The sequence below is a fragment of the Papaver somniferum genome, unplaced genomic scaffold, assembly GCF_003573695.1.
Source record: "Papaver somniferum cultivar HN1 unplaced genomic scaffold, ASM357369v1 unplaced-scaffold_154, whole genome shotgun sequence".
Classification (NCBI taxonomy): Eukaryota; Viridiplantae; Streptophyta; class Magnoliopsida; order Ranunculales; family Papaveraceae; genus Papaver; species Papaver somniferum.
Window position 1 is genome coordinate 4,665,019 of NW_020624820.1, and position 72,089 is coordinate 4,737,107.

The 72,089-nt window shown below is 38.0% G+C and overlaps 2 protein-coding genes across 12 annotated transcripts; both read right to left on the reverse strand.

Annotated features, from left to right (window-relative positions):
* Positions 1-34,647: 34,647 nt before the first annotated feature.
* LOC113336720 lies at positions 34,648-39,489 on the reverse strand. Of its 3 annotated transcripts, XM_026582385.1 has the most exons (11): positions 38,963-39,489; positions 38,778-38,825; positions 37,916-37,995; positions 37,562-37,634; positions 36,591-36,894; positions 36,445-36,514; positions 36,051-36,106; positions 35,581-35,656; positions 35,403-35,439; positions 35,200-35,314; positions 34,648-35,116 (listed from the first exon to the last, which is right to left on the reverse strand). In XM_026582385.1, exons 5-11 carry the CDS (start codon positions 36,878-36,880, stop codon positions 34,876-34,878), a joined length of 885 nt encoding a protein of 294 aa, XP_026438170.1. In that variant the 5' UTR covers positions 36,881-36,894; positions 37,562-37,634; positions 37,916-37,995; positions 38,778-38,825; positions 38,963-39,489; the 3' UTR covers positions 34,648-34,875. The 3 variants fall into 3 exon arrangements, with proteins under 3 accessions (XP_026438170.1, XP_026438169.1, XP_026438172.1); XM_026582384.1 differs by lacking the exon at positions 37,916-37,995; XM_026582387.1 differs by lacking the exons at positions 37,562-37,634; positions 37,916-37,995.
* A 346-nt stretch (positions 39,490-39,835) lies between these two features.
* LOC113336718 (pentatricopeptide repeat-containing protein At2g30780-like) lies at positions 39,836-45,052 on the reverse strand. Of its 9 annotated transcripts, none has more exons than XM_026582383.1 (5): positions 44,859-45,052; positions 42,668-42,804; positions 42,330-42,396; positions 41,004-42,248; positions 39,836-40,264 (listed from the first exon to the last, which is right to left on the reverse strand). In XM_026582383.1, the coding sequence occupies exon 4, from the start codon at positions 42,205-42,207 to the stop codon at positions 41,131-41,133; it is 1,077 nt and encodes a 358-aa protein (XP_026438168.1). In that variant the 5' UTR covers positions 42,208-42,248; positions 42,330-42,396; positions 42,668-42,804; positions 44,859-45,052; the 3' UTR covers positions 39,836-40,264; positions 41,004-41,130. The 9 variants fall into 9 exon arrangements, with proteins under 9 accessions (XP_026438168.1, XP_026438165.1, XP_026438167.1 ...); XM_026582380.1 differs by having other exon boundaries at positions 41,004-42,241; positions 44,405-45,052; XM_026582382.1 differs by having other exon boundaries at positions 44,405-45,052.
* Positions 45,053-72,089: the final 27,037 nt, after the last annotated feature.

Sequence of the window (72,089 nt, forward strand, 5' to 3'; positions counted from 1 at the left end):
AAGGCTAATAACCAACATTAGTTCTAGTACTAATAGACCTCAACGAAGGGTGATCGTGATTGCAAAATCATCTCTCCAATCCACATTAAAGTCAAGGAAGTCAATGATGAGTAAGTTTTATATGGAGAAGCATAAAAAAATTGAGATGAAAACAGTGGGTTTAAATCTTTATTTGTTCAATTTAAAAAACCTTGCGACGCCATAAGAGATAATTTAGAAATTCCCATGGGTACATGATTTGAAATATCTCTTATGAAATACGAACTCGAAGTGCACCTATCCGATCTGAGATTATACATCATTTTTTCTGGATAAAACTTCATACTTTTCAAACATAACATTTAGATGAATGAATATGCTTGGATATACGCAGGAAGATTGAAGTGGAGTGGAGCTGACAAAACCTTTGAAGCATGGAGTTTCCCTACAACTTTTGTTGATGAGGCATAGGCCAAGTACCACTTTGAAAATAAATCAAATAGGATTTGTGATCAATGTTACATAATTGATCATTCTGATAAGAAATGCAAATAAATTGCTTATCGGTTTCAGTGCGACAGTATGTCTTCCGAGGAAAATGTAAGGGGTGGTTGAAATTGGCTTAAAATAACGTCCCAAGTATATACTAATTGTAGTGGGCAAATGGACCCAGATTATGTCGATCCAAAGAAAAGTAAAAGAATTTGAATGAGAATGTTGCTCTTAACGGAATCCTCATTTCAGACTCTCAAATCAGTTGTCGTGATACCCAATCCTTACTGAAAAAAATACATTCATTATCAATCAATTAATAACAATTATGTTCCAAATTATACAAAATACATGATGAATGCACACTTCAGTGACAACCTCATGACAACTAATAACCTATATGTTGACATGGAAGGAGTTGAGATGGATGAAATTGAGGATAATGATGTATGTTAGTGTAGATGGGGAAAAACGAGCCGCCGGTTTTTTGGAAAAGTGGAGAGTCGAGCGTGCTGTCGAGACTCCTCAGCCGGGCAAACTGTAAATCCTCACATAGATGCACCGCTGCAAATGGGGTGCTTAGATTCGGGAAATCAATCTGTATGACTCCGGCCTAAACCAAGACAATGGCCGTTCCAGAGTCAATTCGGTCGCAAAGAGGGAGATGGGTTGATCTGTAGGAGGGAAGCTGAGAGTTGTGTGGGATCAGTGATGATCAAGGATTGTGGGTGTGTTAAAGGTTTCTGCAATATTGCTGAACTACTGAAGTTGAGTTCTGTGAATAAGTTTATATCGAGTTGTTGACGGATAATGATGAATCGATGATTGATGATATTCGATTGATCCTCCCTGATGTCATCGATTTAGACTTATTTATATCGCAAGAATGATGTACCACTGATCCCTGTAAGTGTGACGGTTTCTTGAGTGAAAGAGTGGGGTTTCTTGAGTGAAAGAGTGGGAAGGTGGGAGATCGTGGTAAAGTCAGTTCCATGTCGTGCAGAGACTTGACTGATCATGCACCCACTACTTTTCTAACTCCTTCCACCGTTTACAAGATTTACGCACATTTGTCATTGTGGATGAATCCACGTGCCAAGACCGCCAGACCAAAACCCTGAGTGATATCCCCCATTTGTGACGTGATTGAGATTTCAAGAATCGTGGAGTCTGCAAGGCAGACGTGTATTAGTTGGTCAGTTGTTGACTGATTTAGAATGTGAGTCTAATTTTGTTGAATCAAGCATAAGTGGTGAATGCTCGACGATTCATGGATTGAACATGTAGTTCTCTGAGATGTCAATGAATTACTGACTAGAGACTGAGCAAGTATTGCTCAACTCGACGAATTGCCGAATATTGAGAGTTTGTCGAGTAACTGAGCAAGTATTGCTCAATTCGACGAATTTGATAATTTTGGTGTGCAACTGAGCCAGTGTTGCTCAATTCACCAAAACACTAAATATTGATAATTTGACGTGCAATTGAGCAAGTGTTGCTCAATTCGACAAACTACTGATGAATTACCGAATATTGATGGTTGGATCAATATTCGAGCAACTGAGCAAGTATTGCTCAATTCCAAGAATTATTTACTGGTGTCGTGACCCAGTAAAATATTAATCAAAATATTGGTGAATTACCGAATATTATTAATTTGGATGTTGATTGCTGAATCAACATAATTTTGTGTTTGAATTTGCTCAGAATGGTGATTCGTGGAGCGTTTGTTCGAAACCCTAATTTTTTGATCAATCCTTCAACAATTGGTGAATTGCTGAAAATTGGTCATGAGTGAAGAGGACCGACCACATGGGATGATGAGCGTCCATGTGATGCCCAGTGTTCGAGTGAGCACGTACCAGGGTTCTCAGTTTGAGAGTTGGTGAAAGAACGATGATTAAATGCAGGTTTCATCATTTATTGAAATATTGCTGGATTCAGTGTTAGGTAACAAACCTAGGTATGAGAGATGAGGACCGACCAAGAGAGCATGGGACCGGCTCTTGGTGGTCACGGGACCAGTTTTTGGTAATTTGAAGGGTTCTCCAGTTGGTTGGAGAGAGTTCGGGCCCAGTATGAGCAATTGAACAAATTAGGTCAGAATTATGAAAACATGTGGGACCGGCTTTGTGCAAGCCATAGGAATGACTCTGGTCGGTCATGGAGGCATTCACGTGTTGTCGTGGTGTCCGTGTTTCCATATTGAGAGCTTCAGTATTTTCTGATGCGCGTTCGAGCAACATAGTGAATTTTCAGAAGAGTTTCATCTTGACTGAGAATTCTCGATTTTAGTTGGAATGAGCATGTTTGCTCAATTCATCAATATTTTGAAAATATTAAAATAAAAGTGTTTTAATATTTAAAATTACCGTGAGAGGCTATCTAGTCGTGCGACTATGTTGGTTTTTGGTTTTTCGTGATTTGAGCAATATTTGAGAAAATATGGAGAAATCATGAATTTTGCTCAAACCCAGGAGTTTCATGAATTGAGGAAAATAATAATTATGCAAGATTAGGGATTGCAAGGTGTGGGACCGACCATGACTAAGGCATGGCCGGCCGACTAGGTTGCCCGATCCCGCATACCTTTCCTTATTTTATTATTTTTCATGAATCCTTGAAGTTATGGAGAATCCTTGAAGTTATGGAGAATCCACGAGTTTTTGTTGAAACGGAGGAGTTTCATGAGATTAGGGAATAATAATTATAAAAGGTCTAAGGATTGTGAGGTGTGGGACCGGCCACGGCTTAGGCATGGCCGGCCGGTTAGGTTTCCCGGTCCCACACACCTCTTCTTATTTTATAATAATATTATTTCGTGAATCCACCAAATTATGGAGAATTCACGAGTTTTGCAAAAAACAAGGAAAGTTGCTAAAACCAAGGAGTTTTCGTGAGTTCACGAAATAACAAAAAATAAGGAAAATAATGGGAGAGGCACGGGCCGACCATGGATAGGGCACAGTCGGCCGTCCGGATGGTGGGCCCGGCCTTGGGCGCCTCTTATTATTTTATTAATATTCATTGTTTTCTCTTGTTTTGCGAAGGATTCCTCATTATTTCATATTTTTTGGACACTCGTTCGTGCATCCGGGTGCTCATTCGTGCATCATTGTCGAGTACACTCGCACCATTTTTGTGGGGCTTACTCAGTGATGGTCCAGATGCCCGGTTGTTGGGTATTTATTACTGATTTATGAAATTCAGTGGAGAATAATTCATGAATACTGAGTAATAGGATGAGTAGTTATTTTATTATCAATCCATAAAATCAGCAGCGGATTGGACTATGGATTCAGAATAATAAAATGATAATTTCATCACCATCTCATGGAATCGCAGATTTGACCATAAAATCGGAGTAGTGAAATAAGTGGTGATATTACCATTTCATGAGATCAGCCGTGGATTCGACCATGAAATCGGAGTAACATCTATTATCATTTCATGAGATCAGCCGTGGATTCGATCATGAAATCAGAGTAATACATTTATCTATTACCATTTCGATCATGAAATATGAGTGATGAGATAGGATAGATTATCTTCTAGGAATTCAGTGGTGAATATGACCTAGAATAATCTTTTGCGTATACTCAGTAAATCAGCGAGTGTTGCTAATGTCTCGAAGACGTTTTGCCCTCTCAACATTTCATATATGGAGGACCGCCTGAGTCTATACACCGGTCTCTCTATATAGTCAGGAACAATAAGTATCACCGTCCTGAAGACGTTATTGCTCTCAATCTTACGGAGAACCGCCCAATTGTTCTTCTATGTAGAGGCAAATTCCTCTATGTAGTCAGGGAACAGTGAGTGTCACCGGTATCCTGAAGGCGTTAAGCTCTCAATCTTACGGAGAACCGCCCAATTACGTTATTCTACATAGAGGCTATGATGAAATGCCCGGTGTCGAATGCTCCAGAGAGGCCTTTCGAGCGACATATGCATCATACTTCGTAAAACACGAATCGTCACATGGATCTATGAAGCCGTGTCAGAAACATGCAGTATCATGATTTTACGGTTTTGACCTTTGTTGAAAATCCACCATCTACATTAAGTCCCCTGCTTAGTGAGGAACAGTCATGTTCCACAGTAAGCATTAAATGGTGTTTTTCAGTCGACGAGATCAGTGGTTGAACTCAGTCTACAAAGGTAGTTTCAGAATCCTCGATTTACCCCAATGATGTCATGTACGAGCAAATGCACAGATGAGAACCCTGATAGTAAGATAGAGTGTCATCCCGTGAGCGTGGAGAGATGAAGCACTGCTGATTTGAGTGTTGAGAAGCCTAGTTATGGTCGGTTTAGGACATATGGGCCCAAGCCCAAAAGAGGAAACCCATGTTTTTATTAGGTTTTGGAAATAAATTTGATATAAAAGGGGAGAAGCCCTAAAATTCTTTATTTTGGTCGACTAAGCACCTCCCTCTCTTCATCATTCTCACGTGAGTCGCAGCAGGGAAGAAAAAATTTTCTGTTGGATTTTAGTCGCCGCCGATCATCGCCGTTTGCCATCCGGCCAAGCTCCGACCGGCACCGACCAGGTAAGATCGATTTTTTTTTTGGTTTTGATGTAGGTTTTATGATTGATGAGTTGTTCACAAAACCAAAAACCCCATGGTTGCATGCATGCGTAGGATTTATGAAGGATTTTTAGAAAACGTATGTATATGACCGTTGGTCCGTTAGTTGAAGGAACGAGCAAAAATCCCTAACATGAAAGATATTCATAAACTTTTGAATAGACATGGTCTAGTTGCAGTAGTAAAAGTTTTGTTTATTAGGTTTCATGAAAACCCAAGTTTGTTTTTCGAAGCATGAGCTTTGCAAATACTTTTAGGAACGTAGGTTTGTTCGTAAAAGTAATAAATAACGATCCTTAGGGTTAAAGGAATTTCGAAAAGACCTGGAGTTCATGATGAAAATTTGTTTGAGAACTTTCGAAATTTTGTTTGAAATATGTAGACTTTTGCAAAAATAGAAAAGACTCTCGTTTCATAGACGGATGCTCGATTGAGCAAAAAGGTTTTTTTTTATATATATTTACGTGAGTTATTAACTCACGATTTTTTTTAAGGTACGTGACCTGTTCACGTTTTATTGAATATAAATCAAGTTTTGATTTATGAAAATTGTTGAAAGCAAATAATTCATGAGTCGATGAATTCGTAGTGTATGTGTGAGTTTAGTGATTTTATAGTGTATGTACACGTAAAAACCAGCGAATGTTCACATGGAAAGTTATGTGAATTATTCATAGTTTCTCGAAAAGTCAGTGTTGACTCTTGAATAATATGTTTTATGCTCGACTTTGCAGGTTTGAAGAACGAGCAAGTTTTGGGGTTTTACGCTGTTATCACTAAGTTCGTGAAATCGTAAATAGGTAAGAGTTGAGGATTACCATTTTTGTAGACGTCGATATGAGCATATAATTGTCTTGTTGCTTCAATTCTGTTGATGAAATTTGTGTATGGACGTCACACAACTTTGCGAAAATGGCTCAGTCCCGTAGCGCTTCTGAAGATGATGCTTCTTCGAGAGAGGATGTTTCCACAGACGCCTCTTCCAGAGGTGATGGTTCCTCCAGAAATGATGATTCTGAGATTTCCAAGGAGAAAGAGGGAAGTCCCAAGACTAAGAACATTCCAACTGCTGAGGATAAGTTCTTTACGTATCTATATAGACCTGAAAAGCGTCCCTTAGGCTCCTCGTTTCGGTTGTTAATAAATCCCAGGAGCACTACTCAGCATAAATTGGTATCTCCTCAAGCAGTAATCCGGTTTTGTTTGCAAGGAAAACACTTTTCGGCTTCTCATGTGGAGTTCAAGCTTTCACGAAAGCCCCTGATGCATTTCTGGATGGGCAAGACACATGCTGGGTCATAGCCGTGTTAGGACCATATTGGATAGTGCCCAGGTAACACGAGCCATTCAAGCTGCTGGAGATTTAATCATCAACCATGATATACCAGGTATGGTAGCCTTGCTCGCCCGTTGGTGTGTTCCTACTCACACGTTTATATGCAGATGGGGAGAATTCACCATTACTTTAGAAGATGTAGTTGCTTTGTTGCACCTTCCAATTACTGGTAATTTCCCTGAAGAGCTTTCGTCAGAGGAGAAGGAGATATCTAACATATTAGAGGCCAAGATGCACGAATTCAATGAGTCACCCGCATCCTGCTATGCTCAATGGTTATCACATTGGTGGCCGAGAGATAGAATTCCTGAAGAACCGGTTGATGGCGCTTTAACAATTGCTGCTTTCTTATGCCTGTGGCTTTCCAGGGATATCTTTGAAGATTGTGGACACTTGCTGAAGCCGTTTGTGATTCGCTTTGCCATAAAGATGGCAAAAGGTGAGAAAATTCCCATTGGCAGTCTATTCTTGGGTTCGTTGTTCGCCAATTTAGACTCTCTAGTTATAGACTCCAGTATTTTGATGGCTTCATGAAAGTCGAGACGTATGCCAATACCATGTTCCTCCAAGCCTTGATGTGGGAGCATCTCGAGAGTTACGCCCCAATTCCCCGCATTTTGCAAGGCCCTAAGGTCGACACTCGTCACTCCTTCCTTGAGAAGAATAACGCCAGGATCATGCGCTGGTCTAGAAAGAAACCAAATACAAGATATGCATTACTGACGTTTTGGACATTGAGTCCGAGTTCAATTTTCGCCCCTGGGTGTCGGTTCCTTCTCTTTTCTCACAGTTGATCACTTTCAATACTACTGACGAGAACATCACGTTGAGTACTGGTGCTGGTCTGAGTGAAGGAGAGATATTTTGTCTTGAGTTGTACTCCTGGTTTCTTGATATCAGTAATGAATGGAGAATTCCGGGTAGAAGAATACAATATTGATAGAGCGGCTCGACAGATGGGTGCTGATCAGTGTATTCCGGGTCACCGAATGAGAAAACCATCAATTGAGTATTTGAAGGCTAATCTGGACTGCACTCATGTGGAGGGAAGTGAGTATTTATTCCCATACTCTGATCGTGCTAATTTCGTGACTCCGGGTTACATAGATTTCTGGCGTCAGCAACTTGAGCGTGTGTATGAGTTTGCAATGGACGTCAAGTCCCCAGTTCGAGAGTTCCCTTCCTCTGACATGATCTCTGATCGACCCAGGCTGAGATATCTTTCCAGTGGCGACAAAAGGAAGGCGTCTCCAAATGCGACACAGGTGAGTACCTTTTTCATGATTTTAGCCAAAGTACGCCAATCACGCTTCTTAATTGTATTGTGGACTCCATGGTAGGACGGCCGTGCTGTGAGATTTCGAGTTGATGTAAACTCTCCAAACCTTCAAGAAAGTCCTCAAGGAGGAGAAGGCAGGAGCAAGACATCTCATAGGATGATCCCGAACGATATACAGTCTCCTGCCGCTTCTTTGGTGAGTTGTTAATACTTTTCTTCATTGTTGCGACTTTCTCGTCCCTGTGATCAGGATCTTAAAAGAATATTGTTAATTCGTTTCAGAATTTTGCTCCATATGTTATTGATGGTCTTCGTTTTTCTCCTGGTCGAATAATTCAGGGATACAACACTGACGAGAAAGTTGACGTAAGTATTCCCTCCTCAAGCTAATCAGTGTAACACGCCTTTGGATGAATTAATAATGATCGTTGTTGATGTATCCAGGAGGAAATCATTGTAGATAAGCCGCATGTTGATGAAGCACACTCTTCTTCGAGTCATGGAGATATGGATAGTTCCCGAAATCTCGAACCGAATGAAGATAACGGAGTTGCCAATGGAGATTCCAACACTTCCGAGCCTTCAAATGGTTTAGAGACTCCCCTAGTAAGTATACCTCCTGTGACCTATTGATATATATATATATGATATTACTGATTTATGAATGAATGAGTGAAAGTCCATGCGAGTATACGAGTAATTTTTCCGAAATACGCCACCAGGAAATTTCAGACTTCAGCTTTTAGTAAAAACACCGTAGAATCCTCGTTTGTAGTCGGATTTTCGATGTCTTCATATGTATCTTCAATCCCAGGAAATTTCCAAGATTTATCAAAGAAGCTTTTTGATTTTTGAGCATGTTTAGGGCCTGAAAAAGGCGAAACTGTAAACTTCCAGGAGATTTTCGGAACTTTTCCAGATTGCATGTCGTCCAATGTTTTGGCCACATCTCCTTGATCGTCCGATCGTTATGAAATTTTGACATGTTGTAGAGGACTTCCATACGAAGAGAATGGTATATGACCCAACCTCAAATTCTTTACCAATTGCTCCCAGTTCGTCGTTTAATACATGGAAGTGTAGAATCTCTTCAGATGAGCTTGTTCGGAAACGCGTTTCATGGATTCTACACCATTGACTCATGTTTTGGGTGCAAAATAAGGAACTTAGATGATGTTAGTTCACTTAAAATCTAAATTTTATGGTTGCCTTTGATTTTCCTGCTATAATCTCATGTAATCTTCGTATTAGGTACCAAATACCGAAGTTGAGAATAACGGAACCAATGTTGAAGATTCGAGCAATGTGGTGAATCAAAGAAGTAACATCACCAACTCTCCACCTCCAGGTTATGAGAATATCATTTTTGAAGCCGTAGAGGAAACTGAGACTCCATTTTCTATTGAAACCGAGCAAAGAACAGAAGAGACTGTCCCAGAATAAGATGTTGTAATGACAATGAAGGACGCTCCAGCAGTTGAGAATCGTGTAGTAATACATGAATATTCAAATGCAGGGATTGTTTGTGAGCCTCCATTTGGTGCTCAACTCCCGTATCATGTGTATGTTGGTGGATTCATCGTTCCTACTGGGTATACCAACATGTATGAGAAGTTATGGAAAATGTATGGTCATATTGTTGTTGTCAGGGATCCTGATCGTAGCTACTTCTTGACAATGCAATTGGGAAACATATTGCGTGTTATATATGACATACGAACCAGGGCCATAAGTACTGTTACTCGAGATGTACTCTTTGATTGGGAGTACAACTTGGATAATTCTGAGAGACTTGGATTTAACTTGAAGTGGCTTCGTCAGAAGATCAACATTATCAAGGATGCAGTAGTGAAGAACATACCTTTTACTAGTAATGCTGTGATGGAGAAAATGACCAAGATTGCTGGGCTGACCAAAAAGCTGGAGTTGGAGACAGAGGTTTTGCAAGTCTTGGAGAATGCTGAGAAGAAGAAATAATACTTCGATGACTTCCTTTAATTTCCTTTCCATAATCTCGTGAACATTGAACTTCCGAGAGATGTGAGGCTTCTAGATTTTGGTTTTGGTTTTTGATTGGTTTTGGATAGGTAAATGATTGAGGATTTTCTTTTGGACTTGATAGGGATTTTTTTTAAAGTAAAAGAACTTTGATAAATTGCTGAATACAAATAATGAATGCAAGTATTGCAAACGTTTTAGAGGGATTGAAAATATAATGAAAGAAAATCCTAAATACCAAATCCAGATGTTTTGGACGTTCACGTCTTGAACTCCAATACCTCAAATGTCCATGTCTTAGGCTTCAAAAGCTTTGAGCCATTTCTCACGAATTACTGGTACAATGGCTTTATCATCCATGTCGATCAACTTGTAGTACCCGCCGACCACGGATTTGGTGATCATGAAAGGCCCTTGCCAGTTAGGCTTCCTCCTTGAACGCTCTTTGAGTTTGACTGCTTTGATAACTAAATCTCCTTCATGAAATTTGTTAGGCTTGGTTGAACGTTCTTTGAATATCTTCTGCTGGTTTGGAATTCCTCGTGGATTCCACGTTGGTGGAGCTTTCCAATTTTGCGGCACATGTGGACATTCACTTAGAGGAGAGTATGTTGGATAATGTTTGTGGAACCGAGCCAGATATTCAGTGATGAACCTTCCAATGGGGTCCTCAGTTCGGATAAATTCCAACCATTTAGTGTAGTACTGCTGAGGCGAGACTACCCACTCATAACATTTGATGATAGCTTGGTCATGAGTATGATTGAGTCCCCGGATAAAGGTAACATATTTGAAAGTTGCTATTATGGAATTATGAGGGGGAATAAAACTTGTCTGCGTGTGGAATCTCTTGATAAATTCATGTGCGCTTTCCTCGGGATTTTGTGTGAGTCGTGTTAAGGTTTGGACCTTCTCCAAATGCTCGAAAGGTTGATCATCTTCCAAGTCAGAACTTTCTTCGACGGAGAATTGTGCAACTGAGGATGAAGATACCGCAGCAATTCTTCCATCATGAATCCATGCTCACCAAAGAATCATGTCATATCCCGGATCCTCCTTAATTATGAAGAATTTAGTTTCTGTCCAGGTTATATCGTTTCTTATGTTGAGAATGATGTAACCGTAAGCCTCCCTGGAGATTCCTTCGTGGTCTCTGACTCAAATAGGAGCATGAGTCGCTTCTTGTCGAGTGATGGCAGCAGCTGGTAGGCTCTTAAAGATGTAGGAAAATAAGACAATGAAGCAGCCTACTTGTTAAACCGCAAGTGCACGGTGTCGGTTGTAGTTTGTACAAGAACGGGTCGAATCCACAGGGACTTGTGTGTGTAGTTGAAGTTTCCTAAGCTAAGCAGTGACAGTAAGTGACAGTGGCAGTGAGCCAAAGATGCAAAGATTGACAATGGCAAAGAATCAAAGACAATGAGCCTAAGGCAGTGAGAAATAAAGAACCAAGGAAGTCAAGGCAACCAACTAAAATCAAGAAACAGTAAAGGAAAGATGGAAGTTTGGGTGAAGACTAGGGATTAGATTCCACTATTTCACCTAGACTAAGTTGTCCTAGTTCCGCCTAAATCTTGTCCCTTGCATAGTTATCAGTGAGCTTCTTGGCTCAACTGACTAACTAGATGGCAGTGGAGGTTCTATGCCTGCTGCTCATCTAAGGGTTGGTTAAGGGGCTTTATTCAGGGTCATTAGGTTAGCCATCTCCCTAACACTATTAACTGCCTTCTCACAGGGCAGTTAATCTATTGGTCAACTACCTAAGTGAATGAACAAGCTCAAAGGGTTCTCTAATCTCAACTAAAGTATTCACCCTAAGTACTAATTGTCTAAATTAAAGTACAACTAGTCATAGAGTTTACATCAAACAATTAGGCATGAGTTGCAGCATGATTACATAGTGATAATCTAACTACAATGCAGACTTGATATGCACTGTGAGAGCAAGATGTTAACATGCTTTGATTAAAGCTACCCTAAACATTTCAAGCACAACATGAATTAGGTACAACTGGAAACAACTTAACAATGGTTCAAAGGCTTCCTCATCACCCTAGCAACTGAATTTAGAACATCATGAAACTAGAATTGAACTAAAACAACATATGCAATTGAAATTAAAACACAACAGGGTAAACATGAAACATATGAGAAACTGGCTAGTCCAGTTCTCTACAAGAGTGAAGCTGGCTAACCCAACATGGTTACAACATACACCCACACCTTCTATTTATACCCAGAAATCAAAATTAGGGTTTACAATGTTTTCCCCCAAATTCTCAAAATTAGGGTTAGATATTTTACCTAATTTGATGTTACAAATCACTCAAAACGGTCGACCCATTTTTTCTCTGCCTCTTCTGGTCCTTCTATGCCTTCAATTGACGCCTCTGCTGCTCTAATTTTTCCCTAGTTCGAGTTATTTTACTCACCCCAAAACCTAGGGTTTCAGTGGTTGTGAGATGGGGAAAATAACTAGGCTAGGGAGATGGGTTTGAGGTAGGGTAGGTGATGGTGGTTGAGACAACGTCTCTGTGATGGTCGGGGAAGAAGGTGGTTCGTACGGAGTGGCAGGGCATGGTGGTGGTGGCGCAGAGGGTGAGGAGATGGAGTTGCAGAGCTCTGGTCGGGGAGAAAATAGTTTTGGGAGAAAGGGAGAGTTTGGCTCGACTGGTGTAGAAGATATTTGATGATTCGGTGTTGAGCGGTACATCGGAGTCTGATGCACAGCGAACGAACGACGCTGGATAATCAGTTTTGGATGTAATTGAACGGCACGATGGGATGAAGCTTGAAGCGACCGTTGGATGAAGTGATACAACGAAGCTGACGGCTCCAGATGGAGTTAGGTACTATGGTGTTTGACAGGAGCATCAGATTTTGATGCACAATGATGAGGCGACCGTTGGATGACAAGATGGATCCAATCTGACGGCTCTCATGGAAATGGGTATGGATAATGGAAATGGATTTGGGTAAGGGTTTTGGGCTTTGGGTATGCCAAGCCCATATCTTCTTTAAGAACAATTCTTCCTCTTCAAGCCCACTTCTAATTGATCCGGCTCTTACAAACATCATTCTTCGCTTCCTCCTAGCGGGAGTCTTTGCCGTTCCTTTGCTCTTTTCGCTCCATGAGTTAACCAGGCTTTATTTAGTACCTAAAAATGCAAAATTAATTAAGAAAAGTATTTATTCTTGAAAACAATGAAAACACAGAATATGGGATAAAATGTAGAATTAATGCACAAAAGATGAGTTAAATGCCAAGAAAAATATATAGAAATATGCACTTTTTAGCACTCATCAAATACCCCCAAACATGAATTTTACTTGTCCTCAAGTAAAACAAAACTAAGGAAATCCTACCTATACCACTGTCGCTGGTCTCTCGAATGCATTTAGCGTATGCACTAAGCCTTTTAAACCACTAAGTGTCCCTAATGGACGAGTGAAGTCTCGTGAAGGTTTGCTTAGAACGTACCTACAAAGTTCTAGGCCAAAATATAAGCTCAGATTCCATCAAATGTGACATGCGCAAGTCAGTTTAAGCTCACAGCAAAATGGAGATGTCAATCTAGCTATCCAAGGCACAATCCTAGCACTGATAACAAATAAAGACATGTGATAAGAGTGTAAAGTGTATCTACACATGTGTCAAGAAAGATCGGATGTTATGACTACTAATCACCAAGAGATAGTTTCTCAGGCTAAGAACCAAGGTCGAAATCTAGCTAGCTGTCCGGACTTTACGAGAATTGTGAATGAGTTGGAGGTATTTCACAATTACTCGCGTTGTACATCAATGGCATACACCCTTCCTTGCTTATTACAATAAAACAACAAAATGACTCTTTACATGACTTTTATTTACATTGACTACTCTCTTTTATTTTTGGAACAAGAGAGAATGGAATTGAAAAATACTTGATTTTTTCATTTTCATTCTTTTTTTTTTTTTTTTTTTTTTTTGATTTTTTTTTTTTTTTTTCTGAATATATACATCATTTTTTTTTTTTTTTTTTTTTTTTTTTTTTTTTTTGAAAGGAAACACTTTTGATACATATACAAAAGGAAACAAAAGATTACATGACACTTTGCAAGAGGTAGCCCTTTTTGATGCACCCAGTTAAATTCGATGGTTGTCTTTCTTAATGTAACCTCCACCTTCTATCCCAACCAACCAAAGAACAAGCTAGTCAAGTTTCGTTCAGTATTCTAAAGTGATTGGCAATCGTACTTCCTATCAAACACCTTGAAGATCGAGGCTATACATGTATTGGTAGATCGTGCGCGTGCAAGTTTCTTATCACTATGTGAATTGTGCTAGAATCAGGGTGCCTAAATATCTAGACTAAGACTCCTAATAATTACATATTTGCACAAGAGTCAACATTTCAAGGTAAATGAGCTCCATTTTTATGTTTTTTTTTTTTTTTTCAATTTTTAATTTTTTATTTTCATTTTTCATTTTTTTCAAAAAGAAGGAGTTCTTGTTTTCAATTATGGCATATTATCAAAGTATCTACTTTTCACCCCCAAACCTAAACTAAACATTGTCCTCAATGTTTCAAAATATGAACAAAATTATAATACAACATATGAAGAGGATCATGTTGAGTAGAGAAAAAGGAAAGAGAATACCCGATTTCGGCGAAAGCAATATTAGAACTCCGTTATTCAAGGAAAGAATCCAACATATGTCAGCCGAGATCATATTGGATTAGCAAAATATATACAAAAGGAACAAAAGGATTTTTAAAAATTTTATCTACTGGATTATATACAAAAATTCACCATACACTAACAATCTAAAGAGTTGAGGATCAACCCAAAAGACAAAGTGTAGAGGTTTCAACAGCTTCACACAATAATAATATGATAGGCATGCAAGTGAAGCTGTGAAACAAAATGAGCTACCCCCAAACCTGGATTTTTCAACGGATAAAATTTTGGAAACAAAATCTCGCAGTTTTGGGGGTTCATCATGTACAAGGTCTAACTCGAAATGAACTTTGCTAGGGACGGGTACACATGCTAATTCCAACTGTGGTTCCTCAAATGTATTATACTTAGAAGCAAAATAGTCCAAAAGGACTTGGGAAGCACACAGTTCCAAACCTAGATTAGGGACTCTCAGAAAAATCGGTTTGACAATATGGGTACAAACCAAATCTAGGTTGGGTGGAAGGCCAACAGATTGTGACTTACGTAGGACGATAGGCACATCATTACTAATCACATCAACATCTCCTACGTCTTCTACACGTGTCACAACATGCTCACAATCATCAAACAAATTGGCAAGATCACAATCAGAGTCATCAACATCATCAACAAATTTATTCTCATGCATCGGCAAATTAGGAGAAATATCACAATGTGACCTAGGTAGAGAATCAGACACATCAAATATATTTTCATGCATATTAGCATTAGTGTCTACAGAATATTCAACTATTCCTATGTCATGCTCATCTTCGCAGAATAATTGTACGAATCCCATGTCAATATCAAAATCATATGAATTACAATGAGTATTAGAAAAAACAACATTCATGAAGGTCGAGGGCGAGAAGCCATATGTTATTGAACCAACAGGTTCCACAATATTTTCATGTTCTTCTAACATATCATCATAATCATCATCATGGTAGCATGCATATTGGTCCTCATTAACAGTGGTGGTGTCATTAGTCGATTCATGTTCCTCTAAATTAGGTTCATATTCAACATCATTTACATGAATGGGACTAGACACTTCATTAGGGACAACATACATTTCCTCATGAATTTCCTCCTTTTGTAGGTGAAGCAAAATCTGATCTAAATATGCATGAATTCGTGATGTAGATCTATCAAAGTTTTGCTTACTGAGTCTTAAAGCTTCTGTGGTGGAGTCTAAATTCATGGGAGTACAAAATTCTTCATGTTCAAATTGTGGTGAATGGTACATGTGTGCATGGTCATTAGGGTTTACAAAATATTGATCGCAACCCTCAAAGGATTGATTATGGTCCCAATGACTACCATTCTCACAATTTATGGGCATTTCATACTTTGGATTTTCTCTAGATTGCCTAAAATTATGCAAAATATGACAATTCTCAACAGGGTGGTCTAAACTACCACATGCGGGACATGCATAGATTTCAGGTTGCCTAAGAAAATTAGACGTGACAGATTCCTCATGTGATTGCATTTCTAAAGCTGTGATTCGAGCTTCTAATTGATCGATCAGTGATGATTGTGTGAGTGAGGCACTAGCAAAATGTTCATTTTCACGTTGTGGTGAATGATGCATGTGTGAATAGTTATTAGGGTTCATGTATTGAGGCTCGGGACTTTGAAAATGTCCATAATAATTCCTATAACTATTGACATCATGGTCTATGGGAGGTTCATAACGTGGAGTATGTCCATACGCAAGTTCTCTAAGGGATTTGTTGTATTCCCCAACTGTAGACCAAGATCCAGACATGATTTGGCTCAAAAGCTAAGTAACTATGTTACAAAGCCCAAAATTTGGTTTTTTAATGGGTTTGGATTTTTGGGAAAAATTTGGTTTTTATGGGTAACATTTGGTTTTGTCGGGTTTGAAAAAGAAATTTGGTTTTTAATGGGTTTTAAAAAATTTTGGTTTTAGTATTGGGGGCAAGACTTTTGGTTTTAGTGTTGGGAGCAAGAATTTTGGTTTTAGTGTTGGGAGCAAGCCCACATTGGTGGGAGAAATTGTTTTGCCAAGGGAAGGTGAACTAAGCCCACAATGTGTATGCAAACTGAAGCCCAATGTAGCTTTTGAAATAGCCTAACTGTTGCTTGTTTGGTCTGAGGCCCAGTTGGGCTTTCAAAAGTTCAGTTTTTCTAATTTAAAACTACAGGCCCAAATCAATCTAACACCACAAGCCCACAAGCAATTAAACAAACAAGCCCACAATTAATTAAGATTACAAGCCCAACAGAAAAATGGAAAAAATTATTACAAGCCCACAAATAAAAAATGGAAGCCCACAGGTTGGGTTCTCTTAATGGGTTTAGGCTTACTTGCTTAAGCACAGCCCAGCTGCTCAGTTTGGTTGCAAAAGCCCAGTTGGGCTTTGGATCATCCTAAGCTTTTGTCTTTGTTGAGGCCCAGTTGGGCTTTGGTTCAAATCAGTTCACTTCACAAGCCCAGTTGGGCTTTATCTTACACCAGCTGCAGCAGCTTCAGCAGGGACTCAGCAGCAGCAGCAGGGAGCAGCAACAACAGCAGTCTTGGCAGCAGCAGAGGCTGGCAGCAGCAACAGGAAGCAGCAGCAGCAGCACAGGCTCAGCACCAGCAGCAACAGGAGCACAACAGCAGCAACAACAACAATAGCAGCAGCACCAGGCAGCACAGGTAGGCTTCAGGCAGCAGTTCTTGGCACCAGCAGCAGCAATCAAGGCTCAGCAGCAGGAGCAGATCAGCAGCAATCAAGGCTCAGCAGCTTCACCAGTTCAGGGCTTGGGTTCTAGCTGCAGCTTTGGTTCAGCAAGTTTCAACCTTAGCAGCACAGCAACAAGCCCAGCAGCTCACAGGAGTCTTGGCCTGGCACAAGCAGGAGCACCACAGCAGCACAAGAGCACCAGCAGCAGCAGAGGCAGTGAACAGGGAAGAAAGCAAGGAATGCAGGATGATGCAAGAAATGCAAAAATGCTTATACTAGAATGCAATGCAAAAATGATGAAAGACACAAGAAAAACTTAACACACAACGCCAAGTCCCCGGCAACGGCGCCAAAAACTTGGTAGGCTCTTAAAGATGTAGGAAAATAAGACAATGAAGCAGCCTACTTGTTAAACCGCCAGTGCACGGTGTCGGTTGTAGTTTGTGCAAGAACGGGTCGAATCCACAGGGACTTGTGTGTGTAGTTGAAGTTTCCTAAGCTAAGCAGTGACAGTAAGTGATAGTGGCAGTGAGCCAAAGATGCAAAGATTGACAGTGGCAAAGAATCAAAGGCAATGAGCCTAAGGCAGTGAGAAATAAAGAACCAGGGAAGTCAAGGCAACCAACTAAAATCAAGAAACAGTAAAGGAAAGATGGAAGTTTGGGTGAAGACTAGGGATTAGATTCCATCATTTCACCTAGACTAAGTTGTCCTAGTTCCACCTAAATCTTGTCCCTTGCATAGTTATCAGTGAGCTTCTTGGCTCAACTGACTAACTAGATGGCAGTGGAGGTTCTATGCCTGCTGCTCATCTAAGGGTTGGTTAAGGGGCTTTATTCAGGGTCATTAGGTTAGCCATCTCCCTAACACTATTAAATGCCTTCTCACAGGGCAGTTAATCTATTGGTCAACTACCTAAGTGAATGAACAAGCTCAAAGGGTTCTCTAATCTCAACTAAAGTATTCACCCTAAGTACTAATTGTCTAAATTAAAGTACAACTAGTCATAGAGTTTACATCAAACAATTAGGCATGAGTTGCAGCATGATTACATAGTGATAATCTAACTACAATGCAGACTTGATATGCACTGTGAGAGCAAGATGTTAACATGCTTTGATTAAAGCTACCCTAAACATTTCAAGCACAACATGAATTAGGTACAACTGGAAACAACTTAACAATGGTTCAAAGGCTTCCTCATCACTCTAGCAACTGAATTTAGAACATCATGAAACTAGAATTGAACTAAAACAACATATGCAATTGAAATTAAAACACAACAGGGTAAACATGAAACATATGAGAAACTGGCTAGTCCAGTTCTCTACAAGAGTGAAGCTGGCTAACCCAGCATGGTTACAACACACACCCACACCTTCTATTTATACCCAGAAATCAAAATTAGGGTTTACAATGTTTTCCCCCAAATTCTCAAAATTAGGGTTAGATATTTTACCTAATTTGATGTGACAAATCACTCAAAACGGTCGACCCATTTCTTCTCTGCCTCTTCTGGTCCTTCTATGCCTTCAATTGACGCCTCTGCTGCTCTAATTTTTCCCTAGTTCGAGTTATTTTACTCACCCCAAAACCTAGGGTTTCAGTGGTTGTGAGATGGGGAAAATAACTAGGCTAGGGAGATGGGTTTGAGGTAGGGTAGGTGATGGTGGTTGAGACAACGTCTCTGTGATGGTCGGGGAAGAAGGTGGTTCGTACGGAGTGGCAGGGCATGGTGGTGGTGGCGCAGAGGGTGAGGAGATGGAGTTGCAGAGCTCTGGTCGGGGAGAAAATAGTTTTGGGAGAAAGGGAGAGTTTAGCTCGACTGGTGTAGAAGATATTTGATGATTCGGTGTTGAGCGGTACATCGGAGTCTGATGCACAGCGAACGAACGACGCTGGATGATCAGTTTTGGATGTAATTGAACGGCACGATGGGATGAAGCTTGAAGCGACCGTTGGATGAAGTGATACAACGAAGCTGACGGATCCAGATGGAGTTAGGTACTATGGTGTTTGACAGGAGCATCAGATTTTGATGCACAATGATGAGGCGACCGTTGGATGAAGTGATACAACGAAGCTGACGGATCCAGATGGAGTTAGGTACTATGGTGTTTGACAGGAGCATCAGATTTTGATGCACAATGATGAGGCGACCGTTGGATGACAAGATGGATCCAATCTGACGGCTCTCATGGAAATGGGTATGGATAATGGAAATGGATTTGGGTAAGGGTTTTGGGCCTTGGGTATGCCAAGCCCATATCTTCTTTAAGAACAATTCTTCCTCTTCAAGCCCACTTCTAATTGATCCGGCTCTTGCAAACATCATTCTTCGCTTCCTCCTAGCGGGAGTCTTTGCCGTTCCTTTGCTCTTTTCGCTCCATGAGTTAACCAGGCTTTATTTAGTACCTAAAAATGCAAAATTAATTAAGAAAAGTATTTATTCTTGAAAACAACGAAAACACAGAATATGGGATAAAATGTAGAATTAATGCACAAAAGATGAGTTAAATGCCAAGAAAAATATATAGAAATATGCACTTTTTAGCACTCATCAGCAGCTCTGAGGGTTTTCAAAGGGATGATGTTAACAACAGTACCAACGTCAACTAATGCTCGTTTGAATTCATTTCCCTTGAGATGCACCATGGTGAGAAGTCCACAGTCTTACATCTCGTTGTATGTTACTGGAGGTCCAGGGAGCGTCTGCTGGATTGCTAGCCGATTTCCAGACACAATATGGTTCAGCGCAGCAAACATATCATCTCTCTGGGTCTTTGACAGGTACAACAACTCGCATACGTGCTCAATTAAGGATTGAACCGCTTCCTTGACCGACTGCTTGGAGGGTGCGAATGTTCTGATGGGAGAGGATTTCTGTGCACTCCTTCAGTCCTCAGTTCTCCTGAGTCGGCCTTCTCTTTGAATATGCCTTTTAAATTTCTACAATCACTTGTTGGATGACTGACGTACCTATGGAAATGGCAGTAACGTGCGTTTTCCATTTGTTCCGCAGTTGGTTCCCTCTTGACAGGAGGTAGTTTGATTGCACCATCTTGGACCCAGACTTCTAGTAGTTCGATCCCTTCTTCAATGGGAAAATGGAAGTCAGGTACTTCCTGATCATCCTGTTGATTCGGTGGTCGTGCATTTCTAGTCTGGTTGTCCTTCCTTGGAGCTTCCGGAAGGTGAGATATTGAAGAAGCATTCTAATGTTGCTGTGCCTCGGCTTTTCTCTTGCTCCCTTCAACAACATTCATGGAGGCTTCAACATTGTACTGTTTGTTGATCAGACGTCGGGCATTGCTGCTTTGATTGTCTTTCGATTCCTCTACTTTGACAATTTTCGTTCTTTCTAGCAAGGCGAGAGTAGTAGTCGCTGACCGCTTGGCTGCTTCATGAAGTTCTGAAAAGGTCTGAAAGAGAAGATTCTTCATCAAATCCCTGTAAACTGGGATCATGCCATTGATTCACAAGTCCACCAGTTGTTGTTCAGTAACGTTTGGATCATGACAGTCCAAAGCTTGAATCCTGAACCTCTTCACATAATCATTCGGATTTTCGGCAGCCTTCTGAGCCATCCTTCCCAAGTCAGAAAGAGTAATTTGCTCAAAGACAAAGAAGTACTTCCGGTAGAAAGCATTGATCATTTCTCCCCAATTAGCTATGCTCCCTGGTGTAATGTTGTTGTACCAAGTATACGCTCGACTCGTCAGGGATTTTGAAAACTCTTTCAAGCGGACAACATGGTTGTGTTCATGCTCTCCTAATGCTTCCAAGAATCGAGAGACGTGTTCTCGGGCATTCCCCGTTCCGTTGTATAGTGTAAACGTTGGAGAAGTCTCACCTTTTGGGAGAGGAATTTTTTGTGTAGCAGCCGGATATGGAGGTTGGTGATGGTGCACAGATGGTGCATGGCCTTTTCCTCGATTCTCCGTAAAACGTTCCAGGTCTTCACGGGTGATGAAACTGGCAGGTTCAGGTTCTGCAGATTTGCGGGTTTCATCATTGTCAGGGACTCGAATAACTTCGGGATCCGTGCTTGGAGATGTTTCTTTGTCTTTCCCTTTCTCCTGAATTTTGTCTGAAATCTTGTCAGTGAGAGTTTTGAGATAATTGCATAGCTCTTTCTGTGTTGCAGCCATGTCAATCTGATTTTTGGCAAGAGTCTCTTGCACCTTCATAAGATCACCTATGGTAGGAGGATTTTCTCTGATTTCCTCGGGAGACCGGACGAAGAGAGGATGGTTTTCCACGTTGGTTTGAGGAGGAGTAGTGACACCACCATTATTGGAAGCAGTAATGGTTTATGGAATACCACCGTTGTTGCTAGTGCTAGCGATGTTTGCGGTAGGATTTGTAACTGAACCTGACCTAAGATCATTTTGTGAAAATGTTAAATTGCAACCAAGAGATTAATCTCCCACTATGGTCGCCAATCTGTAGATGGGGAAAAACGAGCCGCCGTTTTTTTGGGAAAGTGGAGAGTCGAGCGTGCTGTCGAGACTCCTCAGTCGGGCAAAATGTTAATCCTCACACAGATGCACCGCTGCAAAGGGGGTGCTTAGATTCGGGAAATGAATCTGTATGACTCCGGCCTAAACCATGACAATGGCCGTTCCAGAGTCAATTCGGTCGCAAAGAGTGAGATGGGTTGATATGTAGGAGGGAAGCTGAGAGTTGTGTGAGATCAGTGATGATCAAGGATTGTGGGTGTGTTGAAGGTTTCTGCAATATTGCTGAACTACTGAAGTTGAGTTCTATGAATAAGTTTATATCGAGTTGTTGACGGATAATGATGATAATCAATGATTGATGATATTCGATTGATCCTCCCTGATGTCCTCGATTTATACTTATTTATATCGCAAGAGTGATGTACCACTGATCCCTGTAAGTGTGACAGTTTCTTGAGTGAAAGAGTGGGAAAGTGGGAGATCGTGGTAAAGTCAGTTCCATGTCGTGCAGAAACTTGACTGATCGTGCACCCACTACTTTGCTAACTCCTTCCACCGTTTACACGACTTACACACATTTCTCATTGTGGATGCATCCACGTGTCGTAGACCGCCAGACCAAAACCCTGAGTGATATCCCCCATTTGTGATGTGATTGAGATTTCACGAATCGTGGAGTCTGCAAGGCAGACGTGTATTAGTTGGTCAGTTGTTGACTGATTTAGACCGTGAGTCTAATTTGGTTGAATAGAGCATAAGTGGTGAATGCTCGACGATTCATGGATTGAACATGTAGTTATCTGAGATGTCAATGAATAACTAACTAGAAACTGAGCAAGTATTGCTCAACTCGACGAATTGCCGAATATTGAGAGTTTGTCGAGCAACTGAGCAAGTATTGCTTAATTCGACGAATTTGATAATTTTGGTGTGCAACTGAGCAAGTGTTGCTCAATTCACCAAAACACTGAATATTGATAATTTGACGTGCAATTGAGCAAGTGTTGCTCAATTCGACAAACTACTGATGAACTACCGAATATTGATGGTTGGATCAATATTTGAGCAACTGAGCAAGTATTGCTCAATTCAAAGAATTATTTACTGGTGTCGTGACCCAATAAAATATTAATCAAAAATATTGGTGAATTACCGAATATTATTAATTTGGATGTTGATTGCTGAATCAACATAGTTTTGTGTTTGAATTTGCTCAGAATGGTGATTCGTGGAGCGTTGTTCGAAACCCTAATTTTTTGATCAATCCTTCAAGAATTGGTGAATTGCTGAAAATTGGTCATGAGTGAAGAGGGACCGACCACATGGGATGATGAGCGTCCATGTGATTCCCAGTGCTCGAGTGAGCACGTACCAGGGTTCTCAGATTGAGAGTTGGTGAAAGAACAATGATTAAATGCAGGTTTCATCATTTATTGAAATATTGTTGGATTCAGTGTTAGATGACAAACCTAGGTATGAGAGATGAGGACCGACCAAGAGAGCATGGGACCGGATCTTGGTGGTCACGGGTCCAGTTGTTGGTCATTTGAAGGGTTCTCCAGTTGGTTGGAGAGAGTTCGGGCCCAGTATGAGCAATTGAACAAATTAGGTCAGAATTATGAAAACATGTGGGACCGGCTTTGTGCAAGCCCTAGGAATGACTCTGGTCGGTCATGAAGGCATGCACGTGTTGCCTTGGTTCCGTGTTTCCATACTGAGAGTTTCAATATTTTCTGATGCGCGTTCGAGCAACATAGTGAATTTTCAGAAGAGTTTCATCTTGACTGAGAATTCTCGATTTTTGTTGGAATGAGCATGTTTGCTCAATTCATCAATATTTTGAAAATATTAAAATAAAAGTGTTTTAATATTTAAAATTATTGTGAGAGGCTAGCTAGTCGTGCGACTATGTTGGCTTTTGGTTTTTCGTGATTTGAGCAATATTTGAGAAAATATGGAGAAATCATGAATTTTTCTCAAACCCAGGAGTTTCATGAATTGAGGAAAATAATAATTATGCAAGATTAGGGATTGCAAGGTGTGGGACCGACCATGGCTAGGGCATGGCCGGCCGGCTAGGTTGCCCGATCCCGCACACCTTTCCTTATTTTATATTTTTCATGAATCCTTGAAGTTATGGAGAATCCACGAGTTTTTGTTGAAACGGAGGAGTTTCATGAGATTAGGGAATAATAATTATAAAAGGCTAAGGATTGTGAGGTGTGGGACCGTCCACGGCTTAGGCATGGCCGGCCGGTTAGGTTGCCCGGTCCCGCACACCTCTCCTTATTTTATAATAATATTATTTCGTGAATCCACCAAGTTATGGAGAATTCACGAGTTTTGCAAAAACAAGGAAAGTTGCTAAAACCAAGGAGTTTTCGTGAGTTCACGAAATAACAAAAAATAAGGAAAATAACGGGAGAGGCACGGGCCGACCATGGCTAGGGCACGGCCGGCTGGCTGGTGGGCCCGGCCTTGGAAGCCTCTTATTATTTTATTAATATTCATTGTTTTCTCTTGTTTTGCGAAGGATTCCTCATTATTTCATATTTTTTGGACACTCGTTCGTGCATCCGGGTGCTCAGTCGTGCATCATTGTCGAGTACACTCGCACCATTTTTGTGGGGCTTACTCAGTGATGGTCCAGATGCCCGATTGTTGGGTATTTATTACTGATTATGAAATTCAGTGGAGAATAATTCATGAATACTGAGTAATAAGATGAGTAGTTATTTTATTATCAATCCATAAAATCAGCAGCGGATTGGACTATGGATTCAGAATAATAAAATGATAATTTCATCACCATAAGTGGTGATATTATCATTTCATGAGATCAGCCGTGGATTCGACCATGAAATCAGAGTAACATCTATTACCATTTCATGAGATCAGTCGTGGATTCGATCATGAAATCGGAGTAATACATTTATCTATTACCATTTTGATCATGAAATATGAGTGATGAGATAAGATAGATTATCTTCTAGGAATTCAGTGGTGAATATGACCTAGAATAATCTCTTGCGTATAGTCAGTAAATCACCGAGTGTTGCTAATGTCCCGAAGACGTTTTTCCCTCTCAACATTTCATATATGGAGTACCGCCTGAGTCTATACACGGGTCTCTCTATATAGTTAGGAACAGTAAGTATCACCGTCCTGAAGACGTTATTGCTCTCAATCTTACGGAGAACCGCCCAATTGCTCTTCTATGTAGAGGAAAATTCCTCTATGTAGTCAGGGAACAGTGAGTGTCACGGGTATCCTGAAGGCGTTAAGCTCTCAATATTACGGAGAACCGCCCAATTACGTTATTCTACATAGAGGCTATGATGAAATGCCCGGTGTCGAATGCTCCGGAGATGCCTTTCGAGCGACATATGCATCATACTTCGTAAAACACGAATCGTCACATGGATCTCTGAAGCCGTGTCAGAAACATGTAGTATCATGATTTTGCGGTTTTGACCTTTGTTGAAAATCCACCATCTACAATTAGATTATTGCTTGATTGAACCCACAAATTGTTCCCAAGCTTGTTGTCAATGTTGTTTGACCAAAACTATTTCTTGATTTCATGTCTATTAAAGTCAGTCTCTGATTAGGATTAGATTTAGTTAGTTGAGTCTCTAAAATCACTGACCTTGAAGATTGAAGATCACACGAAGACATCCGCAAGAACTTCATCAACAAAGGCATGTGATGACTGTCTATCTTATTTGACTCATTATTTTCTTTCATTCTATAGTCTGATACAGTATCGTTGGTTTTAGAAAATGAATGAGATACAAAGAAAAGTTTGGGCTCAAGCTTGTAGTTGACTAATCTCGAAACTCTAAACTCAAGCAATGGATGAAAAATATTTTTTACCAAAAATAATAGGACAGAAACGCCAAGAAAAGAAAAATACACGTTTTATTCCTGCTATTATGTTTTTCGAGAACAAGAGTATGATTTCGGAAACCACATTATTGTTCGTAACGCAATGCTCATATATGTAGTTTTCATATACCCAAGAACATTTTTGTAAAACTTGATTGCTTTCTTTTCGTTTCGAAAACTAAGCAAAAGGCTTCAGAGAACCGAACTTCTTGAACTATAAGATGCCCAGATCATTGCATAACCTCGGTACAAATCTTTTGAGTTAGAAAATCAAATTGTATGTATAAAATTACTACAAAAACTTTAAAAAATAAGATCCTAGAAAATTATATGTAGTTTAAGTTACACAAAATTGGTTAAAAAGACCAAAATCAACAATTCCTGGGTGAAATGGACAGTTAGATTTTGATACTGTTTAAATGGACAAAAATGTAAAAATAGGCAGGATGTAACCAGTTTCATCGTGCCCATTTTCAAATACTTTTTCTTATTTTTAATTTACACAGGATGTATCCAGTTTCATCCTTGCTATTTTTTAAATTTAAGCTAGGATGAAACCGATTTCATCCTTACTATTTTTTTTTTGGCCATTTCATCCAAACTATTTTTTACTCGTCCATTTGAATCGTGATTTAAAAATATTTGGACAAATGACCCATTTTACGTTTAAGTTACTATGTTCCTTTTAACTTGCAAATGAGCTAAGAATCTGGTTAGATTAACATGTGAAGTACTCATGGTTAATATCATAAGCATACTTAATCCTATTCTAAAATCATTTGCATAATCATAATGATGTACATGAGACGAATGGAAGAGTGAAATGTGCCTATAGTTAACCAAGGTGAATGTTTTGGTCCATAATATTTATACGATCATTGTTACCAGGGAAGTTTGTCCAGATTAAAAAATTTCTCGACACCTTTTTCAGTAACTTAACTTTAAATACCAATACCATGATTAGATGATTATCTAAGTGCGTGACCTTTTTAGCCTATTGTATAGTCGTTCCTATGGGTCCTCCAATAGTATCTTATATGAATAGTAGGAAATAGGTAGAATACTACACCCTAGTTTGCAATTCGGGATTCGGTAAACGTACGGAACGTCAAACGTACGAGTATTATACAGTTTTGTAAAATCCAGATTCGGTCCAAAATTCGGTCAACGGGACGTGATTCATTAGTAATTCGGAACAGCATACGTACGTGTATAATTCGATTTATAAATGTGAGTTCGGCTCTGAAAATTCGGTATCTATATATAACAAATAATTTGTATTTATAAGGTCATAGACCAATTTTTATGCATATGTGTGAGTTATTTAAAGAAAAAATAAACTTAATATGATGATATTAATAATATATACAACATTAGTTATCCAAGAGGACGTCGTATGGTGGTTTAGATGCTTGGTTAGTGAGTTTGAGATCTCTCTCACATTCACCTTCAAATCTCTTCAGTCGTTTTTGTTTCATAAAAATTACAACACGTCTAATATTCGGTCGTGTATGCTCGGGAGGCAGTAAAGCCCAAAAAGTGGGATCTTTGAAAAGTAAAAGCTAAAGAATTTGTGGCGAATTAAACGGACGTATCATTCGGGATACGTAAAATTCGTGAACGATTCGCGAATAATCCGGGAATGCCACATAATACGCGACTTGGGTTCGGAGTTGCAAACGTACGTGAATAAGACGGTAAAATTCGTGATACGGAAAAATTCGCGAATGATTCGCGAATCATTCGCGAACTTACTAACTAGATACTACACATGGCATACAAAGAATTTTTATCCAGATCGAGTCATTATATTTTAAACTCATTATTCATGATGTTATATAGCACCTTGATTCGGGCTATGTGTTTTATGACTTTTATCCTTTTATGATTGCGTAGAAGAGAACCACGACTCTCGCAGTGGGTGTCTCTAAGTCATGCATGTAACCGCAACTGTTAGAAGATTCTCTTTTTCAGACATGGACTCATCTGTTTGAGCTATTTCTCAGCAAACTTAAGGTAATGATTATTTCCTCTCATTTTAGCATTGGAGTGGTGCCTTGTAATAAAAAAAAGACGATATAGATAACGATTAAATAAAACACTAGCGCCACCGAACTCCCGGCACTACATTTTGGTGTGTCCTAATTGTATCTAAATTCGTCATCTTCCGAAATCTTTTAGGGTTTAGCGAATACAAAGTTTTCATAGGGATTCGTGAAGCCAGGTCCAGTTATCTTTCGTTGATAACTCGTATATCTTGATCTTGATCGATCATTAAGCTGCTCACTTGATCAAGATAGATAGAAATCATCGAAGTTATCTTCGTCTCAAACTTTGTTGATTCCACAAGTTTTATACTTGTTAGGTGAATAATAATCTAGGATGCATTTCGGGTTGCATAAGTCTAGATTTTGAGGTTAGCTAGACTTTGTCTATTGCTATCGATTTCCATCACCTTTGATCAAACTATTTGATTGTAAAAGGAAATAATATAAAGGATTAATCTGTGGGAGGAAAATTGGTTCAAAGTCTTCAATCGAGTTGAAGCAAGTCTTTGTTGGTGAGACGTCATCTAAGGGAATCAATTGCACGGAGACCTGCTGGGATTCAAGACCTTACGCGACTGTACCTTAGTCGGTGGGATACCTTTTATAGATCAAGTACATTCCAGTCTCAAGTTAATTTGTAGTAGGCTAGTGATTATAGCGGCTTAATACAGTTTGATGTTCAATCTGGACTAGGTCCCGGGATTTCTTTGCATTTGAGATTTCCTCGTTAACAAAACTTCTGGTGTATGTGTTATTTCTTTTTCCGCATTATATTGTTTATCTTTATAATTGAAATATCACATGTTGTGCGTTGATCAATCATGATAGATAAATCTGACCTAGTTTGTTGGATATGACTTGATTGATTATGGACATTGGTACTTGGTACCATCCATGTTATCTCTTTGTGATTAGGTTCACGGACTTGTTTCTGTAAATGTTCTAATCGAAAGAAATAGAGATGTAACTCTAAATACTATTCCCTAACTGAGTCTAACTCTCGGAGTTATATTCAGTTTGTCCATACAGATTGCCTAACAAAAAAGTGGTGGTGCATTTTGGTACTCCCGCATTTTCAGTTAGGGCTAAAAAAAACCATGAAAACCAAATACAAGCAAAAGTAGACTCAAGAAAAAACAATTATATAAATTAGGGGTGAGCAAGGGATGGGAGGATGCGGATTGAGGCCACTCGTGTCTAGTCCAACGCATCAAGTTCCTCACCCGACGGATTTCACAATTAGGAGTGAGCAGACTAAACGTGAGTGGATTGGCTGATTTTAAAAGTCCCATAGTAACAAATAAAGAACAAAATCGTACCTAATTTTAGAAATTGATCAAGTCATTTCCAATATTCCATTATCATATCGCATATATCGATTTTCTTCATCATAGTTTTTGGTGAGAAAAAAAACACTATATTTTTCTTTCTTTCGAACTGTCTTTCGAACACATCATGTTCAAAATTATTTCAATCTATAACTAATTGAATATTTAAGATTTCAATTGCATGATCTATCTTTACTAAGTAATTCAGCCGTAACCTTTCGACCACTGAACATTTTGCTGAAGAAGATTTAAGAAAATGAAGCTAGAGATGCCAGTGGAAAGAAAAAAAATACTCCCTCCGTTCCTTTTTAATAGGCTGGTTTCCTAAAATAGACGTTTCAAAAAAATAGTCCGGTTTCCTAATTTGGAGGGTACTAGGTTTCACTTTTACGGTTTTAATCTTCATAAAATCGTTTTTTCCTCCACTACCATTATCACCAAAACACCTTCACCACCATTACAGGCCTCCTTCAGCTTCATCTTCTCCCACACAAATCACCACCAGCAACACCATCGCCACCATTACAACAAAGACCATCATCGTAACAGAAAACCTAATGTTGTGGCCTAACCTAATCGTAACATCTACTCTTCTCAACTCTCCATGTGATTTTTCTTCCCCATCGATTTCACCCTTCTCTTATGTTTGCTTTTCTTCAATTGCATGCCATATATCCATCTTTTCTTCTTTTTGCCTTCACCATCACCATTACCCACCACCAATAATAACAAGCAACTCTGTTACATACAACTCGAATTGAAGTGAAATGAAAATTAGTACGCATTGAAATTGGAGTGGTCTGCCACTGATGCCTATAACTTTCATTAAAATTCGTTGCTGCTTTTCGTTGATGAACAAATCAGATTAGAAGAAATCAGTAACTCGAATGAGAATTTTATGCCCACAATTTTTTTGAAGAAAGTCCTGAATGAGAATTTCATGTTAGATTGTTCCATTTTAGCTAAGACAATATTGGTGAATACGAAACCGAATGAGTTTTCAGGTTTACTAATGGTGTTGAATAGCAATCTTTGACGTCCATCAGCAACTCTGAGCTGAAATGTTACTTTGTTGGTAGTGGTTGTGTAAGTTACAGGATATGAAAGAGGTTATGAAGTTAATAGTGACGTTGATGGGTTTGGTGTTAGTTGAATGGTAGTAATTGACAACTGAGCTAGTGGAGTTTCAATTTGTGTTGCACTGTGATGCATAATTTGGAATAGGGAGAATGGGTGGTAAGGAAATGTTGTGAGTGATAATGGATGGTAAGTTTGTAATGCGAGTAGATTCTTGTTGTTTTGGTTTAGTATTAAAATGATCATTGCATAAGTTTGTACTTGGGTCTAATTATGTGTGCAATGGAAAATGAATCATTTCTATAATCTCTTGTATTCCTTGAACGACAAAAAGTTGTGCACGAGTGTTTTTATTGAAATGAGTTTTTGTTAAAGAATGAATCATCATGAATACAATCTCTAGACTTCAATGGAGTACTAGAAGTTTTTGTTAAAGAATGAATCACCATGAATACAATATCTAGACTTCAATTGAGTAAGAACAATTGGGAGTGCAGAAGGTAAAAAACTGGTTGGCGAACTGTTAACGCTTTCCTCTCTTTCCTTTTCCTGTACAGACGTTCCTTTTCTGTATTTTCCTCCTTAGCAAAGGCTTTTCTTTAGTGCAAACCAATTTGGTATTTTCCTTATTGCTATCCTGCAACCTGAACAAATATCAAAGTGGCTTGATTGAAGTTCTGGATTTGACATGTTTACTTGGAAATCTTTTCCACAGATTCCATAGATTTTTCGATAGCATACATCATATTCTTCGCCTGTACGTATGTGCATACACGATTATTCAAATATTTTCAATAAGGGAGCTGATGCGTAACCTATAGTGCCATTCAAGTGATGGGTTCTGTGTATAGTTGACTGAAAATTATCTTACAACCCAAAGAACAAAATCTGAATGAATCAAGCAAGCTCCTGGCACAAATTTCACATGTATTTGTAACTCCTTTACCAGGTCTTATTTGAGGGCGTTCGTTGAGAAAAAAGATTTCAACACTGTTGATTACAAAATGTTGAACACCAGAAATTTCTATGTGCTTTTGAACTTCATTAACCCTTATAACGTTGTGGTAGTTAGACCTCCTTATCTGAAATTGGTGGAACAAAAATGTTAATAAGAGTTTAATCTTCGAAGTGGGTTTTCAAAAATAAAAAAAAATCAAAGAAAAAAGAAAGACGAAAACTGAGAGAACTTACTTGAACAATGCGATGTTCTCTATGATGAATCAGACAGTAAGAACAAATGGATTTACCCATATAATCCAAGAAGAAATAATTTCATCCACTTTTAGACATTTCTTCCCCATGGTCTCTACAAGGAATGAAATAGTTTGCTTCCAGTAATGGCCCCAAAGCCATTGTTTTCTTCCATTGGATAAGTGGAACGACCTAATCAGAACACACAAAGAGACAAACGGAAATCAATACTAAAATTCCATTGAATCTTGTAGTGAATCCCACCCTTGATTTTAAGAATCTCCTTCATGCAAGATTGTAATGTTATGAAAACATTGTTTGCGTCTTCAACCGAGAAATTTTCAAACGCTCTCGTAACACTTGCGATAAACTCGTCTACTGTGGTTGGAGCATCAGTATGATGAAGTGCAGAAATAGCGCTGAAGAACCCAAGGTCCAAAACATTCAAGTCGGGGCTGTTTAGAGATTGACACAACAACCGGATATCTAAAACTTCTAACCGCTTCCACAAATTTTTTATCATTCTCGTGGACATGTGGTTTTGCATTATATTGTTGTATAAAGATTTTCTTACAATTATTAAACGACCATTTCTTATTGATAGAAGGAAGAAATTTCTCAATAAAAAAACACCTCATAGCCTCTTTGTCAACAGATTTCATTGCCTTGGTTTCCATTGTCCCAGCTTTGCGGTTTTTGCTACTCCTTTGCGGCTTCTTTAACCTCAAAACCCAAGCGAGGACGAGCCACGGCCGTTAAAAACATGATTTTGGTGATAAATTTTTTACTTTTGCACGTGCGTAAAGGATCTTCTTCTTCGGCATGAAGATAATACTTTTGTGTTTTTTTTGTAATGTAAAACCATTTTTCATCTATATGAATCCGATCCAACATGTCAGAATGAATTTGAAGATTGGGTCATACCTTTGTCTATCATTTTTAAGCAAAAATTCACCCTTGCTATCTTGTTTTCATCCGTAATTCCCGGCCTCAAGGCATTTGAATGTGGTCGAAGATTTTCATCCTTGATTCGTCGATGTACGGTTGTTGTTGACAAGTTTAGTGTGTGTGCTATTCCTCTTATCGTTGTTCGTTTGTGAAGAGGTATCAACTTAATTCTATGTAAATCTAATTCAATTATCTTTCTAACAACTTTATTGACCATCTTAGAAGAGATACCAATCACATCTCCATTTTCATTAGCCAGTTTTGCATCATGCCATAATCTCGAAACCGTTTTAAAACTAACTTCAAGCCGAGCGGAAGTATCAGTGATAACTCCCCTGTGAAGTCTCTCATATGTGCTTCCTTGCATCAATTTTTCAAGAATCCTTCTCTTCACATCAGAAGTTAAATTCTTCATCTTATTTCCATGGCGAATAGGTTCTGGTTCTGCGATGGTGTTAATAGGACAGTGTATCTCTTCTTCTTCTTCTTCTTCACTATCACCATCATCATTTCTTCCGGGTAACATCCGTTTAAATTGATGAGATCCGTTTAAATCGATTTGAATCAATAATAACTGGAGATGGAATTGTAATTGGAGATGGAACTGTAGTTGATAGAAAATTACCTTAAGATAGATTATCCTCGGGATTTTGATTCAAGTCAAAACCCATTTCACTTGGTAATTTTATCAAACACGTAAAGGGTGAATCCCCATTGACACACACTGAAAATAATATCCACTTGTTGTTACTGCCTAAAAGAATTCATCGACACTAAGTTCTTCTTCATCATTGTAATTTCGATCCTCGCTGTAGAATTTATCATATCAATACTCTCATATCAGCTGGAATCGTATCACCAACTTTAAGCTCAACGATATCACCAGGAAGATTGTGAATATGTTTCCCTTCACGAATAACATTAGCCGTCTCAGACTATATCTCTTTCAGCGCTTCCAAAGCCTTCTCGGCGTTACTCTCCTGCCAAACTCCAACAATGGCATTCAAAATCAAGATCAAGAATATCACCAACGGCTCAACAAAAGCCGTAATTCCCATATCACCACCTTCATCACCATCATACCAAGCTAAAACAAACGAAATAACAACAGCAACAAGTAAAATCCTAACTAGGGTATCTTTAAACTGATCTAAAACCAATCTCCAAATCAAAGGACCGTCATGTTTCTCTAATTCATTCACACCATAGATCTGACGATGTTTCTCAACTTCTTCTTTAGTTAATCCAAACTTTAAACTCTTTCAAACAATCTGGTACATCCTTTCCCCATCTTTAATTCAATTCAACAGATCCAGAAAACACGAATTTTGAATTTGGAAAATTGGTTTCTCAGTTTCAATTTCGGAGAGATGAATTTATTCGGTGAGAGGGCAAAAAAGGAAAAAACACAAATTACGGCGGAACTGATTGGTTTTATTAAAAACCTTAATCTTCCCGCTATCCCAAACAGACCTATTAAAAAGAACGGAGGGAGTACCAAATTAATTTCTTATAGAACCAGTTTTTGTTGTCTAGGAATTGATTTCGACCACAAGTTGGATTACAATGGCCAGATGACTCACTTAAATTAAGGAATTTAGTATATGAGTACATATTTAAAAAGAAATTTGATTCAATTAACATCTGTAGATATCGAGTGTCACCCGCATCCAGTCCACCAAAATGGCAAAACTAGAAAGTTTATCTACATACAGTCACCGGTAGCGGATGGGAGATCATCTGCCAAATCGGTTAAAGACGTGATCTCTCTACTGGAATATTGCGCAAGTTATGATTTTCAGCCTTTCTTTCTGATTTTAGTTTTTTACTGGTTTCCTTGAATAGTTTACCGTTTTTATGTTGATGTAACTGTAGTATGCATTCAACTGGATTTGTGCCCATGCTACTTACCGGGCATTTTTTTCTTCTTTTACTTGGTGTGTCTGGGGCTTCACGCCGCCACGTGGCGATGCATTCTTTATTTGGTGTGGCTCGGCGAATACACTAAATAAGTGGAGAAGAGATAAGAAATATGTGCGAATTTAATTTATTTTTCCCTTTTACTTTCGCAAAAAACATGTGTAAAATATGTGGGTTTTCTTTTTCCTTTATGTATTAATTTGAAAAAATGAGTCCTTATATGGCAGGAACTCGATTTTCGAATTGAATTTGGACTTCCATAAAATTCCAAACACAATAAGTTAAGTTTTCCTTTTGAGTTTGTTTTTAAATCAATCATAAGTTGCCAAGTGATTTCACCAAAACTCTCGTTTCACAACAGTCACAAAAGGCTTATTTAGGCCAATAGGAAAGAAGGCTTCCTTACCGTTCAATGTGGGAGCTTTATTTGTCTAGGCCTTTAAGCCTTTAGATTCTTCTCCTCGCAATTTTTTGACGTTGCTATGTTGCCTGGGTGCTGACCACGCATTCTAGAAAGGCAACAGAAGGAATGGATGCAGCTTTAAATGCACTTGCGTTGCGGTTCCATAGAAATGCCGAAATTTTAAACACCAAGAGATTCACAAAACTCTTGGCTTCTTGCACAAACAGATTTTTCCTATTCTCCTCTCTGGATTAGTTGTTGCGGTGATGAAATCAGACTCGGCGTACTAAAAACTAAACCAGTAGGGAATTAAAGATTATGAAGGTATCTCTGAAATTGTGTGTTTCCTTTACATATCATTCGACCCTTCTGGTAATGGAAAACATAGACAGCCTTCATGCATGGTCGGTAACTCACAAATTGTTAGTTGTGCAACAAATAAACAGCACAAAACACGTCTGAATTTGTTAAGTGTTTGTATATACAGACGGCGAGTGGGTAATGTGCTAAAACTGAGACAAGCAAACAAATTATAATTCGTCGCGCATCATTTCTAATGGAGGAACCTCTACATCAGGAATACCATTGTCATCGATACGCACTCCATTAAATCCATTTTCAGCTACCCCAGCCCCCAAATCTCCTGGTACGATCGTCCCTGCTTTCATAGCTTCTGTAACCTTTCTTAGCAAAAGGAAAACTCCAATGCGTTTCGATACGACATAGAAAACAGCACAAGAGAACATGAAGCAGCCACCAAACAGTATTAACCTGCCAAAGAATTACCACCATGAAGAATGAGATGAGATGGAGGGTGGACGGATAGGAGGTAAAACACGTCGTGCTTTATTTACCTTTCAACAACATCCTGACGCCGCATGGTGGATAGCAGGTTTTTGGTCCGCATTAGTAGCGAGCGGTGACCCTTGTATTCACTTTCTGCCTTCTTCAATACTCCTGTTGATTCATCTGTAAAAGACAACATCCAGATTTATAAATATCACTATGCGAGACATATTAATGGAGCTCGGCCATTGTTATAAAAATAAAAACATACCGAAAGTTGCCAGTATATTTTCACTTCTTTCAACTTCCTGAAAAATCATTAGTAGGTCAGAGACGATATTTATAAAAGTGAAACCAATGAATATATCCTACAGAAACCAGCAAACAGTATGATACTGTAATTATTGTTCCCAAAGCTTACATAGATGGACGAAAGAAATGTATTTCACCTGAACCATCAGTTGACGAGTGCGCCTAAGGCTTTCAGTGATGCTTTCTGAAGCATTTGTTATTCCAGCCTTTGTTCTTGAAAATAAATACAATAAAATTATAATAGTTCAGCAACATATTCGGAAAAAATAACTACGCGAGAGTGTTCACCCTAGAAACTGCAACAGACATCAGGGAGATCGTATTTCCTTTCACATCTAACACCATATAATACAGACAAGTAAGAAGACTTCATAATCAATGCTGAACTAGTGACGAATAGAGTGAAGCTCCGCCATAATTGTCAACTGTTCTAGCAAACTAAGGTCAGTTTATAAATACTGCTAGGTTAGCTATACCTTCTATATTCTGTACTATCCTTGTTCGTCTTAAAAAGTGATACATGCCATGTGGGAATACGGTAACACTGGATAACCTAAAGCATATAAGAAATAATTCTCTATCAACCAAATACAAACATATTACTTACTGTAAATTGCGCCGGCGAATTGTGGACTCCTCTCCACCTCCTAAAAGAAGTTCCCTCTGTCATCACCACAATTTATTGAAACATTAGCACGGCAAAACTAAGTGACAGAGGATGGAAACAACAATTATATTTCCAACTCCAACTGGAGAAGGTGCATTGGTAACCTTTAAGCAAAATGATCCAACTGTATATATTTATCCTTTGGAATAGAATTCTAAATCCAAACTTTCTTGACTTGGAGAGTAATTCTCATTTAGACCTAGGTATTGGGCGTATTGATTGGGACCCATACCGAAAAACGGATCATAGAGTTGATTGGTTACTCCAACTAATACTACTTCCAAAAACTCAAAACTTTTACTACTATTTACTTAAAGCAAAACAACTCCATCACCTTTGTCTGAGCAGCTTTTCTCATATTGGTCTGTGCTTGCAGATTAGCATTTCTCAGTCCCAAATGTAAACTACAGCCATTAAACATGTAAATAACCAAATGAAAATATATAATCCCAAACGAAGAGAGAGACAGAGATGGATAACCTTTGGTACTGATCCTTCCAAAATTTTAATGTCGATTGAGCGGACTGTACTTGCTCTTCCGTAAGCAACTGCTGTGCGAGAAGATCAAGTCTGAATTGCAATGACCTAAGTAGAGCCAACCCATCTTGTGCAAGACCATTCAATCTCTGGTGAGAATTCTCTTCTTTTGTCATTCCATCAACAGATGTACCAAATGCCTGAATGGCTTTCACATTGTTTTCAACGCTTGAAGATGTCTCTTCCCATTCTTTGATCACTTTCTCTACAGCTTGTGTAACCTCATCATCCATTATAACCTACAAATCTGTCGTACGAGTATAAGAAATTTTACCACATCTAACCCATTTACATAGCCATTATAAACTAATTCAAGAACTTCAAATTTCTATCAGGATTTTGATTCCATGGGTCTTCCCATAACCACTTTAATTCAGTGTTAACAACTAAATAAGCAATTCGAAAATTAAAAGAAAACACTTAAAATTTACAGTAAAATAAAATACTAATTGAAACACTACAGTAAAATGAAATACTAATTGAAACACTACAATCATATCAAGATACATATTCAGAAATTAGATACTAGATTTAATCAGGGAAAACCAAAGAGATTGAGTTAGAAACACTTAAAATTTTATTAAGATATCAACCACTCGCAAACATGTGCTACAAACGAAAAATACAATTAAAACATAACACCACATACGGAAGTTGGCTCACTTATGACGACTCTAATGTTTAGACCAATGCTAGCTCAAATATGCTTTATTATATATGATTACATTGTCGAACATCTGCCCGAGCAAAATAAGCAAAGTACTACACAAGTTAATGTAAGAATCCTAAGGGTATCGTGTAGGTCTAACAAGCGGCCAGCTTAACAAAATCCTGTCTAATGCATCCGAAAACTTCCACTAATAAATTAAATGGCACAGGAAGAAGTTAATATACTGGAGAAATGAGAAACCTACCTGAGAATCAAATTCTGGTTCACGAGAAGGCCTAAATGAACAGTTCCAGCCAACTTATCGTACTGCTCGTACCCTACAACCATCAGAATTAAGAAGTAACTAAAAGCTCAGAACTAAAAACATCCGGCCAAAAAGGGCATAAGGTAGAGGACGGGGCTTAAAAGTAAGACTGCCATCTAAGGCGTCTGCACCACAGCACAAATTCCTAGTTTTTATAGGTTGCTAATTCCACTGACGTAATACAGCATGCACTACTCTAACACTGTACCGACTACCCCATACCTTACACAACATCTCTATTACTATACAGTATTGAGTAAAGTTCAGATGGGACATAACTCTAACAAGGCTAACCTTACAACTACAAATCTCCGATGGATTTCGTCAGGATTGCCATTGTTTGGGAAAGCATCCTCTATATCACTTAGTGTTTGCTTTATGCCAACATGAGAAATCACGAAGACTATCAGAAAGCTTCATAATTCAGTATGTATATCAAGGCAAGTGAATAGACAAATCAAAAATAATGCTAACTATCAGAAAGCTTCATAATTCAGTATGTATATCAAGGCAAGTGAATAGACAAATCAAAAATAATGCTACAAAAAAAAAACTTAGCAACTGGTATTTAAGTACATCCATTGATAATAACATGCCTATATTCAGCACTTAAAACAATCACTATTGGTTGATCTAACAGCGCTCACATGGAAGAATTGACAACCACTGACTTTACAAACATATAGGAGATGCACAAACCTGTGCAGATTATCATTTAATGACGAAATAGAATTCATATTAATTCTCCATGATATGGATCTGTTGATTCAGATAGTAACTCCCACTACTTCTATTAGTAAATTGCTACCAAGAAACCACTTTTTTCTGATAAAAGTATTAAGAAAACCCGTATTGAAATTCACAGAGTAAAAGAGCAATTCTAAGATTACCATAATGTCTACAATCTAAAAGTATCAATGTCACCAATTTAAGTCCAACTGCGCACAAGAGAAAGCAGAAAATAACAGCATAAACCAAGAAAACACACATGCATTTAAATTTGACCTAACTAATAAACCCTCTACCAGCCGAGCTGCTTTTGAAACTTGGGTAAAGACAATGCCGTAAAGACAGACACTAATATAAAGCCAATGATCACTATAAGAACCGAAAAATCAAATATGGGCTACAATTCCCTTTTGATGAAGTATAATACCTTAAGCAGATGAAGGATTAAGTAGATGAAGTTTCTCCAACGAAAAATCTGAAAAATAGAGGATGAATTTCAATAAACCAACAAAAACCCAGAATAAGCAAGAAAGAAATAGGTCTTAATTACTAAGAAAACCAGATTAGAATCATAAGAATTCAATAAAATCGAAATTAAAATAAGAATCTTACCAATGCAACAAATGGATACTTGTGCAATTTCTGTTACTTGTGTCAATGATCACTCTACTGGGTTTTAAAAGTTACAGAAGCTGAGATAGATTGATTTTTTGGGTTAGAGAAGACAGAGATCGGGTTTAGGCTTGAAAAACGCCTGCTTTTCCGTTTTATATAGAAACCCCCCGAATTGACTTGGGTTACGGGTGTATTTACCGCCCCATCTTTTGGACCAAATTGATGGGTAGTAAAATTGTAAGTATCGTCATCAGCGCATCTGATGATCCCTGTAATAGGATCACCCTTAGTCGAGGTCCAACTTTGATTTTTGTTACTATATATGTGTTCTAATTTTTTTATGATTTTATCCACGACATAGCTAATTAATTTGAATCCCGAGAATTTGTGATGCCGAGTATTTGCCTGGCGTTAGAAATTACTATCACTCGGACAATTAAAAATTGAATCCAAAATCTGCAGCTAATTGGTAACACACAGAAATGAGAGCCGGCCTTTTTGGTCAGTATAGGTGAGTCTATTCCTTCCCACAGAACCATAGTCGAGAGTTTCCTCCTCATATTGCTTGGCAGTCAATTAGGGGTGGCGGTGTGTAGTTGCCACATCTGTCTTCTGCAAGGGAAATGAGTAGCTTGCTTGTATGCCATCTCAATTAAATACCGGCAAGCGTGGCTCTGTGCAGTTCATGTCTCCAATATATATAATCTCCTCCTCACTTACGCAAGGAAGACGAATCAGTTCATCTTACATCGTTAAAATAGTAATGAATCAAAATTATGCACAATGACTAGAATGAACCAGTGAAACAAGATGTCGAGGATCAGAACAATAAACAATATTTCTGCGCAATAAATAAACCTGTTGGTGTAGTTGTCTGGAATAGTTCTTTGTCAACACTGCAAAGCAGATTTAATTGACACACCAAAGTGGGATGAAGTGCATTAGAACAAGCAAAAATGTTGAGAGATTCGATCTAAAACCTTCAGAATCAATCTGCAAATTCAATTAAGTTATGCAGTTCCCCCGGAGTTCTATAGGGGCTTAACTTGTTATTTCAGATGTTTGAGACAAAATTATGTACCTCTAATAAAGAATGCACTCTTAACACTGGGCAAACAATATCTTTCGTTTGTAACCGACCTTCAAGAGAAGGAAAATACTGCTCCATGGGTCTCTCCCGGCTGCTGATTTCATACAGTATCTGGCTAGCATACAACCGAGGTAACGTTGGCAGGCTCATTTCACTTTCCAAAAGTCTTCAGCAATTTAACATTGGAGTTCACAGTTTAAGCACACATTCTGCAAATTAGTGATCAATGAAGATTTCAGTCAGGAAGCAGAATAGTAAGTCCTAATGCATACTAGTTACTAGACTTCCCAAGCCAATTTCCGGAAAAAGAAGATGGCTAATTAACTGAAAATAGCACTGTACTGATTCCAATAAAATACACACACATTTAGTACCAGAAAATCAACCATTTAAACTAAAGAAAAACATATTAGGTATAAATTACTGCTTATGGGCTTTCAACATGCATATTGTACCTGAACTGCAAGCTTTTGTGGATTTTTTTACCAGAGCTGAACATCTTAAATTGGGCTCAGAAGAATGCGATTGGCAAGGGCTTCTATGGCTATTAGTTAGATGCTGGATAAACCATTTATCTACTCACCAATCCCATGGGCCATGGTATTAACTATTAAGCACGGGACAACAAAGTTTCACTACTAAATCCAGCTAGCATACCTCAAGAAGAAAAATATGACTATATGATAGGATACAGCTTTGATGTTACTTCCTAAAACATACCACTTTTCGTAATTCACAATTACTAGGTAAAACATTTACATTTACTACTATTGTTAAAGAACAGACTCGAGTCATGTCTGTTAGAAGTTACGTATCATTGTTTCAAAAAATACTATCAATTTTATACATAGAAGGTAAGATGTATCTTGCACCACAAATTGTGGTATAATGAGCAAGTTGCACTGGTTTTGGAATTGATGAACAATACGAGAAAAAAAAAAACCTTACTTGTGACTTGTTTCTAGCTCTGAAGTTCTCTACCCCAGTGTGAAGTACCATAGCCAATGATTAGCTGAAGTGAGTGGACATAGCCTCGGCATGAAAAAGATGGCGCAGTACAATAATATAGGGTGCTTTAGGATGAGAAAGCATCCTCGGGAATTTCAAATCCATGCTTGAACATTGCTCCAACTACCTGCTCTACTTTGGTTCTGTGACCATAATCCGTGTAGGCCCTATACATAATTAAGAATGTTTTCTTTGATGGGTCAATATTAGATTGTTCCATCTCTTCAAGAACTTTTTCCATTTCCTCCAGCCGATTTTGTGATGAATACATGACCATCTTACAATGATACAAGGATCGACAGATCCTCCATCTAGCAGACTCGGCCTGTTTCAGAAATTTTGCCAGCTCTTCCACAGCATTGCAACGGAAAAAAATTGCTATGATTGATAACATCACATTCTTTGTTACAACCCTAGTGTTACGATTAAAAGCATCATTGATATAACTCTGCATGTGTTCTATCAAGTTCTCTTGGGCATAAACGTTAATTAGCTTCACATGTAACCAAGCCCTATAATCCTCTTCCGGGATAATCTTCATCAATGCTTCAATCTTCCTAACCCTGTCAGCGTCAGAAGAATCACAGTATGCAGCAATCATGGTTCTTACTAGTACCACATCTTTCTCATTTACATGATCCTTAACCAATTCATAAATACTTTCCATCTTATCCACTTTCTTCCAATGTGCGTAACCTCGAAGCATGTAAAAATGGGTTTGAATATCAGGTTTGACTGGTCCTTGTACCATGAATGCGTATATCCACTCCATTTTATCGAATTGCCAAGCAGTAACATACCCAGAAATAAGATTGTTATAAGTAGTTATATTAGGAGAGAGGTTCGCCTCCTTAATCTCCAAAAATATCCTCTCCATGTAAGGTACCAAACACAATCGCCCATAAAGTGAAGTTAAAATGTTATAAGTAACAATAGTAGGAACAACTTCTTTCTTCATTTCAATAAACAACTTCCGACATTTCCAATCCAAACCGTTGTACAAATACGCTGACATTAAAGCATTATACATCAAAGTTGTTCTCCTCCCAGCACTAGCAGCCTCCATAAACAACTCAACAGCAAGGTCAACATCCTTAACTCTACCAGAAATCACAATCCCCTTGGCATATTCGTCTGTTTCCATTGCCCAACCTTCATGATTTTTTTTAAATCTCCAACTAAACACTTGCAAAATCATACACCATTACATCATCATAATACACTATTTTCAAAACCCTAAAAATAAAAAGTTACCGAAATTTATACCTGCAGAGCTAATTGAGGCTGTGACTTTAGCTGATTAAGCAACTCAATAAACGCCGAACTCCCATGTCTTGGAAACAAATAATTAGAATCCAAAATCCCTTCAATCTTTACCAAATCATAAGCATTTTCAAGTAATTTATCCCTTAACTTAGATACATCAAAAATGATATTAGGTTCTTTATCAAACCTATAACTAGTAGAAGAATCTTTCTCAGTAAACAATTTGGTAATCTCTCTAGGAAAATCATTTTTTTGAACAAAAAGAACAAGATTGAATAAAGGGTTCTCCGATAAATCTACGATTTAGGTTTTTCAGTGTTGTTTTAGGTTTTACATACCATTTTTATTTTTGTTGAGTCAGTTCCAATTTAACCCTGTTTGAAATTCCCAAGGCTCTCTTCATCTTACTGTAACAAGTAGGGTGCACGTGCGTTGCACGTCGGTGAAACTACACTTAAGGCTTGCTGCAGCTCACCTGTATAGTTTGTCGAAAGTATCAGTTCCACATTGTATTGCAAAAACATGAAATTTGATAGCTTATTCAAAGGAGAAGCTTGAAGAGAAACTGCTGTAATGACCAAATGCAAGGATTTGGTCAATGAAAGCTCTATTTGTCTTTTGCAATAACAAATAGAGATGTTTTAGGTTCCTACATTCGCTGTACAGAGGAACTGGGAACTGGCCGACTTGATACTATGGCCATCGATGCTAACAAAGTGTAATTTCGGCCAGCTGAACCACTTCCTAATAAGAATATCATAAACTAAGCAACTAATTAAGAATATTGTGGGTTGTTGATACAAAAATGTCACGCAGCAAGCAAGCGGTTGTAAATACCGATGTATAAATTTTATTTGCTCGAACATGGCAGATGACTTCCTAGAGGGTTTTGTAAACCGGAAATACTATTTTCTGGTCAAATGATAATGAGGCGAAGATAGGATGAAAAATATTGGAAGAACACCAACAGAACCTAAGCATTGATATTGCAATGTGATGTGAGCCAAATATGAGAACACACCACCAACTTTCGCGTAACAAATTCAATCAAGAACGAAGTTATTATGATCTAATTTACAGGAATCAAGAATTGAAAATATAAAATTTACAAAAATTCCAAGGAAAATTTCACCAAACACAATCAAAAGCAGTGTAACCAAAGGTGGTGGTTAACATCTGATGCACGACCTCAGTGTAATGTTGACGCACCAACTTGTACGGTGAAAGGACAGGTTATAAGAAGGTCAACTGCTCAATAACTAAAACTTTCAACTGAACCACATTACTCCAACATCATAATATTATGATATTATATATATCACCAACGTTTTGCAACCAAAACCCCATAAAGCTGACACTTCCTAAACTTAGAACTCTGGAAGGTCGGCTAACAAATTCAGATAAACAGTCAAGCTAACCAACAATCAACAACACAGTGAGCATGCAGAGATCCATTTAAATTCAACCAAATTAACTCTATAGGCATCCACAGAAAACTGAAATCACTAAAAGAAATTAACAGCCGGAGCGAAATTGGTTTGACGACATTTCAAATTCAATTGAGACCACTTGACTCAGTGTAATCTAAACTGTGTTAAGGTTTGGCTTGTATAAATCCTACTCACATATCTTTGCAGTTTGGAGTCTGGATCTGTTTAAAATTAATCCCCTTAATTAATAATTGAGTCACTTAGATGGAATGTTCCTGCTCAATTGAATTGAGTCAAAGAGACCCAAATATATAACAATTCATAAACCCTAAAATTCCAAAACACCCTGGAGCCAAATTATCTCAAATTTTCACAGAACTGAACCAATAAAATTCTTCATAAATTTCTTGAAATTAATAAAATGAAAAACAAACAGATATTATGTTTCCCATACAAACCCAAATCAAATAAAACCCCTAAAACTTACAAAAACCCTTGAATTTCAGATTACCTAAATCAAAATATCTTAGAAAAATTACATAATTAACAGAATCTCTTGTTTTATTAAACTGCACTATCAATAAATCATGCATGTCCAATTATAGTTTATTAAGAAAATGAAGCAGTTTGATATCGAACACTAACCTGATGATAATGTGACGAATTAGCGAAGTGATATTGAAACTGGATTTGGGTGGATATGAAAATCAATCAATTAATTTGGTGCTTCCCTCGAATAAGTTTGGGAGAGAAAATGAAATCAAAGGAATTAATCACTAAATACTGTCGGAGAAGAGAGATCAGTCAGAGAAGATCGAGGAGGAAAAAAAAGAAAAGAGAAAGAAAAGAAACGAATTGTTTCTGTTTAACGTTTATGTGAAAGAGGTACTTTGTAATCTAACTAGGGCTTAACCCGTGCCGTTACAATCTTGGATTACATAATCTTTTATTTTTCTTCTTAGGCATCTACTCAAAATAGACCTATGTAAATAAATTGGAAATTGTATTATCAATTGAATCAGTCACAATTCAAATGTATCCCTTTGTTTTTATTAAAAACATGACTAAAAAAAAATCTTGGTTTCCGATGTTAACATACAGAATTACGAAGAAAACATCCATGACTTCCGGTAGATAGGAGCACTTCCTAGATCGAATTCCGTCTGCATCTATGATTGGTACCTGTAAAAAGAATCTCTCTCTATTTTTTTTAATAGAAAAGGAGATTTTATTTAGATAAAATTCAAACGATTACATTTCCTCTCTAATGAGAATTTTAAGCCACATGAGAAAAACTGAGACCCATGATTTCGACACTCTACTTGTTCTAGCAGTTTTTGCTAGAAAGTTTGACTTCATTTGACTCCCTAGGCACATAAGTGGCCATACCTGAAATTGTTCTAATATGTCTTTACAATCAGAGATGGCATTGTTATCTGTCCATCTAATCGACCCAACGCTACCATTTATTTCATTAATCACATTCTGGCAGTCTCCTTCAAAATGCAAACACTCCACTGCAGCCTCCTGACAGTCTCCTTCAAAATGCAAACATTCCATTGCAGTCTCATTAGCGATGTCTCGTAGAAGTTATTTTTAGAATATTATATCCATGGACCCGATAGAAATTTGCAGCTCTAGAGATGGTAGAAATTTGCAGCTCTAGATATATTAAATCATTTGACATGAGCTTTATATTCTTAAAGTGAGCGTTGATTGGCAATGAAAAACGGGAATACCTCAAATCTGAAACATGCAATGAATACATATTAGAAATAAGAAGAAACCCAAACATAGTTTCTTAGTTTCTTTCATTAGATTACCTGGAAAAAAAATTGATAAAAATTGAAAAAGCGGAGGTCTAACAACACCATACAATATTTCTCTTAGCAATCTGTATGGACTAACTCCAATATACTTTCTAGAGAATCAACTAGACAGTCAGACTCAATCCATATAAAAGTATATCGAGGAGTTAATATCTCTCTCTTGATTTGATTTACTCAAGCAAAACATGCGAGTCCTAATCAAATACAAGGAATAACTTGGATGGTACCAAAGACCAATATCCAAGTGTCAATCAATGTAAATCAACAACCAAAGGTTGCATATTCTAATTGATTGATCTTCAACGCACAACCTGTATTATTTCAATTATAAAGATAAACAATATAATGCGGAAACAGAGATAACACAGACAACAGAATTTTGTTAACGAGGAAAACGCAAATGCAGAAAAACCCCAAGACCTAGTCCAGATTGAACACACACTGTATTAAGCCGCTACAGATGCTAGCCTACTCCAAGCTAACTTCATACTGGATTGTAATTGAACCCAAATCAGTCTCCCACTGATCCAAGGTACAGTTGTACTTCCTACGCCTCTGATCCCAGCAGGATACTGCACACTTGATTCCCTTAGATGTTCTCACCCACAACCAAGAGTTGCTATGACCCAAAGTCGAAGACTTGACAATAAACAAATCTTTCTCACACATACAAGTCTATCAAAAGATCAATCTGTCTCCCACAGATAAACCCTAAAAGGTTTTGTTCCGTCTTTTGATAATAATCAAGGTGAACAGGAACCAATTGATAATCCGGTCTTATATTCCCGAAGAACATCCTAGAGTTATCAATCACCTCACAACAATCTTAATTTTATGGTAGCGAAACAAGATGTTGCGGAATCACAAACAATTGGACGAAGATGTTTGTGATTACTTTTTATATCTTTTATATCGGAGATATTAATATCAAGCCAATCAATCTGATTTTACTCGTACGATATAAGATGCAAGATAAGATCACACAACTACGATAAAAGTAGTATCGGTCTGGCTTCACAATCCAATGAAGTCTTTAAGTCGTTAACCTGGTTTTAGAAGAAGAAAACCAAAGGTTAAAGGAGAATCGACTCTAGTATGCAAACCAGTATCACACGTGAGGTGTGGGGATTAGTTTTGCACAAATACTAGATTTTCCCTTATATAGTCTTTCAAATCAGGGTTTGCAATTAAGTTACCTTGGTAACAAAGCAATCAATATCCACCGTTAGATGAAAACCTGATTTAGATTCAAGTTAATATTTCTCAACCGTTAGATCGAAAACTTAACTTTTTACACACACTTGACAATGCACGCTTCTAGGTTTGTTAACCATACCCAAACGTATGCACTTGTTGGTTCAACAATAGTTAACCAAATGGTGAGCCATATGAGCATTCCATATCAACCACGTTCTTCTTCACCATAACTAGTTCAAATGATTTCAAATGAACTAGTTAGAGAGTTGTTCAATTGCAAGGAAATCTCATGTACTACACAAGAAACAATTGAAGCAAAGATGATTTGATTCGCTTGAATCGGTTCATGAACTTTTATCGCCACGGTTTGTAAACTGCATTCCTTAGTCTTTTTAAATTTAAGTTCAGAAATCATCTTCAGATATATAACCTTCTCAAGTTCGCAGACTAGGTTCGCGGACTTAAGTTACCGGGCAGAGTTTACAAACTCCATAAGAAATTCTCGGGTTTGAGAACTTCGCTGGTTCGTGGACTTAGTTCGCGGACTTAGTTTTACGCAAGTAGTTTGTCAACTCCAGCAGAAATTCTCAGTTTTGAGAACTTCGGCAGTTCGCGTACTGAGTTCGCTGACTTGGCTCATGTCATTCTTCCGGTTCTCTTCATCAACAAAGTTCGCAAACTTTGGTTCAAGGAATAGGACTTATACATAAATGTGTTTCCACAACAATGCTTATATCCACCATTGGTTATGTAATCTAAACTCTTATTTCAATCATTGAAACATTCTTAGAGGACGTTATGTAGTTGTTACACCATTTCTCATCAAAGCAATTTTCAAGATGATTGAAACATATCATGACTTTCGTCACATGGCAAAGATAAACTTGGTTAAAGAGAAAAGCTTACCAACTCATATTTCGAGATATAGATAGGCGAGGTATACTCGGCTATAAATACCAAATGTGTATAATTAAAGTCTATATATATATAGCATACGAATTCTTGTCTCAAAGAGTAAGAGATAGAGTAGATAGACTTTTGAGTGATAGATAAGTTCAAGTCTTCACATACCTTTTTGTCGAGAAGTTCCACCGGTTCCTTGAGTAGTTCTTCTACTTGTATGATGAATTGCCATGAAGTTCTTGAGATCAACTACACTTTCTATCCTAGTCCAAGACTTATCTATAATAGACTAGAAATCAAGACTTATAGTTTTGATCACTAACATTGACAACACATGCTTGAGATAGCAATGCATGCGAGTTCGACCGAGCAATGTTCTAACAATCTCCTCCTTTGTCAACTTTAGTGACAAAATTATCAATACATATGGAATACAAAAAAGATAAAGAAACTTTAGTAGCTCCTATTCCACATGTCTAATCTTCAACATTCCCCAAAATCTTCGTCACTTCCAAGTACTCCAATGATCCCAAAGGTTGTAAGTTTAGCATCACCGCTGTTGAAGATCCGTAGCTATAATAATGAGAAAACACAGTTCTCAATCATTGTTATACAGTGTCATCATATTATTACACAGTGTCAAAGTTCAATTGTATCATAACTTCAACAATAATACTATGGTGATATGTATCACTCCCCCTTAGTCAATACTCCATCTCACATGGAAACCACTCCCCCTTACACAATGATCCGAAAACCATATGTATTTGTTGTGTGAACTACATACTAATTCTCCCCCTTTTTGTCAATAAAATTGGCAAAGGTGCAAGAACGGGATCATAATGAAATTTCCGAGAGAGACATTTCATGACAAAAGGAAAAAAATACATACCAACTAATTTAAATGCAATCATAAAGACGAAGATAAATGCATTCATCAAGGAGTTTAAAGATACAAGATAACCCCTCTAAAATTCCACAGCCGCACACCCCTCAAGATATGACCATTAAGCACAAATTCAAAAGAACTCTCCCCCATTTGATGTCATTGCCGAAAGAACAACAAGAGCAACCTTAATTTCGAAAGAAAAGAAGGATTTTTTATTGGACACACAAAAAATCATGAGAATGATTTCCTATATACAAAAACTCAATCAAATAATCACAAGTAAACCCATGATTAATTTAATCGGAATACGCAATCAAATTAAACACAAAAAGAGATCAATTCAATTAATTGTGCTCAACATAAGAGAACTTATGGAGACACGAAAATACTCAACTAGATTAATTACAATTAAACCCATAATTAATCTAATTGGAATACACAACCAAACTAATTACAAAAGTAATCAATTTAATTTTCATTTGTTTTGGTCGACATAAGAAAACTTACGGAGCAATAACTAAATAACCAAACAAGATGATTAATTTAGTTCAATATGCTCGACATAAAATATCTCACGAAACAACAACTAAGCTAAAAAATCAACTTGGTTGTATAGTGCTCAACATAATATATATTACGGAGCCTCACAGTAATACATAAAATATGGATCAGGGAAGATCAATACTGCGGAATACACAAAGATTCATTCTATTTTCCACCACTATTTGCATAACGGTATTAATAGACATAATCCTTGAAAACAAAAGATTTTAACCTATCTTCCATCAAAGAATTGACAATATAGGCTTAACTTTTGTATTTGTCAAAAGTCCATTCATTCTTTTATCAATACGTGACTACATATCACGAACGACTTTATTTTTGACAAAGTATGGGATAAACATAGTTCACGGACGTAAACCCCAATATCCCATAACAAATCATAAAGATTAAACACAGCAAAACATCATCCTCCAAATAGTTTTAGAATTTAAACCAATAATCCTAAAAAACATGAAGATGAAAACGTTGGACATAGCTATGTGAAATCACAATAATTTCTATTCCAAACTCTAGTAATCCTTCTCAAAAACAAGAATAAATTCTCATAAGAATTTTCCTAGGCATCAAGACAAACTCGTAATGCACATATAAGATGATTTGTCCTTAGAGAGTAGAATCAATCTTTTTCCGCCCGGATTTATACCAAGAATAGCTACCAAAGGCGTATAAAAATATTTTCAAAGAAGAACATACAAAGTCATTAACGACCATGCACCATAGTTCACATAAAATGATTGTGAACATTCAAGAATCCCATACTAATGCGTACTACTGCCCATTCTTGAACTTCCTTCTTTGTGATTCACCAACAACATTCTTGTAAAAGATAAAAATGAGCTTAGAAGTACTACTCCATGAATCCAAGTGTCCAAGTCCAAGAGAAGTGGAACAAGTGCAACGAAACGGAGCAAAACACTCAAAAAAAAAGAGACAGGACAAATACCAATATTAACTCATCAATATTCAATAATTATCTCCTCCATTTTGAAGAGAATTCAAAGAGGAAGATAATGCAAAAAGAATGAGGTCATTCCGAGTTCGGACGAAGAAGATACGGCCAAAACAAGTTTACAGAATATCGACGTCAAGTATGCATACGGGTTTGCAAACGAATTTTCGTATCCTGGAGCAGTATGCAGACGGGGTTTGCGAACTTAAGCCCCTGGATTTTGGTTTTACATGATGTTATGCATACTTGGTATATGTACCATGAAGTCCAAACATCCTGAACTAATGTTTTCAAACCTAAACATTTAAGAACCTTAAACACAGATCAAGTTAGGTAGAAATGAACGATAATCAAGGTACATGGATCATTATAAGTACTCAAACAAGTAATAAAAACATAAAACTTGCTCAAGTTTATAGACATAACTTTTCAGAAAAGTCCAATTGGATTCTACAGCCTTACCGAATATAATCTGTGCGCCCCAGTTGTTGTGCTTCCCTCACCGTATACATAGCAGGGCATTTCTTGGTGAGGATGCACTTTCAACAAAAACAAGTTGTGTTGAGGTGAACAATGTCTTGCTCACCATGGCACCAAGAAAGAGTTTCTTTCGAACAACTCTTAAATCTTGTAGTGTTGAAAAACACCCAAGGAACTGTTTTTATAAGTCTATCAAAGAACTTCAAGAGAACCCAAAAAGATTGGTGTTTCTGATTTCTTATTTTCCAACTTATAAAAAACAGTTTCTGCAGATAGTTTTTAGTAATGCAAAGGGAAACTCTTTTGATAAAAAGAGACGTCCTGGATTATTCATAAAAGAAGACAATACTACTATCTTGATAGGAAGTATCAGGAATTGAGCAACGAATCAATTCATGCTTTGAGGTGATACACTCAGATGACTGAGATTTAAAGTCCTCTTGTAATTCGTTTAGTTTATCACAACTAATTGGATTACACAGAGGAGGATCATTGCTCTCACTGATTAGTAAATCAATATCAACCTCAACATGAATATTATTCATCATAACTTGATTTAGCCTGTCAAGATATTCTTACTCTTTCTGGAGGTATAACTCAACATCATGAGATAAGCTCTCAAGCTTCTTTTCAAGCCCTGAAAACACTTCAAGGGATTTTAAACCTGGTGGAGGTTTATATGGAATTTCTTCTACAGATTTTATTAAATCATTCGTGGAAGAGAATTCTGAAATCCCTGGATCTGGTGGTGCATTTATCGAGATAGCACTAATGTCCATAGAGTCAGATTGCTACAAACACAGACTTGTAAGATCTTGAACGTTTTTGCCTGCTCTGATACCAATTGAAAAAGCGGGGTTCAAACAAAACCACCCAATATTTCGCTTAGAAATATGTATGGACTAACTCCAATATACTTTCTAGAGAATCAACTAGACAGTCAGACTCAATCCAGATAAAAGTATATCGAGGAGTTAATATCTCTCTCTTGATTTGATTTACTCAAGCAAAATATGCAAGTCCTAATCAAATACAAGGAATAACTTGGATGGTACCAAAGACCAATATCCAAGTGTCAATCAATGTAAATCAACAACCAAAGGTTGCATATTCTAATTGATTGATCTTCAACGCACAACCTGTATTATTTCAATTATAAAGATAAACAATATAATGCAGAAATAGAAATAACACATACACCAGAGTTTTGTTAACGAGGAAACCGCAAATGCATAAAAACCCCAAGACCTAGTCCAGATTGAACACATACTGCATTAAGCCGCTATATACACTAGCCTACTCCAAGCTAACTTCGGACTGGACTGTAGTTGAACCCCAATCAGTCTCCCACTAATCCAAGGTACAGTTGTACTCCCTACGCCTCTGATTCCAGCAGGATACCGCGTACCTGATTCTCTTATCTGATCTCACCCACAACCAAGAGTTGCTACGACCCAAAGTCGAAGACTTGACAATAAACAAATTTGTCTCACACAGACAAGTCTATCAAAGGATCAATATGTCTCCCACAGATAAACCCTAAAAGGTTTTGTTCTGTTTTTTGATAATAATCAAGGTGAACATGAACCCATTGATAATCCGGTCTTATATTCCCGAAGAACAACCTAGAGTTATCAATCACCTCACAACAATCTTAATCGTATGTAGTGAAACAAGATGTCGTGGAATCACAAACAATGAGACGAAGATGTTTGTGATTACTTTTTTATATTCTCCCTATCGGACATATCAATCTCAATCTCAATCCAATCAATCTGATTGTACTCGTAAGATAGAAGATGCAAGATCAGATCACACAACTACGATAAAAGTAGTATCGGTCTGGCTTCACAATCCCAATGAAGTCTTTAAGTCGTTAACATGGTTTTAGAAGAAGAAATCGCACCTGAGGTGTGGGGATTAGTTTTTCACAAATACTAGAGTTCCACTTATATAGTCTTTCAAATTAGGGTTTGCAATTAAGTTACCTTGGTAACAAAGCAATCAATATCCACTGTTAGATGAAAACCTGATTTAGATTCAAGCTAATATTTCTCAACCGTTAGATCGAAAACTTACCTTGTTACACACACTTGACAATGCACGCTTCTAGGTTTGTTAACCGTACCCAAACATATGCACTTGTTGGTTCAACAATAGTTAACCAAATGGTTAGCCATATGAGCATTCCATATCAACCCTGTTCTTCTTCACCATAACTAGTTCAAATGATTTCAAATGAACTAGTTAGAGAGTTGTTCAATTGCAAGGAAATATCATGTACTACACAAGACACAATTGAAACAAAGATGATTTGATTCCCTTGAGTCGATTCATGAACTTTTATATCCACGGTTTGTAAACTGCATTCCTTAGTATTTTTAAGTTTAAGTTCAGAAATCATCTTCAGATATATGACCTTCTCAAGTTCGCAGACTAGGTTCGCGGACTTAAGTTACCGGGCAGAGTTTACAAACTCCAGCAGAAATTCTCGGGTATGAGAACTTCGCCGGTTCGCGGACTGGGTTCGCGGAATGAGTTCGCGGACTTAGTTTCACGCAAGTAGTTTGTCAACTCCAGAAAAAATTCTCGGGTTTGAGAACTTCGGCGGTTCGCGGACTGAGTTCGCGGACTTGGCTCATGCCATCCTTTCGGTTCTCTTGATCAACAAATTTCGCAAACTTTGGTTCAAGGAATAGGACTTATACATAAATGTGTTTCCACAACAATGCTTATTCCCACCATTGGTTATGTAATATAAACTCTTATTTCAATCATTGAAACATTCTTAGAGAACGTTATGTAGTTGTTACACCTTTTCTCGTCAAAATAATTTTCAAGATGATTGAAACATATCATGACTTTCGTCACATGGTAAAGATAAACTTGGTTAAAGCGAAAATCTTACCAAAACATATTTAGAGATATAGATAGGCGAGGTATACTTGGCTCGAAATACTAAATGTGTATAATCAAAGTCTATATATATAGCATACTACTTCTTGTTTCAAAGAGTAGGAGATAGAGTAGATAGACTTTTGAGTGGTAGATAAGTTCAAGTCCTCACATACCTTTTTGTCGAGAAGTTCCACCGGTTCCTAGAGTAGTTCTTCTACTTGTATGATGAATCGCCATGAAATCCTTGATCTCAACTATATTTTCTATCCTAGTCCGAGACTTTGCTATAATATACTAGAAATCAAGACATATAGTTTTGATCACTAACATTGACAAACATGATTGAGATAACAACGCATGCGAGTTCGACCGAGCAATGCTCTAATAAAAATAATAAGACACAATAAGATAAAACCAAAAGCTGAAGATGCCACCTGGTTTTGATCCAAGAGTTCTTTGAAGCACTACTTAGAAACAAAGTTATTCAAATGCATATTTGTTGCTATGACGAACACATTATAATTTGAGTGAGTCTAGACCCACCAAAGTTTTCACTTCGATTTCTCCCGAGAGGGAATCAAACGGACAATACTCTGCGTACTTAGCATCTAGAGAGGTGTGGGCAGAAATGGAACGCGATGGGACCCGCCACTTGTGTCTGTGTATGGAATTTTCGATGGAATGGTCGAAGTCAATATAGACTTATTGTTATAATAATTTATATGGAACTCATGTGTTAGAGCATTGCTCGGTTGAACCCACCAGGCGTTGGTATATCAAGTTTGGTTGTCATATTTTAGTGAATCAAAACTCATGTTAAGAGTCGCTTGATTATGTACTAGAGTCAACTTCATATACATTAACTTGAAAGTATTAGGATATGAGACATTACAAGTATTGAGAAATCTTGAAGATGTGAAGAAGCAAGGAGCTACAACGACAACAATCATCCTTCCACTTGAGGTTAGTGATATTTGGATTGAACTGTTTCATTCCCTAACATATCTTTCAAGTCGTGCATATTGAAAACATAATTGCGAAGCATATGTGAACTCTAGATAGACATAGTATTAAGGAATACAATACGAGGTTTATTGCTTAACCATTAAACTTTGTAGATAAGACATCGCCATAATCATTTGAATAGTATTATGATTATGTATGGGTATGAGGTGAGGATTTCATCCTAGGGAAAAATGTTCACATGTGTTCTAAGGAAGTAAGTTCATAAACTTGTTTGTAAACCGAAAAGGAAATTTCCAGGTGTTATTGGTTTTTTTATTCATTGTATATATTATGAACAACCAATATGTGTGATAGAGTATAACCGCTCACAACTTATTGTGTTCTTGGTAGAACTATTCACAAAGGCCTGACTTATGTATTGGTATAAATTTTATTAGTAAAACCGATCTTAAGTAATCACCTGTGGTATGATCGGGTTTGTATGTCTGATAACTTTTGGGAGAAAGGAACCGATCCTTGTAAGGGGTGCAGTACATCAAAAGGAACCGATCCTTTTATGGGGTGCAACAAGGTTTATAGCAGAAAGGGGAACCGATCCTATGGACATGTGCAACACGTTTTTAGGCAAAGGGGAAAAGATCCTATGGACATGTGCAACATATATAAGTTAGATACCATATATATGTGGGGAACCGATCTTAGTACCTAGTCAACCGAATTTTTGGAAAGCTAGTGTGACTATGCACAATACTCACATGGAGGTAGAACCGAAACTTGTTTTGGTAGAACCGTAAACCCATGATTGTGATTGAATGTTGGTTTGATCAATCACATAGTTCTTGAAAGTCAGATGAACCAATTCTAAACTTGTTCGGAAGTGTGGCAAATCGGTTTCAAGGTTGTAAGTGTGAAAGAGAACTTACAAAGTAAAGATGTCGACAAACTTTGAACACGTGTTGTGAATGTTTATTTCTTTAATTGTTCAAAGATATTCCTTAACATCTAAGGGAAGAGAATCCCAGGATCGAAACATAAGTAAGATAAGAATCTTTTAATTAAGGTTATTAATTTCATTTTGTAGGAAAATTACAGAATTAGTAATGTGCATTTACTAATTAGATTTTCCGAGAGATTTCGATCGTTATTTTTGGATAGAGCATTTCAAGGAATTATGGAAACAGCATTTGTGCTTTAATGAATATATTGAGAATATTTTCGATTTTGGAAATTCCTTGGTGTCCAAACTATAAATACTTGAAGTTTGCCTTTCTAGCAAACTAATCCTTCGTAACAACAGATTTACTCTTTTGTTGTTGTTACTGGTGTAGCCGCCTATTAGGAGAGGAGAGTAACCTAATTAGGCGAAATCTCTTACGTCCGCTCAGTTTAATGTCTTCTTTGGGATTGAGAATCCCTAGCGCGACCCGTTGGTGGGAAACTAGATAATTACGGTTTATGTTTTGTTTTCGATTGATTTGATTGACTAACGGTGGTTGAAATCTGATTGCACCTAGTTTGTTTATTCTTGAGAATATTCTCTTCTGATATAAGATTCACTCAAACTAGTTCAGAGTTTCGACATAGATCTTTAGACTATTGTTAGTTCTAAAGACGATCTTGTGATAATCCATTGTTAACAAACTTCATTCTGTGCGTGATTGATCACAAGAGATTCAAGTGATTGTGTGCAGGTGTTTATTGAAGAATTAAGAAGATTTGAAGACAAACAAGATATTAAAGATCTTACTTGGGTTTTATAATCTTTGGTGTGAACAATACTTGTCTCGGTAAAATAGGATACAATTAATAATCGGTTTATGCTTGTGGTAGATTGGATTGATTAATTGAGTAGATTGGCATCGACACAGTTCTTCGGATTAAAGGTGTTGTTGGATTAATCTTAATCGATTACCTTTGGGTGATTGAACATAAGATAGATCTAAGGAACTGATGAAGGAGTTTATGTTGAGATAAACGGAAGAGCCTTTGTCCGACTCATATCACTTGGTTGAATAGAGCTGATACCAAACAGATTTGTTGTTCATTTACTGTTTGGAATACGAACCAAAGGAATTGTTCCAAGTACGTGACTTATTTATAAGTTGGAGGCGTGGGAATACAGAAGAAACTAGGTGAACTATAGGTTTAGTTACTTGGTTTCAACTATACGAAGTTAGTGTAATTTTGTGTAGCGGCTTAATCCTGAGAGTATTCAATTCTGGACTAGGTCCCGGGGTTTTTCCTGCATTTGCGGTTTCCTTGTTAACAAAATCTTGTTGTGTCATTTACTTTTATTTTCCGCATTATAATTGTTTTATTATAATTAAAGTAAATTACACAAACGTTAATTCCTATTTACTTGATAAGCAATCCTATTGTGTTTGGTTAAGTCCGAACCTTTGTATCAAGTAAACATACTTCGTTGTTGTATTGTCTCGATCTCGTATTCATAGACGATCACACGAAGTGTGAACCGATTAGTTGTATTGTCTCGACCCAGTCCATAGACAATCACTTTCGGAGAAAGGACTTATAGGTAGGAAAAGTTTTAGCTTGAGGTATATTTGGGTACTCTCGCCTTTTCATCATGGCTCAGAGCAGACAAACACGAAAAGATCTAACAATATGTGTTTGGTGCGATCCAACCTATAAGAATTGAATCTAATGTCCGATTCAGTTAACGTTATGCAAGAGTTTGAATCCTCAAAAGTTGAAGATGTTAATATTTCGTTGACTCATGATCCAGGAGTTACGAAAACATCTATGTCTTTTTTGAGGAAAAAGAAGATGCTGATAAAGAGTTGGTAAAACTCCTAAAGCCTATACAATCTTTGTCTTCTAAAGTGTTTAATTTAAATACAGAGTCAAATCTTCTTGAACAAAAGATCAGAGAAAAAGACATTCAAACTGTCTAGCCAAAGAGAAAATGAATCTCGTTGTCAAACTAGAAGCTCTTGGTAAATCTCTTACAGATAAAGAGACACATCATATGATTCTGACTAATGATATTGTTGTGATTTCTTTAGATGAGGAAACTAAAAGTCTCTGCTCTTGGTAAATCACATCTTAAACAGATCAAGATGATGGTAGTTTGCCTAACTACATCAAGTTAGAAGAGGATGAGAAACCGGCTTCTAAACCTACTGATGATCAAACGAAATCTTGTCCAAAGGAAACTTTGAACCGATTCTGTGATGACTCTAAGGAATACAATTTTCCGATCGCATCCATCCATCTTCGACAGCCTAAACGGAGGGTGTAGATATAGACTCAAGAGGTCCCAAGAATGTCGACGTGATCGCTTTTGACCCACCTTTGCTCGTGACCGGTCGGTCTAGGCAGACTATGGCCCGGCGCCTCGAAACGCATGCCAAAGGGTGGCAAGCCACACGGCCTTTAAATCCTTTGCAGCTGTATATGGGGAAAAACGATTTGCTGGTTTTTACGGAATTGAGGAGATGACCGTGTGAAGACTCCTTGAACTGAGCAAATGCTCAACCTCATACATATGCACTACAAGAAGGTATTGCTTTAAGTTCGAGAGATCAATCTGTAGGACTCTGTCTTAAACCAAGACAATGGTTGTTCCAGAGTCAATTCGGTCACAAGAGAGGATGGGATGATCTGTAGGAGGGAAGCTGAGAAATGTGTGAGATCAATGGTGATCGATATTGTAGGTGTGTTTTGTATTCTGCATAAGAAGTTTCTGAATGATTGAATTTACTCAGTTGTAAGTGATTGCTCAGATGATGGGTTCGTGTAGACGAAAGATTGTCTGTGTGAACTTGTCGAGAAATTCTTGTCCTTTTCAATCAGGATTCAGAGACTTATATATTGCTGAATTGAAAAACACCATGATCCCATGAAGTGTGACAGTTGCGGGAGTCAAAGAGTGGGGAAGTGGAAAATCGTGTTGAAACCAGTTGCTTATCGTGCGGAGACTTGGTTAAATTTCCACCCACTACTTTGCTAACTCCTCCAACTGATTGCACGACTTGCTCACATTCTCATCGTGTGTATGAACACACGTGCCATAGACCGCCAGACCAAAACCCTAGTTAATATCCCCCATATGACACGATTGATGTCTCGTGAATGTGGAGTCTGCAAGGCAGACGTGTATTTAGTTAGTCAGTTGCTGACTTTATGGGACGATGAGTCCTTTTATTGCTGAGTTGAACATAATTTGCAAATGTTCTGAGACTCATGAATTGAACATGTCTGTTGAGACGAAGATATAATTACGTTGATTGTTAAGGTGAGCAAATGTTGCTCGTTTGATAAACTGTTGAACATTAATAGTCAGCATTCACGGACTGAGCAAGTATTTCTCATTTGAGCAAAAAATTGATAGTTGAACCAATATTCATGGTCTGAGAAAATATTGCTCGTATGAGCAAATGCTGCTCGCATGAGTTATTGAATATTGACAGTTGAGCCAATATTCATGATTTGAACAAATATTGCTCGTATGAGCAAATGTTGCTCGTTTAATGAATTGTTGACATCGTCGAATATTGATAGTTGAACCAATATTAGCAAATATTGCTCGTTTGAGCAAACATCAATTTAAGATGCTGACATCTGAGCCGAGCATAATTATTAAAGTGTTGATCACGGGATCAACTTAAAATTATTAGTGTTTGAATCTGCTCAAAATCTTGTTTTGCAAAGCTCTGGATTCGAAACCCTAATTTTGATCAATTGCCGAATTGATGATAAATTGATGATTTATTTAAAATCATTCGTGAAAATGAAGTAGGGACCGGCTACAGGGGATGATGAAACAACCATATAGCACTCAGATGCTCCAGTGAGCAAAATGCCAAAGTCTCTTGAAGACCAGTTGGTGAAAGGATGATTAAATGCTGGTTTAATCATTTTTCGAATAGTGCTCCTGTGAGCGTCAGGTGGTAGAACCTGATTATGGAGAGATGAGGGACTGACCAACGGATCAGCAGACCTGCCCTTGGTGGTCATGGGACCAACATATGGTCGTTTTAACAAACTCCCAGCTATTTGATAAGGGTTTGGACCCGGTATGAGCAATTGAGCAAATTAGGTCAAGATTATTAAAACACGTGGGACCGACTATTTGCAAGCCTCAGGGCCAGTCTTGGTCGGTCAAGGAGACATGCCCGCATCACCATAATGTCCGTGTCTCAGTCCTAAGAGTTTCGATATTTTCCGGTGCGCGTTTGAGCAACATTTTGAGAAAATATGAAGAAATCAGGGATTTTGCTGAAACCGTGAAACTTCATGAGATGAAGGAATAAAATTATAAAATAATGAAGGAATCATGAGGTGTGGGACCGTCTATGCCAAGGCATTGCCGGCCGGCCAATGATCGGTCCCAAGGCACTTTTTTCCTAATTTATAATATTTTCATGATTTTAGAGAAATATCATAAAATCAAGAAGTTTGTTGAAACCAAGGAATTTGTTGAAATCAAGGAGTTTCCATGAGATGAAGGAAACATAAAAAATAATAATGATAAAATAAGGGGCGTGTGGGACCGGCTAGGGTGTGACCGGCCGTCTATGGCCCGGTCCCACGGGTTTCCCTAATTTTATATTATTTTTCATGAACTTGAGTGAAATTTCATGAATCTAAGGAGGTTGCTGAAACTAGAGAATTTCCTTGAAGTGAAGGAGTTTCCATGAGATGAGGAAACAAATAATATTAAAATAATAAGACATGGGTATGTGGGAGCGGCCACGGGTAGGGCATGGCCGGCCGACCAATGAGCCCGGGTCCTGTGCGTTTTTCTCCCTAATTTATAATATTTCATGAATTGAGGGAAATATCATGAAATCAGAGAATTTTCATGTGATGAGGGAAATAATAAAATAATAAGGAGTCATGAGGTGTGGGACCGGCCACGGCTAGGGCATGGCCTGCCGGCTAGTGGACCTGGTTCCGCGACACCTTTTCTAAATTTTATTATTTCTTTGATACGAGGAAACACCATGAGACTGGGGAGTTTCCTTGAGACGAAGGAGATTTGCTCAAATGAAGGGATTTCCATGAGATCAAGGAAAATAATAAAAATATAATAAAATATAAAATTGGACGTGGGACTGGCCACGACACGACCGCCCAGCCGGTGGGCCAAGTGCCCAGCGCCTTGATTAATATTATATTATTTATTATTTTCTTCCTACTTTGTATAGGTTTATCGTTCCTTCATGTTTTGGAATGCTCGTTTGCGCATTTAGGTGCTCGTTCGTGCATTATTGCTGAATACACTAACACCATTTTGGTCGAGGCTTACTCGATAGCTGCTCAGATGCCCGACGTTGAATATTTATCACTAACCCATTGAATTCTGTTGAGAAGAACCAAGAAGTGAAATGACGAAATATTACTAAGAATCGTAGAATATTGTTGAATATTCAGTTAACGATTATAGATAATTAACTGATGGCTCTATACTAGCAGGCATGCTGTCTAGGAGCGTTAATTATCTGAGAATTGAGAAACATGAGCTTGTTGAAACGTCATATTTCCTTTATATAGTCAGGGAAAACCTTGTTGTATCCTGAAGACGTTGTCGCTCTATACTAGCAGGCACGCTGTCTAGGAGCCGTCCAATCTTTCGATTCTATATAGAAATAATTATTGATATTGCTAAGTATTCATGAGATATGCCGTTGCCTCAGCTGGGAGACTGAATATCTACATATATTCTGAGAGATAGCCTTCTCAGTCAGATATTTTATGGCATGAGCTTTCATGCTTCAACGAGAGACATGAGCCTCAATACTCATCTGATTGCCGGATCAGGAGCATGTATAATTATGGTTTTACGATTTTAACCTTTGTCGAAAATCCACCATCTACATTAAGTCCCCTGCTTAGTGAGGAACAGTCATGTTCCTCAGTCAACACTGAATGGTGATTTTCCAGTTATAGACAAAATAAGTAATTGAACTTAGTCGTAAGATAAAATAAGACGTTACCGGATTTTTGACTGAATGAGCAAACCATGGTTTGAATGAAAACCCCAGTGTCATAATAAAGCGTCATCCAACGAGCATAAACTGGTGTAGAACCGCTGATTGGATGGCGGAACCTTGGTCGGTTTAGGATTCACGGCCGGGACCGAAAAGGAAATCCTTATGGAATTAGGTTTTGAAAATAAAATTGATATATAAGGGAATTAATCCCTTTTCTTCTTTATTTCACCTATACACGGCCACAAGCTTTATCACCTCTTCATCTTCACGTTTGAGCACAGGAGATAGCAGGAGAAAACTCGCCGGAGCCGCCAGCGTCGACCGGCGCCGCCACCGTCCAGCCGGCACCGACCAGGTAAGCGCGTTTTTTTTCTTTTTTTCAGAAGTCTAATAACTTATTCACAAGTTGTTCATGCCTTGATCATGCTAAAATTTTATACATGTATATATATATGAGGGTGAGTTTTGTAGAAAACCCTTATTTTTAGAAAACGTATGTTCGTTCGATCGTTAGTTTAAGAGAATAGCAATAATCCCTAACTTGATAGAGATTTTTCTTTTGAAATAAACTTGTGTCCAGTGATAAAATTTTGTTTATAAGCTTTCATGAAAACCAAAACTTTATCTTAAAAAATGTGAACTTTTCACAAAACTGAAATAAACCTTCGTTTTCAAAGAAAGAATGCTTGTACGAAGGAAAAGATTATTATTTCTTTTCTTTTTTGTAAAACCGTGACATGGTCACGATTTTTTTTTACGTGGGTTTTGCTCACGTGAAATATATTTTCATGAAAAATATATATGAATAGTTCTCGCACATATATATATATATATAACATGCATAGATATATTTATGTTGAAAAATAAAATATGATTTTGAGCAATCGTTAAAGTAAACAATTATTTGTGATGAAATATTGTTTTCATGTAAATTTTCATAACCTGGTCGTGAATGTTCACATGATGAAAATTATGTTCATGATTTCATGAAAAATCAGGTGCTAAAGTTTTTGTTCGTTTTTTGCAGATTCAAGCAAATTTTAGAGTGTTAACTCTTGCACTACCGTTAACTTTTGCATATTCAAGCAAATTGTTAATGGAATTGTAAAAAGGTAAGAGTTAAGGATTACCATTTTTGTAGTGGATTTATTATCAGCATGTCCATAATTTTATGCTCCTGGTTCCAGAAAATGGTGACTTCCAATAACAGCGATTATGATTATAGTTATTTCTCCAGCTCTTCCTACGAGGATTTCAAAGCTTCTGCAGCCAAATTGAAAACTAAGACAAATCACGCTGAGGGGGAAAATCCTAATATTCCCCTTACTGACCGGAGAGTCACTTATGCTGAGCTTATGAAGAGAAAAGCCGAGGATGATAAGGAGGACGACCGTCGATGTAGAAAGGATCGAACCCGACGCCGAATACTAGTGGCTGAGGAAAGACGTCGATTTGAACGGTATACCTTCTGACTTTGATGCTTCAGAAGATGAACCGGTGTGGGTGCCACGGAATAGCAAGATTAAGCCAGATCGTCGTACCAAAGAACTCAGAGAGATTGTGAAACGAGTCGAGGATGAAGCGGAAGAGGACTCGGACTCGGACGATCCTAATATCCATCCAGACTTCATCAATGGCCCTGAAAGTGACTCCGACGAAGAAGAGGATTCTGAGAAGGATAATGATGATGAATCTGATAAATCCGACAACTCGGATGAATCTGATGAGTAGCTTTACTCCTGATCTTTCTTAAACATTTGAATGTTTTGTTAGCCTTCGTAGTATACATCTTCTTTATTTGAATAGCTTCACTTCAGTATTAAGATTTTCCTTTTGATGAGAAATCCTTTTAATAATGGCGGTTCTTCTTGATTGAATCAAACAGAGCCAATGCTCATGCACCAAAACCCATCATGATCCTTTTGGACTTGTCTTGGCGGTTTCCGTCTGCAAAATATTATGGTACGCCGCATATGCTAAGAAAACATGCGACATACACAAGGCCGTGTGGCTTTGTAACTATATCCAACTTTGGTCAGTCCCCAATACGTTATTTTCCTCCGCGTCTCCAGTATTGATCTTATTTGAAACTTAGGGTTTCAGTAAAACTCGCAACCGAATTGACTACTCACAGAAGATAAACACCTACCGTATCTCATATATATCTCCACGACTCAGGGTTTAGCATTTACGCAAATACTTCTTCCGTTCCTGAGTTAGTTTCATCGCGCAGAGAAAATTTTGATTATAATACCTTTCGTCACTATGTCTAGCAGTGGTACATCTTCTCGAAACGAACCTCGGTCGAAGCATGAAGTGGAAGTGTCTGTCTCAGTAAGTTGTATATTTTCTTCATCTCCATTTAATCAGAGTTATTGATCATAGGAAAATAATTTGTTGCAGGATAATCAGAAGAATCCATCTTCTTCTCATAATTCGAGACCCAAGCGAACTGTTAGAGCCCCTGCCCGGTATAGGTCAGCTCATATTGAAGTCGTCACATCTGTGAGTAATTCTATGACTTCTTGATTGAAGTTCTACTTAACGGTTAATCCAATCTTCATCTGAAATTGCAAACTTCTTTACCACAGGTGGATATGCACGTCGTTGTTGATGCTGGAAAGAGGAGGAACGGGGAGTCAGTGGTCGTGGTTGACGATAGTAACGACCGTGTTGACGAAGACTCTACTGACTCCGTGGAGGCTGTGATTAGAGCTCGCGTTCATGAATATCCAACATCTGGACTCCCCTTTGAAGATCTAATGATTAATACTAGACCAAATAATGAAGTCGTCGGTGGATTCATCATTCCCAAATGTCACGCACCTCTGTATACTAAAATTTGGAGACGTACTGGCATATTGCTACGACAGAGATATAGAGAGGCTTTCTCCCAACCCTTCTGACTATGGTGGCCGGACTGTTAAGATCATTGAAGTGATGAACGATATGAATCTGTGAGATGTCAAGAATCATGAACTTCATAGGTGGGATGACATGATCTTGAATTGCGAGACCCTGCGGTTCAACGTGAGTTGGCTCCGCCGCCGACTCGAGATGATTAAAATCGACAGGGCAGCGGCTGCTGATGATGCAATTTCTACCACAACTGCTTTCTTGGAAGAGGAGAAGGCACTCGCCTTAGAATCAACAAGAGTTGAGAAAGTTGTCCAGGACTTGAAGGTGAAGACTCAAAACTTTCAAAAGAAGCTTGACATGGCTGTCTATAAAAATTACTCTCTGCTGGATGGTTTACTCTGAGTGAGCATTTATGATTGTTGTTTTCGGATAGGTTTAGGTTTTTCTTTAGGCAGGATAATTGATCATGGTATGAAAGATTTTTTTGCTCATTTATGTGATCAAAGGAGCATTTTGCATACTCTTTGGAGGAATATAAATTACATTTTGAGTAATGCTTGAAATGATGAAAATATAGGGGTTTTCTATGGATCAGGCATAACATGCTTTGAGCCATTTACCGTTGATGATATTTCCTTCCACTCCTTCATCAATAGCTAGGACTTGTAATATCCACTGGGCACTGCCTTGATGATGACATACGGTCCTTCCCATTTCGGGTAAAACTTAGGAGCAAACATATATTGTTGAATGTATTTTGCTGTCTTTAGCACCAAATCTCCTACTTGGAATGTTCGAGGTCTTACCATTATGTTGTAAGCTCTGGAGATCCTTTGTTTGTATGCTTCCACATATTTTTCTACCTTAGCCCTTCTTGACTCGAGCATGTCTAGTTCACCGATTCTTGAATTGGACACTTCGGCTTCATCCCATTGTATTCCACTGAATATTGCGATACTTTCTGAAGGAATTTTGATTTCTGCTGGAAGTACGACGTCAGCTCCGTAGATGAGGGAATATGGTGAAGTCCCGATCGAGCTCCTTGACGTAGTTCGATAAGCCCACAAAGCTATAGGCAATTTTTCATGCCACGTTCGAGGATTATCATGAATTTTTCGTCTTAGAATCCGGATCAAAGTTTGTTGGTTCTCTCTGCTTGTCTGTTTCCTTGGGGATAATACGGTGTGGAGGAAACTTGTTTGATGCCGTATTCCTCAAGCAATTCTATCACATGTTTGTTGGCAAAAGGAGTTCCATTATAGGTGACTATGTGTTTGGGAACATCGAATTTGCATATTATGTATTCCTTGATGAAGGCTGAAATTGTGACTCCAGTAGTACTTCGAAGAGGAATAGCTTCAACCCACTTGGTGAAATACTCAGTCGCCGTGATGATGTATTCGTGCTGCTTCGAAGATGCTGGATTGATTTTCCCGATGATATCCAGTCCCCAGCTATAGAAAGGCCATTGATTGTTTACATAATTCAATGGAAGACAAGGAGTGTGGATGAGATTACCATGGACTTGGCATTGATGACATCTCTGAACGTGTTCAACTGCATCATCTTCCATGGTCATCCAATAATATTTCTCATGAACTTGGAGAAATAATTTCTTATTTCCTCGATGTTCTCCATCTTGCATTTATTTCAGAATTGTTGAGACTTCATGCCCAACTAAACATCTTAGTAAAGTCCCGCCAAAACTTTTGCGGTATAAGATTACGTCAATAAAGACAAATCTTTTGGCTCTTTGGATGAGCTTACTCATTTCTTTCTTTTCCGACGTTAACTCATTGTCGCGAAGGTACTTGATGTAAGGCTCCCTCCAGTCCCCAGTGTGATGGACTGTCAAAGCTTCTAAATGATGAGGAGGCGTCTGACAATTGGGATAAGATCTTTGCAGAGCTCTTGACTGAGCCTCCATAGAAGGCCAATAATATCCCATCTGTTGCATCTTTCTGTAAAGTGTCACCACCAACGTCTGTCCGCAGATCTCTTTATGTATGGGTTTGAGTTGCTCGCCCGATTCTTCTTTCCCGAGGCATCGTGATAAAGACCCATCAGGATTACGATAGTATAATGCTCCATGAAGAAACAAATAATTCTTTACTTCCTTGAGGCTGACTTTCCCTTATGAAAGAGAATTACTCAATTCATGAATAATAGGTGCCCGCCAATCGTTTTCTTGAATATCTTCGACTTGAGCAAGCTAGGTAGATGATACAGTACGCCTTTGTACCGTGATTGTTTTCTATGCTCATTCGAATTGCAGTTTATAAGCGAGGGTTGCTAGGCAGTCAGCATGCCTGTTGTTAGTTCGTCCAGTATGGACGATTGTTGCATCAGCAAAATGATCTAATATCCGCTGAGCTTCAGCTCTGAATGGGGCGAGTGTGATTTCTTTGAGAGAGTATGATCCATTCATTTGATTAACCAGTAGTTTTGAATCTCCTCTTATCTCGAGTTGTGTTGCTCCTGCTTGCTTGGCCAGGGACAAACCTAATAAGAAAGCCTCGTATTCTGCTGAATTGTTGGTGCAGTGAAAATCTAGTTTGAATGAATGTGAGAAGACTTCACAATATGGAGACACTAGCACCACGCCCGTTCCTCCAATGTCGTTGCCAGGAGTGGCGGACCCGTCAAAGTATAAGAGTCACGTCTCTTCTTTGATAACTAAGATTTCTGGAAACTCACCAGGTACATCTTCATGTAACGTTATCGTGTATTCGCCTGGGAAATCACCAAGTAAGTCGGCAACTGCTTGGCCGTTGATTGCTCTAGGAGGTACATAAGCTATGTCGAATTCTAACATCTGAAGTAACCACTTTGCTGGTCTCCCTATCAAGGCTGGCTTTGATAGTAAAAACTTTATAGGGCCAGCTTTGGAAACAAGCATGACTCTGTTGGATAAAAAATAGTGTCTGAATTTCTGGATTGCATGCACTAATGCTAGACATGCTCTCTTTGCTTTCGGGTATCTGAGTTGAGCATCTCTTATTGTACGGTTGAAGTAGTATATCGGTCGTTCGATCCCTTCTTCGTCTTCTTGATCAAGAAGTGCTCCAATAGCGACATCACTGGAAGCTGTGTAAAGTATCAGTGGCCGTCCTTGCACTGGAGATTTCATGACAGCAGGTGATAACAGTATTTGTTGTATTTTCTGGAACGCTTCTTGTTGGACAGTTGTCCATATAAAACTTTCTCCTTTCTTCAACATATGGGTAAATGAATGATAGACGCATTTATGTGTCTATTTTATTCTCAATTTTTTGTATTGTTAGACTCGATTAAGTACTTATTGTGTTATTTTGTGTTCTTGTAGGAAATATTAGAGAAATAAGCCCTTGCGGCGAAATGGGATCAAAAAGCAGTGTTTTACATCCCGGAGAAATGTACTGTAGGCACCCCAGAAATGCACCGGAAGCGTCCCAGAAATGTCCCGGAGGAACCCATAAAATTACTATTTCCACCCCAATTGATATTCGCACCCCAGCACTCTGGATAAGGGGCACCTTATTCAACAATTTGAATTTGTGTTTTTGGCGAGAAATGAAGTTTTCAACTGGCAGAATTTTGATTGTCAAAATGAATGGGTTAGAATGCGATTCAATCGCTGAAAATTGGAAGAAAGATGTGATTTGGCATAAGGAACAAAGTTTGGGTGTCGAATTTGATCGGAATTGGCTGGAAATATCGATTTGATTCTCGAGCTCAAAACAGAGCTACACGGACAGAACACACCATGTACACGATGTTGTGTGTGTTTTGGCTATGCATGGAAGTGATTAAGGGACGTTCGACGACTTACTAGGCGTGGGAGAGCTGAATTGGAGTGTGCAGAACCAATTCTAACGTGTGGCAGAGTTAATTTTGGAAATTTTCGTTATTATTGGCAGCCGAGAATATTTGGATTAAATGGAGAATATATGCAATCAATGGTCGGATTTTTGGCTCCAATTCACTATAAATACAAGGCAAAACAGTTTGGGAAAGGTTGTCGAGAGTCTGGGGGGCTGAGGAGAGCCAGAGAAGAATAAATTCGAGTTTTCCCAAACTCGGTTTCTGCTGCTGCTGCTGATGAATATGAAGAACACGAAGAACGGACCTGCATAAGCAGTCGTTTTTCAACAGTGAAATAGACTCACAGGCGTGGGTCGTAGGTGTGGGTCTTAGAGCTACAGTAACAATAGCACTTCTTCTGTGTCGTTAATTTTGGACGCTTTTTGTGGGTCGCACATTCACTATTTTATTATTTCATCTCCATTTTCATCCTTGTAAACACCCTTTGAGCAATAAATAAATACTTTGAGCGTGTTTTTATCATGATGAGCTAAACCCAAGCACTGGGACGACGGAGGAGGCCGTGTTTCATCCATGTGGTAATTTAAATTAATTCTTTATTTACTTTTTGCACCAATTTTAATTGAATTAAGATTTTAATTAATTATTTGTGATTTTATTTGATGGAGCATGCTTAGTCTTAGGGATTCTTGATGCGCCATGCTCATAAAATACAAGTAATATTTTATAAAATCTATCTTGGCAATAAACTAGAGTTAATATTTGTTTTGTTTTTGAACTATAATCGTCTAGAATTAAATTCTGAACCACTTGAAAATGAAAAATGGTCGAATCTTTAGTCCCAGTTTCTCGCACCAGTGTTAATATTTTATTGTATATATTTATCTATTTTTTATAAATCTAAAAATCCTTCACCTTCACAAGTCTTAGAGTTCGAACCTTCATTACTACAACCACGAAAAATCTATAATCATTTTGGCGCCGCCGACGCGGACCTGTGCTTAGGTAGAATTTTTTTTTTAGGTTTTTTTTTTTTTTTTAGAATTGTTTGTTCCTTTTTACGTTTCTTTTTGTCTTTATTTTGTAGGTTCAAAGTGAACACTAAGGACTTGGAGAGGAAAAAGCTTAAAGCGAAAAGCGAAAAGAGAAGAAAAAATGGACAATTTTAGGATTTAATTTTTAAAGAGCAACCAATATTTTTCAATTTTAGGATTTAAGTTCATGATGGTTTCTGTGAGTTGAATGCGTGACTTCCCTCTCCTCAATTCAACTTACTTTGACTCGGATTGATTCCAGAGGAGTTTGCTCAAATTGCAACGACTTCCCTTTCGAAAGATAGAATATGGTCTAGAAACAATCTAAGTGGAGCCATCATGCTTTTTGTTTGCTAGAAATCTTTAGGTTTGTTTTGGTGGAGTCGAGTCGGACTTGTTTGTGGTTATGTAGAATTCCCTTGCATTTAAGAATGTCGAACTGGTATGATAGAAGCCAATACAATGAGTATCGACCTGAACTTGAATATGGACATCATCAGTTTTATGACCATGGTGGGAATAGTAGTTGGGAACGCCAACCTTTTCAAGGTTATGGTTCATACCATAGTGAGCCCAATTACTATCCACACACGAATTGGTCTTACGAGCAAGAAAATCAGGAATATTATAGTACTAGTCATGCGTTTTTGGAAAATTACTTAAAAACTAGTCCTGATTATGACATTTCTAAACCTGTTCAATCTCTAGAAGAAACCTACCAACAAATTCGAAGGGAGTATGAACGTGCAGTTAGTTCAAGAGAAGAGAGTACACAACGGTCTAAGATATTCAATGAGACTTGTGAACGTATAAGTGTTACGCTCAGTGAAATTCAAGCACGTTTAGAGGAAGAAAATGAACAATTAGCTAATGCTGCTCGAAATAATCTAAATTTCCAAAATAGTGTTTTCAATTCTACCCTTGATATCAATAGTGAATATTTGCCCAATCTAGAGGACGAGGTTAGAATAAAAGACACTACTTATTTAGATAAGGTTCAATCATCTTTGTACTATTATGATGATGAGGATAGTAGTAATGAAGAATCTGAAATATGTAGGCATAGTGATCAGGAATCTATTAATCCAATTGAGCTTTATAATGATTATATTATTTCTAGTTCAAATCCAAATAATTTTTATGATTATTCACCTATTCAAAAGGACGAGGATTTGATTAGGGATACCACCGTTTTAGACGATGTAGTTTTTCCTTTTGATTACGAAGCCGATAGTGGTTTAGAGGAACGGGTTTATTTCGAAAATTCTGTTTTAGAGTCTAGCGACTTAGAAACAATAGTATTAGATGAAGAAGATATACCCGTAGATACGAGTAAAGATGCACTACCTGATAATAAATTAGAAGAATCAATTGACCATTTTCAAGAATCTAATGATCCAGAAATTAGGGAGATTGTAACTAGTCTATCTAGAGACACTAAAAACTCTAAGTTTGGGGGTGATTATCACCTTCATAGTGCCTTACCTTTAACTCTCAGAAAGTCCCTTCACTTAGGACTTGATATCTCTGCCTCGACAATTTTACAAGATTACCTTCATACTCGTTTTCCCGAACCTAATGATGTCCAGGAAGAAGTTCAGTCGTTAGAAACCCATCCTCTGGTTGATGTGGTTTGCCCAGGCTATGATCCCCAGATTGACTTTGTTTTCCCACTAAATAGTTTTCTTCCAACTGTGGGAACGTTTATATTCCAAATGTGTCGAATATTAAGTTGTGAGACTAAACCTAAATGCCTTAGGAAATTAGAATCGACACATTTTCTTAATAATGACCACTATTCTCACTGTGGTCAATTATGTAAGTCATATCTGATTGACTTAGAGGATCCGCAATTATTTAGGTTATTACTTTGTGATTCCAAGTTCTTATTTGAGTTTTTCCAGACTCTAGGACCTAATAATTTGGATCCAACCTATGAAGAAACGCAGCCAATGAAAATATTCTATTTAGACCCTTTCATAGAACCTGAGCCTGAACCGCATTTAGTGATAGTTTTCAGGAAACTAGGTAAGGGCATGCTTTTCTTTTCCATTTTCTTGGTTCACTGCAGTTTCCTATGGTCATCTCTTTTTGGTTTTGAAGACCCACAGTTATTTCGACTGTTACTTTATGGTTCGAGTTGACCAATCCTTTTCTAAGTCTGGATGAAGACTTTAAACTTAGCACTTCTTGGGAGGTATCCCATGCTCATGCAACACGGTAATATCTTTCCTTAACTCTTTCGCTTCAAATGGTAACAGTTTCTCCTTGTTCATGCTTTTAGTTTCATCTTTAGAACATTGAGGACAATGTTAGATTTAAGTTTGGGGGTACGGGAGAAACTTTTTAGTTGCAATAAATAAACTCCAGAGCCTAGAAATTTATGCGTATTGAGGTAGGCACTAACTAATCTAAGTGGGTGGAAGCATGTTGGTTGTAGGAGTTGAGGAACCAATCTGATTAGATGGAAACATCTAGAAGAGTCTATTCATAAAAGCACAGAGCTCAGGTGTTAGAAATAACATGATAGTTTCACCATATTTCGTTGAGTCATTTTCACTTCTATTTTTATTTTATTTTTTTCATTTTAAACTATGTTTCTCTAAGTGATTAGGTGGGGCACACGATTCAAGTTGTTACCACTGCTAGGGTGAATTAGAGTGATTAAGTTACTATAAAAAAAAAAAGTTAAGACCGGACCAGTTAGACCAATCGGAATAAGTATTAACACTTGGATAGCAATATGCGTGTGTTCTCCCTGTTTCCGTCGCCTAAGCAAGCGTGGAATGCAGGACCCGTGGGAACTATCGTGTAATCTGCTGACAAGAAGCATGCGCTTGGATCAAAAAGATCTATTCATGCCGTTAAGTTAAAAAAATGGTTATTGTTCTGTGTAGTCAACTGCTGGTTCCCTTGTATTTTCCAGTTTGTTGATCTAGATTTAATTTATTGACCGCTGGTTCCCTTGTATATGTCATCAGTGTTGATATTAGTCAGAC

Excerpts from the sequence above, each read along its gene's own strand:
- LOC113336718 (XM_026582376.1), bottom strand. The coding sequence starts at position 42,261 with ATGATTTTGCAAGTGTTTAGTTGGAGATTTAAAAAAAATCATGAAGGT.
- LOC113336720 (XM_026582387.1), bottom strand. The coding sequence starts at position 36,880 with ATGGATGATGAGGTTACACAAGCTGTAGAGAAAGTGATCAAAGAATGG. Across the intron at positions 36,107-36,444 it reads GAAAAGCTGCTCAGACAAAG|AGGGAACTTCTTTTAGGAGG; the intron begins GTGATGGAGTTG and ends TGGTGATGACAG. Across the intron at positions 35,440-35,580 it reads CTCGTCAACTGATGGTTCAG|GAAGTTGAAAGAAGTGAAAA; the intron begins GTGAAATACATT and ends ATGATTTTTCAG.